This window comes from Lytechinus variegatus, chromosome 11 (genome assembly GCF_018143015.1).
Source record: "Lytechinus variegatus isolate NC3 chromosome 11, Lvar_3.0, whole genome shotgun sequence".
Taxonomy (NCBI): domain Eukaryota; kingdom Metazoa; phylum Echinodermata; class Echinoidea; order Temnopleuroida; family Toxopneustidae; genus Lytechinus; species Lytechinus variegatus.
The window spans coordinates 30,233,134-30,305,222 of record NC_054750.1 but is presented as its reverse complement, the minus strand read 5'-3'; the positions used below and the strand labels follow the sequence as shown (position 1 = coordinate 30,305,222).

At 37.9% G+C, this 72,089-nt stretch overlaps 1 protein-coding gene and 1 long non-coding RNA gene across 7 annotated transcripts; one reads left to right on the top strand and one right to left on the bottom strand.

Moving 5' to 3' along the window:
* Positions 1 to 42,477: 42,477 nt before the first annotated feature.
* On the top strand, positions 42,478 to 42,870 carry LOC121424056. Its single transcript, XR_005971332.1, has 2 exons — positions 42,478 to 42,564; positions 42,789 to 42,870. It is a non-coding gene; the product is annotated as an uncharacterized LOC121424056 (long non-coding RNA).
* A 956-nt stretch (positions 42,871 to 43,826) lies between these two features.
* On the bottom strand, positions 43,827 to 50,720 carry LOC121424444. 6 transcript variants are annotated; one of them, XR_005971380.1, is made up of 3 exons: positions 50,582 to 50,720; positions 47,717 to 47,862; positions 43,827 to 44,504 (listed from the first exon to the last, which is right to left on the bottom strand). XR_005971380.1 is itself a non-coding variant. In XM_041620132.1 (3 exons), the coding sequence occupies exons 1-3, from the start codon at positions 50,651 to 50,653 to the stop codon at positions 44,501 to 44,503; spliced, it is 228 nt and encodes a 75-aa protein (XP_041476066.1). In that variant the 5' UTR covers positions 50,654 to 50,720; the 3' UTR covers positions 43,827 to 44,500. The 6 variants fall into 6 exon arrangements, 5 of the variants coding, with proteins under 5 accessions (XP_041476066.1, XP_041476062.1, XP_041476063.1 ...); XM_041620132.1 differs by having other exon boundaries at positions 47,711 to 47,862; XM_041620129.1 differs by lacking the exon at positions 43,827 to 44,504 and adding an exon at positions 46,046 to 46,115 and having other exon boundaries at positions 47,711 to 47,862.
* Between the last annotated feature and the right edge of the window lie 21,369 nt (positions 50,721 to 72,089).

Here is a 72,089-nt window from a genome sequence, read left to right as displayed (position 1 = left end):
GATTTGTCTTGACCGGCGCCGATTTAAACAAGTAGTACTGATTATTTTTACCGACGTTACGTAAGATTCAGGCAGCGGCAATCCATAATCGACTGGCGCCGATCTAGAACCAGGAGGCGCCGATTATTTTTGACTGGCGCCGATTTTTTAACCAGGTGGTGCTGATTATTCTTGACCAGCCACGATTTAGATATAGGTGACGCTGATTATCCTTGATCGGCGCCGGTTAAACTCAGGCAGCGCCGATTTTTCTTTACCGGCGCCGATTTATAACCAGATGACGCCGATTGTTCTTGTCCAGCGTCGATTTAGATTTAGGTGGCGCTAATTATCCTTGATCGGCGCCGGTTAAGACTCTGGCAGTGCCGATTTTTCTTGACTGGCGCCGATTTATAACTAAATAGCGCTGATTATTCTTGTCCGGCGCCGATTTAGATTAAGGTGGCGCTGATTATTCTTAATTGGCGCCAGTTATATGCAGGCAGCGCACTGCTACCGGCGAAGTTGTTGGGAAAAGGGTAGTTAAAAGAAAAAATAAGGAAGATGATATGATTGCGCTTTGCTGGGGATAGTCTTTCCTTTACTGTTGCTAATGTTATATCAGTGTATATTTTTTTTAAGCAGCGCCTTTTCCCTTTCTTTCCTTTATTTTTAATTTTTCAAGCGGCGCCTTTTCTTTCTTTTACTTTTTTTTATTTTTTTATTTTGAGCGGCGCCGAAGGCGCCGCTCAAATATTAGGGGGGGGCGCACGCACCCTGCGCACCCCCCCTGGATCCGCCGATGGCACTATCCCAAGATCGTCGCGCAATTTGGCGTCCATTTCCTCTCATGAGCCTGCGGGCAAGACATGTTGTCACACAAGGCGAGGGGTAGGAGGGAGGGTTCAAATGGGTATATCCAGTTATCTCGTAAATAAGAAAATCATGGTAAGTATTTTCATAATTTACATCAATAACTGGGATATACCCATTTGATTTGCTAGACCAACACGGATTCAACGTGAAGGGAGGCATGTCTAGACTAAGAAGTGCGTATAAATAGGGAGATTAAGACACGAAGGCCGTTGCCCTAAGGACAGGGGAGGCGATAAAGCCTCATGTGAAGAAGTCCTTAAGAGCAAGGAGTGAAGGAAAGAGGAGCGTCAAAAGGCGGACCTCGAGAAGTCGTGAACGACGATTCCAAGAAAGAGCCCAAGAAGAAAGATACTAAGTATCATGGGCCCTCGGCCTAGTGTCAGGAGAACAACATCAACAGCTGACTAGAGCGTAAAATTCGGAATTTGTTGAAAATTTCAACAAGAATTGTGATCGGAAAACTGAAGCTTTTAAGGCTCAGTAAGTGATCAATCGAACAATCTGAGAAGGCGAGATATCTCAGAAGCCTCCGCGTGGGAGAAAGCGCCCAGAATTCGATATCTGTCTCAAATGCGTGAGGGCAGAACATCTGCAGAATTCTGATAGAGAGCTGTGGTAGAACGTTACTAGCGGTCCGAAGGGGACCAGGAATGACGGAGAGTAGGGATTTAAGAAGAAAACCACTCGTAAGGCAGTCAAGGGTCGAGAAAGCGACTGAGTGCCATCCTGTTAATAAGAAATGCCGCGGACCTGCTGCCTATGTAGAATAAAGCAGTCTGGTCAAAACAGCTCAACCGGGCGTGTCAGAGAAACAGCGCGGTACACATCACGACAAAAGTGTGATAGACCGAGTGATCGAGAGAGAACTCAGGATCCCCTTTCTCCCGTACTTGATCTTACGTGAAAGCGACAATCAAGAGATGTTCTAACGAACAGACATCGCCAGATATGATACCTCAACAGTTACGTTCCCAACGGAATCGAATGAGGTAGCAACGGCCCTGTCCTATCAAGTTAGGGACGGAAACTGGCTAAGAGTGTCGATGTCCTCGCTTGAAGAAACAAGCGAAGGAAGGAGACTTGAGGAAAGTAATCACAAAAATTTCATCAATCTGCGGTGAGAACCAGTTGTTTATGAAAACAGCCACAAGGCCTGGTCTCTCAGGTGATCGTAAGAGCAAGCACCGCCGGCGCCGGTTGCGGCAGCGTGGAACAGTCCGATATCGGAGAATAAGGAGTTCCAAAAAGCTGCGGGGGGCGGCAAAAATGACGCCCTAAGCAGCGGGGGATGAGCATCTAAGTTTCTAAAAGAAGAACTCCAGTGAAGTAAATCACTTACATGGAGAGACTCATCCACAGTCGGCCCGAGAAAAAGCGGGTCGTAGTGATCGTGGTTAGGTAGGCATAAGCATACATACATCCACGGTTACATCATCCTCGGTCGTGCGGTGACCATGGCCACATGCATTGCATGGAGGGAGGATGAAAGCAGCATGCGAGGCGACTCGAGTGTGCTGAGTGAAAAAGCTTCTAAATGAGAAGACGGTTCGACAAACGGGCACGGTAAGACATCCACCGTAGACCACTCCACACAAGGAGGAAACGGCGGAGACGCCCGCAAGCTTGACCCACATAGAGGGCAGTCTATAAGATAGACTGTTAGAGCTCGACCGATGGTCTGGCGGCGTACAGTTTGGTGTAAACTCGCCGACCCGGTACGGTGGGTGTGCCCAGAAGGTAGGCATGGAATGCCGACAGAGAAGTCTGGGGCTTTAAACAAGCTTGAACGCACGTACATAGCCAACAATCTCATGAGATGTACGGCGGTTTCTTTCCTCCGAGATGATGCTTACCCGACCGGGAAGGGCTCGGGGAACAGCTGTGAATGTCAACAGGAGGGATATCTAGCATATGAAAAGCTGATTCCCTCCAGGTATTCGGTGCGGGTGCTGCCGGCGGTGTCCGGGGGGACGACCGGTGATGGCAGCTCGGGCAGGGCTCGAACGAGCCGCCCGAATACGAGACAAATAGGTTAACATAACCATAATGCACCGGGTGGTGAAGGCGTAGCGATTACTAAGCACAGGAGAACTTTTAATCGCCGTGACATTCAGATCCGATATACATACTCATAAGTTCGGAGAGCTATGAGATAGTGAGACATACCGCTGAGCGGTGATGGTGCTCATATCGGAGTCGCCCTCTCTTCAGCGGCGATCGCTGGAGGACGGGTGTCTGTACTAGCCCTGACTCTGGCCTTGCAAGGGTAGGAGCTAAGTAAGACAGGGCACCCTTACTTTCGAATAGAAAGTGAGGTTCAGGCCAGAAACCGACGGTCCCGTCGCCTGGGCGGACGGTCCGCGGACGTGATAGGTTGCCCTCTCAAAGCAGCCAAACATTCTCACGAGAGAAGTGCGGCATGCGGTATGTAAGAGATTCTTACCTCCAATCTACGGGCCCGCTTAGGGGGTAGAATGGAGAGAGTTACCGCTGAAGGAGTCGTCGCCGTACGTGAGCTTGACGTAGAGGGCGAATTCGGGAGTACCTGCATAATAAGGGGGAATACCCATGCAGGTAACTCGCCGATGGCTCCCCGGAGTGCGGGTTGGCGAGAGAAGTCTCAATCCGCTCAATACCCGACACCGGCAATAAGACCGCGGCGGTCTTATAATGACGGAGAACACGAGGGTAAGAACCCGTAATGCTCGGGGACGCATAGATGCAGCCTGAACGGATGCAACGTCCAGCCGTCGGTCACCGAGAGCTTGCCGACATATTGATGCTTGAAAGGCCGTATGTCGGAAGCACCTGCATAGAAACGGGGGTCACCGTGTAGGTGAACAGCGTTTCAATAAATGCCCGGTGTGAGAGGACAGGTGATTGCTTGAGCCGCACAGTGCTTAGCAAGGCGGCTGAAGCTGATATGAAGCGTGGGTGAATTACCCGCACTGCTCATGGGGCCTGACCCACAATTATCGGGAGTCTGGTGACATAATGGAGGGCGATGCCCGTATGTCGATAACACCTGTGTATTAGCGGGGATTTCCCTTGCAGGTGCGTGAGCCGGCGAATCATGAAATCGCCGGTGACTCTCCGAGGTGCAAGATGGCGAATGTCTGCTTAACCTGCCCGGTGCTCGACACGGCGGTTTTAGCTGACAGGGAGCATGAGGATAAAGATCCGTGATGCTCGAGGGCGTTCTGTTGTAACATGAAGTTACGACGCCTGGCCATCGGCACAAGAATCAGAAAGAAAGGTCTGCCCGCAAAGCGGGATTAGCGACCTAGACTTTCTTCTTGTTCTTCCTCTTCTGTGCGGCCCCCGCCGGGGGGCAGAAGAGGGTACAATCATCGGGAGTCTGGCGACATAGTGGCGGGCGACGCCCGTATGTCGATAGCACCTGTGTATTAGCGGGAATTTCCCTTGCAGGCGCGTGGGCCGGCGAATCATATTGCCGGTGACTCTCCGAGGTACGAGACGGCGACTGTCTGCTTGACCTGCCTGGTGCTCTACACGGCGGTTTTAGCTGACAGAGAGCATTAGGATGAAGATCCGTGGTGCTCGAGGGCGTTCTGTTGTAACATGAAGTTACGACGCCTGGCCGTCGGCACAAGAATCAGAAGGGAAGGTCTGCCCGCACAGCGGGGTTAGCGACCTAGAATTTCTTCTTCTTCTTCCTCTTCTATGCGGCCCCCGCCGGGGGGCAGAAGAGGGTATAATGATCGGGAGTCTGGTGACATAATGGCGGGCGACGCCCGTATGTCGATAGCACCTGTGTATTAGCGGGAATTTCCCTTGCAGGTGCGTGAGCCGGCGAATCATGATATTGCCGGTGACTCTCCGAGGTGTGAGATGGCGACTGTCTGCTTGACCTGCCCGGTGCTGGACACGGCGGTTTTAGCTGACAGGGAGTATGAGGATAAGATCCGTGATACTCGAGGGCGTTTAATTGTAACAGGAGGTTACGACGCCTGGCCATTTATTTGAGGGCCGGCGGTTCGTGAGAATCGCTAGGGGCACCTCGGTGTGTTGGATGGCCGGTGTCTGCTTGATCCGCTCGGTTGGTAGTACCGTCGGCTGAAGCAGGCAAGCCTGGGGGTAAAAACCCGCAGTGCTGGAGGGCACTCTAGATTAGCTTGAGAAGCTGAGAGGCCTGGCCATCAAAAGAATCAGAGGACAGACCGCCCGACGGAGCGGGGCTTACGTCTGTGGTTCTCCTCTTCTTTTCTTCTTCTTCGGTTGCTCCGGCGCCGGAGCGGAAGAAGGGACAAGAGGCTGGGCTGCGCCTGTCTTCCTCTCCTTAGCTCTCCCACGGGGAGAGCTAGCCGAGCGAGAGGAGGCGTCGGCCGAATCTGACGGCGTCAGATTGAATTGAGAGTCCGACACGGTCGGACTCAGGTGCCTCTTCCGACTAGGGGCTGGTAGCCCTTTGCCGACGCTCCCTAGAGGGGTCTTACACGGCATCGAGCCTAGTCTTTGCCGGGTGGAGAGACCCGTGCTCTCCCCCCGGACTTTAGGTGACCCGATGGCCGGTGGGTCTGACAGCCCTAGAGGAGTCGCCGTTTTCTGTACTAGTGCGACGCTCCCCGATAAGGTTCAGGTTCCGGGACGGAAGCCTTGGCCATCACCGTGCGGGCACGTGGTCGCAAATCCACGGTTCCACCCTTATTAAGCGGGGCACGTGAACGCGCGTCCACGGTTCCACCCCTTTGAGAGCCCACGGGGCTCTGACTCTGTTCTCGCTATCTATACTACCTGTGGTGGGGGATAAGACCCCGGTGTCGGGCCCCGAAACAGCAGTCGCCTGAGGCTCTTCAGGAAGAGAGTCCGAAAGGCTCATTATTGCCGTAGGGTGATCTAGCAGTAAGATAAAAAAAACAGAGAAGCAAAGGGGGTAGGGGGGGGGAGTAACAAACCCCAACCCAGAAGACAAGGACCTCAAAAAGCGGACTTTTGAGAATCAAAAACGGATCTCACAAGGATGATACAAGGTAAAATCCCAGAACAAAGGAAACAGTAATAATTAAAGAATTATTATGAGACACTGTCCCTGAAGTCCGTTAGAAAAATTAATTAATTAATTATTTGATTATCACAACAAGAATCTGCTTCCGCCAATATTCTGAAAAGAAGGAAGGGGGGAAGCATCTAAAAAGAAGAAAACACTAAGTTTTTTTTTTTTGTCCACCTGTTCAAAAGAAAAAATAATTTTTCTTGAGGTGAGGATCAGCTAAGGAAAAAAAGGGGAACAAGATTCCCTTTCTTTTTTTTTATAAACAAGAAGTTTAAGAAAAAAAAGTTTATAAGTCCGGAGACCGGTAGCTGACCTGAAAGGGAAGGGGGGGGGAAACAAAGATAGCTTTCCCGAGAAGGAAGGCCGAGTCAAAGGCGACGAACGCTGACAGGAGACGGCTTCCTAAAAAAATTCTAAGTATTCTTGTGAAGGAAAGAAAAGAAAAAAAAATTAAGACAAGGTCAGAATTTTTTTTTTTTTAATTAATTGAATAATTAATCAATTAATAAACACAAGAACAAAGGATTGATTGAAACAAAAGAACAATCAACTAACTCGAAACAAGAGACAAAGAACTTGAATCGAGGCAAAGGAGCAAGTCAAGAATTAAAAGAATCAATCAATTAATTAATTAATCAACCAATTAATTCAATTAATAAATACAAGAACAAAGGATTGATTGAAACAAAAGAACAATCAACTAACTCGAAACAAGAGACAAAGAACTTGAAACGAGGCTGGAATACGACGCTCCTGACGTCCTACAGAACCTATCTGTGGAGAAATAAATCAATTAAATTCACGACGAGTCGTATAAACGAAGAAGTCAGTGAATAAAAAGAATTAAAAAGGAGCGAAGACAACGCCCGAGCAGGAAGGCGCGGAGCTATGGGGCGGAGAGGTGAAGACAACCCGCCTGTTGAGAAACGTATCTTAAAAAAACAAACTCACGAAGAGGGACAAGAAACGTTAAAAAAATATCACGGAAGCTCCGCGCGACGTGATAATCCTACAACAATCTTAGATGAGAGAAAATAAGATTGAAATAATGGAAGAATTGCACAATAAAGTATCCAAACGGAAAACAGAATTGCAATTTTGAGAGTGTACTTAGCTTGCGACTGCACTCGACCGCAGGCGAAAGTAAAAGAGGAAATGGACGCCAAATTGCGCGACGATCTTGGGATAGTGCGTTGGTAGGGAGATGCAGCGCGCGCGCAGGAAAAGTTGTGTACTCTATATTCGGCACGCAGGTTCATTGTAATGAACTAGCAAATCAAATGGGTATATCCCAGTTATTGATGTAAATTGTCTTATCTTGATACAGAGAAAATTATTTTAATGGAATGCTAGCATGAAAAAAAAGTAAAATAAGTATGTAAGACAAGTTAGTAATTTTGGATTTGTTCTTTGTTTAACAGCAGTACAAGTAATTTGAGGGGATTTGTATGTCATTTTTGATTGAGAGGATAATGACGATGGTCTCTTTGTCTGCCATTCTTCAGGTTTGGTTAGTGTTACAAACATTCGAGGATAAGGATGGTTAGGCAGGCTAACTGCAAGGAATTAAGCATTCATAACTTGAATTATAATTTGACGCATTTAATATAATTTTGAATTCAGAAATGCATTCCTATTTTTGTAATGCTGTTTTTATAGCATTATCTATAATATACACTTCAACAGTATGCTCATTTTGTAGGATATTTGCTAAAGGATAGACACTTAACTTTTATAGTGTAACTGGCATCATCTGGTGTCTTCGTCATATGCTTAGTAATTGAGAATAAGACGAATCATGTATTAATGCCATTATTTGATTGTATACTTACGATGGCCTTGCTTTATATCTTTCTGGATTTTTTTCTTTTATTTTTGTCTTGTGTTGGACGAATAAAAGACAAGTGAACATTAATCTGTTGTGTCCCTTGTACTCCTTGGAAGTGACCTATTCCGAACTACGACATTAACATAAGTAAGGCCAAAGAAAGACCTCAAGCCAAGAGGGATTAAGATATGAGGCAGGAAACATCAAACAGGATCTGGAACAAAACAGTGATAAAGGGTATGAAGAAGCGATGAATAACAAGAGAATTAGTGATAGGTGGGTTAAACAGGGTAAAAGCAAATAAAGAAGATGATGCTGTATGAGAGAGGGGGTGTATTAAGAAAAAAAAACATAGTAATCATGAAAATAAGCAAAATAATTAAGTGGTAAATCTAAAAGGTGAGTTGAGAGAAAAACTATAATGTTGAGAGAGAAACTATAATGTTAAGGTGGTGTCACACCTTGGGGTTTTAGACAGCGTATGCCCGACGTATCAAGATTTCTCTAAAACCTCGACATACGCTGAACTTTGATATTTTTTTCAACTCTGGGCGTATGTTTAGCGTATTCATAACGAGTTGGACGTATAAATAACGTATTAATAACTTATATCGAACGCTTCGTAAACTTATAAGTAACGTATTCCAACGAATGTCATAGCGCGCGGCAGCGTATCGCTGACGAACACGTGTTGTAGCCTATAAAAATGCTGCCGCTCGACTATTCAAATCATAACCGCACGATACATCACCGTATCAACACCACCGCCATGCCGAAGAAAACTCCTGTGAACCCCACCTTTATATACCAATTCCTATAAACGTTGTCAATACGCCATTATACGGTAGCTGTAAGTTATAAACACGTTCAGTAAGTTTTGTGGTCGTCCGGAGCACGTCTTCATACGTCAATAAATGTTGGAGTTTAATAAGTTACACATAATTACGTTCAAAGCACGTTACTCATAGGTTAGAAGTAAGTATTAGGGTACGCTGGACATTATCTCGACGTACATCGACTTATGAGTAACTTACGAGTAACGTGTGTCAACGTGTATCAACGATCGCGTAACTTGCCTCCAACTTATGGCCCGCGTATGCGGGACGTATGAGCCATACGCTGGCATACGTCGAAAAATTTTGTGCTTGCACAAAAATTTTCGACGACCTCGCCGTATGACGACGTATACCAGCGTGTTTTAGCGTACTCTTAACGTATGCAAAACTTACCCGTAACGTATTCGACGTACGCCAGCGTATTCGCCAAATTCCTCATACGTCGGGCATACGCTGTCTAAAACGTCAAGGTGTGACAGCGCCTTAACTAATCTAAAAAAGCTGGGAGGAAAATTATATGTGTACACAAATGGAAAGTGGATAAGAAGGATTAATCAGTCGTTCCCCTCTAAGATGTTCAGGCCATGAGGTTGGATGGTGCGAAGTCTTCTCATCCAGAACTTCTCTCTCCTAGTACGGACTGAGTCAGGACGGCCTAAAGATTCGATGCCCTGTAACCTGATGTCAGTGATGGAGTGGTTGGGAAGGTTAAAATGGCGGCCAACTGGAGTGTCCAGCTTTGCTGCGTTGACGGTGGATCTGTGCCCGTAGAATCATTTCTTGAGTGTGGTCTTGGTTTCCCCTGTACCCTACAAACTCTGCAAGTGATGAGATATACAACATTAGTGGTAGTGCATGTGATGTTGCCTTTGGTTTGGTGAGAAAGGCTGGTAGAGTTGCTGGTGAGAGTGTCTCCCTCGTGAATGTGTATTTCACATATGATACACCTGTTGCTGGTGCATTTGAAGGTGCCATGCTGTATGGGAAAAGAATGGTTAGTGAGGGAGGGCAATTCAGCACGAACAATGAGGTCCCTGTGATTCGGTGGCGTCGGTATGCTAGAAGGGGTATCGGGAACGGCCTGTTGGAGACGATCAGATGTGTGTACAATGTGGTGGTTATCACACAGGATTTTGCGGAGGAGTAGATTGGGATGGAAGGTGGTCACAAGCGGTATTCTTTCGGTAGTCTTCTTGTCACTTTTAGGTTTGAGAACTTCAGATCTGGGGAGGGAACAAACTTTGTTTATTGCCAGTTGGACTGCCCTGGTCCCGTGGCCCCTGGCACAGAGATGTTTCTGCAAACCCTGGTATGGAAGGAAAAATCAGGGTCCTCGGAGCAGATACGGCGAAGTCTGAGGGCTTGACTGTAAGCGATGTCGGTTTTGCAGTGACGGGGGTGGCAACTGGATGTATTTAGGTACTGGTGGGTATCTGTGGGTTTAGTGTACATGGTAGTGGTGATACCGGTAGGCTTTTTCTGGACTGTGACTTCAAGGAAGTGGGGTTCCTGTTGGGAGAAATCAGAAGTGAATTTGATGGTCCTGTGGAAGGAATTGATGTGGTCAATGAATGTATGGAGGCTATCTTCCTCCCTGGTCCAGATGAAGAAAAATGTCGTCTATGTAACGCCACCAAATCCATGGGCGGCAGGGGGCTGAATCTAACATCTGCTGTTCCAGCTTGGTCATGAACAGACAGGCGAAGGAAGGAGCAATCCGGGTGCCCATTGCTGTGCCGAATCTTTGTAGGTAGTGCTGGTCCATGAAAGTGAAGTTGTTTTTTTTAGTACATGAGACATCAGATATTTAATATCGGATATGGGGGACTGAAATGGCCACTGGCGGCCAAGGCTTCACATGATGCTTTGATACCTTCATCGTGGGGAATATTGGTGTACATTTGCTTTCCTTCCACAGTTAAACTTGTATAAATTTGTTGTTTCTGGTATCTTTGTCTGTTTTATTTTTACCTTCTCTCCCACTTTGCAATACTTCCTTTCTATCCCAGGGTCTTCTCTGATCTGTTCTGTGTCGATTTTACCTTTCAGCTTTATTTAATTACCTTTGTGTATTCTTGTTTTCATTCTATTTTAGGTCCAGTTCAAATACACTCGACTTTTCTCTTTCTTTATGTTTTGTATTTTAGTGTTTTATTATTTACTTTCCTTCCACAGTTATACTTGTATAACTTTGTTCTTTTTTTGGTATCTTTGTCTGTTCTAATTTTACCTTTTGTCCCATATTTTGTATTACTTCCTTTCTATCCCAGGGTCCTAATCTGTTCTGTGTCGATTTTACTTTTCAGCTTGATTTAATAAACCTATATTGTCCAGTTCTAATTTACTTTACTTTTCTTTTTCTCTACATTTTGATTTGTTATGAATTATCCATTTCCTTTGATTTAAACACTTTTTTTTATTCTAGGTCTCTTTTCTACCATGACTAACCATCTATCTTTATTTCACCAGCTGATCTCTAAATCTGATCTCTCTAAACACAGATCTCTCCTCACTGAACGCAGGAACAAGAAAATAGGTAACCTCACAAAGAAGCGACAAGGGTCAAACAGATTTAGACGACGTACCAACAACAATGATGCATCCCCCATTTGGTTGTTAATCTCTCATCCTCCCCTCTCTCCCAAGCAGAAACCTCTCTTCACTCTAAAGGGCTCACGTTTTGCCCAACGCCACCAGAAGTTGAACAGATAGCTCTCAGCCAAGACCTCTCTACATTCTATCGCAGGATACGTCTCAAAGAGTTCTTTTTAGATGAACCCCCTTCTGATCCCGAGCCCTTCTACCGGAAAAGCACATGGACTCCGCCCAAGAATAGAGTTCCTTCCCTTGAAACTTCCATTCAAGCTGTCTCATCCCAAGTTTGCTCCACAGATACCCTCGACACCAGAGCACATGACAACCTTCCTCGAGAAGAACGCCATGCTCTCTCATCACTCAACAAGTGGAATGCCTCTGGCTGTCTCACCTGCATCACGCGGCTCAATATAGCAGCAGTGCTGACTTTGAATACTACTCTAACTCGCACAAGATGTTCAGTGATACATGGTTACTCTTATGTCCACTTTTTATGAACTAGACCAATAAACTTAGAGATATGATGGTTATTCAACAAAAAACCCCAACATGGCCAAAGTTCACTGACCTTACATGACCTTTGACCTTAATCATGTGACCTGAAACTCGCACAGGATGTTCATTGATACTTGATTACTCTTATGTACAAGTTTCATGAATCAGATCCATAAACTTTCAAAGTTATGATGGTAATTCAACAGATACATCCAATTCGGAGAAAGTTCATTGACCTTTGACCTTGGTCATGTGACCTGAAACGCGCACAGGATGTTCAGTGATACTTGATTACTCTAATGTCCAAGTTTAATGAACTAGACCAATAAACTTTCAAAGTTATGATGGTAATTCAACAGACACCCCCGATTCGGCCAAAGTTCATTGACCATACATGACCTTTGACCTTGATCATGTGACCTGAAACTCGCACAGGATGTTCAGTGATACTTGATTACTCTTATGTACAAGTTTCATGAATCAGATCCATAAACTTTCAAAGTTATGATGGTAATTCAACAGATACATCCAATTCGGAGAAAGTTCATTGACCTTTGACCTTGGTCATGTGACCTGAAACGCGCACAGGATGTTCAGTGATACTTGATTACTCTAATGTCCAAGTTTCATGAATCAGATCCATAAACTTTCAAAGTTATGATGGGAATTCAACAGATATCCCCAATACGGCCAAAGTTCATTGACCCTAAATGACCTTTGACCTTGGTCATGTGACGTGAAACTCATGCAGGATGTTCAGTGATACTTGATTAACCTTATGTCCAAGTTTCATGAACTAGGTCCATATATTTTCTAAGTTATGATGACATTTCAAAAACTTAACCTCAGGTTAAGATTTCGATGTTGATTCCTCCAACATGGTCTAAGTTCATTGACCCTAAATGACCTTTGACCTTGGTCATGTGACATGAAACTCTAATAGGATGTTTAGTAATACTTGAATAACCTTATGGCCAAGTTTTATTAACTAGGTCCATATACTTTCTAAGTTATGACGTCATTTCAAAAACTTAACCTCAGGTTAAGATTTGATGTTGACGCCGCCTCCGCCGCCGTCGCCGTCGGAAAAGCCTATAGTCTCACTCTGCTTCGCAGGTGAGACAAAAACAGGTCCGACATCATCATCAAGCCTGCAGACAAAGGATCGGCCGTCGTCGTCATGGACCGCCAGCAGTACATCGATGAAGCCATAAAACATCTCAATAATCGATCTCACTAAGCACTTCTTGATTCTGACCCCACTTGTAATTTCTCCCTACAGATCCAATCGACACTGAATGACATGAAAGAACACAAGCATCTCTCCGAGAAGGCCCACAAATTTCTCTCCCCTACTAATGCTAAACCTGCCCGCTTCTATCTCCTCCCCAAGATCCACAAACCTGGCAACCCTGGTCGACCCATCCTCTCAGGAAATGGTTCCCCAACAGAGAACATCTCCCTTTTTGTTGATTACCATATTAAACCCCTTGTCTCACGTGCACCCTCTTACATCCACGACACTCCAGACTTTCTCAGGAAACTCAATGACATCAAGGACCAGATACCCGAGACTGCGATCATCGGCACTTTGGATGTTTCTTCACTGTACACCAATATTCATATACATAGACGACATTTTCTTCATCTGGACCAGGGAGGAAGATAGCCTCCACACATTCATTGACCACATCAATTCCTTCCACAGGACCATCAAATTCACTTCTGATTTCTCCCAACAGGAAACCCACTTCCTTGATGTCACATTCCAGAAAAAGCCTAACGGTATCACCACTACCCTGTACACTAAACCCACAGATACCCACCAGTACCTAAATTCATCCAGCTGCCACCCCCGTCACTGCAAAACCGACATCGCTTACAGTCAAGCCCTCAGACTTCGCCATATCTGCTCCGAGGACCCTGATTTTTCCTTCCATACCAGGGTTTGCAGAAACATCTCTGTGCCAGGGGCCACGGGACCAGGACAGTCCAACTGGCAATAAGCAAAGTTCGTTCCCTCCCCAGATCTGAAGTTCTCAAACCTAAAAGTGACAAGAAGACTACCGACAGAATACCCCTTGTGACCACCTTCCATCCCAATCTACCCCTTCTCCGCAAAATCCTGTGTGATAACCACCACATTTTACACACATCTGATCAATTCAATTCATTTCATTTATTTTCTCTTTCAATCTTTTTACATTTACAGTGAAAGTTCAATAAACATATTTACAAATCATAATATATAAATCATTTCTATAATACAATAATACTATGAAATCGAAAGAGAAGGAGAACCAACTAAAAAGCAGAGCTTGTAGGGTGAAGGCCCCCTTTCATAAGTACATTTTATGAATAAAAATAAAAATAAGACAAAATAAAGAAATAAGCAATACATATATACATGTACAATGAATGAAAAATAAACAAAAATAAAAATGAAATTTAATGAATCAGTATACACTGTATACAGAAATCATAAAACGATTAAACATAAATACAAAGAGAAATTAACAAACACATTTACATATTAAGTTCTGAATTACATAACTTTGTTAAAAAAAATCTAGTATGAATCCATAAGATATTTTTAAAGTTTTCCTTTAAAATTTTGTATTGAATTACATTGTATAATATCCTTTGAAAAAGAATTCCATAATTTTGGACCAGTAAAAACAAATGTCTTCTGTGCAAACGATGTTCTATTCAGAGGTAAATGAAAGGAACTCGCCTGGCGAGTGAAGTGCTTATGAATTGTGTCATTTTTTACAAACATATTATTGAAAGGTAACGGTAATTGTTTATTAATAAACTTGTACGTTAACTGTCCGAGATGAAAAGAATATAAATCTATAACCTTCAAGACTTTATTTTTCAAGAACAGAATATTTGTATGTGCCCTGAATTTTGCATGACTAATAATACGAATCACTATTTTTGGAATATAAAAAATCTATTAATTTGAGAATTCGCTGCGTTACCCCATGCAACAACTCCGTAATTCAGATAAGGTAAAATTAACGTTGAATATAATGATAACAAAAATAATGGGGTAAGAAGTGACTTAATTTTCTAATGACACCAATATTGCGAGCAATAATTTTACAAATATTATCAATATGTGTTTTCCAAGAAAGTTTATCGTCAATGACCAGTCCCAAAAATTTAGTAGATCGCACTCTTTGAATAACAGTATCATTTAAAATTACATCTTTTGGTACAGTCGTAATCTTGTTGCTAAATAGCATGTAGCTAGTTTTTGTTTGGTTTAAGAGAGTGTTTGTTAGCTGTTATCCAATTAGAAACATTTTTTGGTTCGTCATTGAATATTTGCGTCAATTGATCTGGGTCGGGTTGCGACAGACATATATTACAGTCATCAGCGAAAAGTATAAATTGAAGCAATCTTGATGACATATCAATATCATTTATATAAGTAATGAACAAAAGTGGGCCAAGAATGCTGCCATGTGGAACTCCAAAAAGAACCGGTTTACGTTCAGAAATATTACCATCAAGTGAAACGAACTGTGAACGCCCGGTTAGATAATTCTTGAACCACTTTAGTGGTTCCCCTCTAATTCCATAATGAGAAAGTTTATAAAGGAGAATATTATGATCAACTGTATCGAATGCTTTTGAAAAATCTAAGAACATACCAATCGTATTCGAAGACTTGTCATAAGCTTTTGCAACTGTTTGAACTAAAGAAAGTATTGCATGGGAAGTGCTACTCTTTTCTCGGAAACCAAATTGAGTATCGGATAGGATGTCGTGCTTTTTTAAAAAAACATATGGTTCGTATGTGAACCAATTTTTCAAGAGTTTTAGATAAGTTTGTGAGCAATGAAATAGGTCTGTAGTTACTTGCTAAAGAACTATCCCCCTTTTTGAAGAATGGTATTATCTTATAAATTTTCATTAATTTTGGAATATTTCCCGATGATAATGACAAATTGAATATATAAATAAGAGGGTCAATTATAAAATTCATAGTTTTCTGTAGAAGGATGTTATCAATGTTATCGAATCCTGCACTTTTATTTAATTTTAGGCTAGATATAATTTTGATTATCTCCTGTGCGTTCGTAGGAGAAAAAAAACATAGAACTGTGATATTTATCTCCCAAATATTGATGAAATGAATGGGAATTTGTTGGTATACTTCTAGAGAGCTCAAATCCAACTTGTGAAAAATAATTATTGAAAATATTTGCCATCTGAGCTTTATCTTCAATAATAGAATCATTATGCATAAGCTTAGTTATCTTTGAAAACTTGGTACCATTATTGATGATAGAATTGATCAATTTCCATGTTTTTTAAAGATAATTCTTGCATTGATTAAATTAATCATGGTAATATGCCTTTTTAGCAGTACGGATGACCCCTGTTAGTATATTCTTATAATTGGTATATTGGCTCCGAGTATTCCCAGTTAGTCTTGATATATATTTATATTTATAGCATAATCGATTTTTTTCATTTCATTCGTTTTCCAAGGTAATCTAGGTGATCTTTTATAATTTTTTTGGACTTGGGCTTTGCAAAAGGGATATTTTCATTAACATGACTCATGAAGATATCAATAAATGTTTCGTAGGACTCGTCAAGACATTCTGTACTAAATACATTATCCCAAGTTTCTTCTTCAAACGAGATATATTTAGATCACTATATACACGCCTCTTAGGTACATAATCGGGAAAGTTGTTTGGCTGATATTGATTAGAACAATACATGAAAATTGGGAAATGATCAGACATGTCTGAGATAATTATACCAGCTTTAAATTCTGAACGAATATTGGAGAAAAAATTGTCAATCAGAGTTGCGGAAGTATTAGTAATTCTAGTGGGTCTAGAAATAAGTGGCAAAAAGGAGGCAGAAAGGAATGTCTCTAAAAAATGAATAAAGTTTCTGCAGTTTCATTCATTAAATTCATGTCTTCAATAATAACATACTCAAATTGACTCGGCACAAAAATTGCAACACCACCACCAATTTTATCAACACGATTATTTGTAAGTATATCATAACCTGGGAGTGCATTCATATTAATACATTTATCTGACAGCCATGTCTCAGTTAAACCTATTACTGTATTTTGGGAAACACCTGAGTTATCTAAAAATAAACGAAATTGCTCAAAATTCTTGTTAAGGCTTCTGATATCAAGATGCAAAATAGACAAGCAGGAAGAAGGCAAACCTCTAAAAATGTTTTTGGCTGAAGCCTGAGTGTAGTAGTTTGAGGATATGACACTCGAAGCCTCATCATTAGGATCATAATCAATTTTAAGTTTATCATTATTAACACCAATATCATAAATAAAATCATTGGAATCATTTGAAATATTCGTAATCATATCAAAGTCAATCATTATTTACATAAAACATCAACAATATATACATATGCGTAAGAGAGTTTACTTAATTTTGTTCAGATCCTCTTCTCGATGAATAGCAACCGGTGGAACATTCGGGCTCTTCCTCACCAGAATGGTGCCATTCGTTGTCCATAAGAACTTGTATCCCGCCTTCTTCCTCTCGTGATTCGCTTTCTTTAGGAGAGACTTCTTAGCTGGGGCTACATATTCGTTGAGGAACACCTTTCCGTCATCTCTTGAGAATGCCAGTTGACGGGTTGATGTTTCCCTCAGTTTTTTTACGGCCTGAGTTTAGAGTATCCCTCATCCTCCTGGTTGTGAATCGAACGATGATTGGTCTGGCTGGACCATCTTCTCTCCTCTGACCAAGTCGATGTGTCACATCAATGTCGTCGTTGGATACCTCCGGTGAAATTTTCTTCATGACGTGAAGGACAGCCTCTCTCACATTCTCACATTCTCACATTCTCACCTTCCTTCTCAGGAACACCTGCCACTTCTAAGTTGATCCTTCTATGATATTGATCCAAGTCATTCATTTGGTCTTCAAGTGTCATCATCTTTGCTTTCAGATGCTCATTTTCTCTCTTCATGGAAGCATTCTAAATACTCAGTCTTTTCACCTCGCAGGTGAGCTCATCCACCTTATCGTCTCCAACAGGCCGTTCCCGATACCCCCCTTCTAGCATACCGACGCCACCGAATCACAGGGACCTCATTGTTCGTGCTGAATTGCCCTCCCTCACTATCCATTCTTCTCCCATACAGCATGGCACCTTCAAATGCACCAGCAACAGGTGTATCATATGTGAAATACACATTCACGATGGCGATCGCGACACTCTCACCAGCAACTCTACCAGCCTTTCTCACCAAACCAAGAGCAACATCACATGCACTACCACTAATGTTGTATATCTCATCACTTGCAGTTTGTAGGGTACAATACGTAGGGGAAACCAAGACCACACTCAAGAAACGATTCTACGGGCACAGATTCACCGTCAACACAGCAAAGTTGGACACTCCAGTTGGCCGCCATTTTAACCTTCCCAACCACTACATCACTGACATGATGCTACAGGGCATCGAATCTTTAGGTACCCGTCCTGACTCAGTCCGTACTAGTAGAGAGTAGTTCTGGATGAGACGACTTCGCACCATCCAACCTCATGGCCTGAACATCTTAGAGGGGAACGACTGATTAATCCTTCTTATCCACTTTCCATCTGTGTGCACATATAATTTTCCCCCAGCTTTTTTAGATTAGTTACATTATAGTTTCTCTCTCAACATTATAGTTTTTCTCTCAACTTACCTCTTAGATTTACCACTTAATTATTTTGCTTATTTTCATGTTTACTATGTTTTTTTTCTTAATACATCCCCTCTCTCATACAGCATCAGCTTCTTTATTTGCTTTTACCCTTTACTGAGGCTTTAGGCAATTTGCTTCCCTTCCATATATACAGTCTTTTTCTTTTTTTTCTTCTACTATATAGTCTTCTGTTTTCCCCCTCACACCCAGCGGATTACAATATCAGTTACTCCATATGTATATATATATATATTTGTATTCATATACATTCCTTTTGGATATATTTATATACTTTTATACTTACAGATTTATTTTTACACTTAGGTGGCTTGTCAAAGGTGTGCGTGCGTTTTTACCTTTATATTCTGCGGCGAACCCGCTCAGCGTGCCATTGTTCATTTTTCTTTCCTACGGGTCAGTGCTCTTGCCATTTAAGACGACAGCGTTCCCTTTTGCAGCGAAAACGGAAGCGTGCGCTTTTATCTTTTCTTTTGACACCCCCCGGTTGGCTCTCCGATAAGATGTTTCTGCATGAGCGCCCTCTATGTCCACGATATCGACGTCTTAGGCAAACTATCAAACGAGCGATCTCTAGTCACTGATCTGGATATCGTTGTGTCCTTGTATCGGTGTGCGTAGTTCAGTGGGGTATACATTTTCAAAAGTTACGCTTTCACATTTTTTTGATAATTTTTCGTTTCGGGTTTCAGTATATGACAAAATTCAATAAGATTTAGATTTCATTTCTTTAATAGAACAATTAAACTTTAGCCCTTTAGCACGAGCATGTTGTTTTATTTTGAAGAACATACCGTTAAGAAATTGAATTTCTGAAAGTAAGTGTTCAGGCGAGGGTAAGATTTTTTTCATCACACTGAGCCCGCACAGTCAGCATTGTCGGGTGAAAAGGAAAGATATGGAATTGACCTTAACATCTTTGTAAACGAAATGCAAAACCCCACGCAAAAGATGCAATATAAATCATACCTGGGTCCCAAAATGATGGCGTTTAAAGCAATACACTGAAACGCTACTGTGAAAAAAAACCACTAAAAACATAAAATGCAAACGTTTTTTGGTGGAAAAAAGGCTGAAAACTAAGGGCAGCGTTGAAATTCAAATTTGAGCTTAACATAGGCCTATGTTTAATTTAGCCCTCTTGTCAATTTGTTTTTGCTGTGAAATGTCCTTTTTTGAGGACTCTTTTTGGGCGATTTTGCCCCCCCCCCCCCCTTGTGGAAAATCCTAGGTACGCCACTGCATTTGTTTAAACATTTGAATTCTAGAAACTTATATATTCACACATAATACAGATGCCGTGCAAAACAAACGAATAAAACATAATTTATTTGAAATTTAAAAAATAAATTGAATGCTCAAGCTGTCATATCGGTCATTGTAGCTTTAAATGCACAATTCTTGAATTTCATTGCCCAAAATTCAGAACAAAAGGTACTTTCGTTACTTTTTAAAACAATTACAGAAATCTTTACCTTCGAACGAAATAAAAAGCACTTAAAAATGAATATTTGAAATTATCAAAGTTGAGGTAGTCTTGACCATGAATAGAGTTGAGTGTTTATAAAGGAATTATAGCGTCTTCTATTAATCACATTCTACACTTTAATGACCGATGAAAAATATCGCGTGAATGAAAATGCAAATTAACACATTTAAGTGACTCCGACATGATATTGGACAGGAAAATCTATAAAATCTTTTTACCTGGGATCCGTCTTTATTCTCTTATATAAATTTCCCCTGTGATGTAGAGTGCTCTGTGACCTAGTGTTCTTGATTACCATCCTGGAGCCACATAACCGAAGGGGGGTCTGGGGCTGAGGCCTCAACAAGTACCATGATTTTATGCATGGTGACCCCACCCCTTCAAACCAGTCCGCTGGGGGGAGGGGACTTAATTATTTCTTTCAATTTTCCTGTTCTACTTATAATATTCAATTTTGTCAACTTAATTCTGATGGTTCCTTTTTCATCCAACTTTATTTCTTCCTTTGAATTTTTCTAAAACTTTTCTATACCTATTCTTTTTTAACCTTCACGTTTGACTTGAACAATACGTGTATATTGCCGTTGGTTTCTTCTTCCTATCAAATATTTAAATTAATCTGCAATGTGTGTATGTCAAATTATTGCGAATTAGATTCCCAGTGTCTAAGGTAAACATAATTTACCGACGTAAAGTTAGTAATACGAAAGCCTCTTTGGCCTAGTTTCCCTTCCAACTTTGTACTTCACCTGTTCTGTATAGCTTGCATATTTAAATATGCACCAAAAAATAAATTAACGTACAGAAAATGGTAATACCTCGGTCACATTTGCTCTACGGCGGCCATACAGCGAGTCGAAAACAGCCGTTTTATTCATTTTATTAAAACCTATATTTAGCAGGTCCAAAAACTGTTAAAATGACTGTTTTCGACTCGCCTTAGAACAAATGTGACCGAGGTATTTAGCATACTAGATCAACAAGAATGGAGTGCATGCTGGTGCGGATCCTGCCGGAGTAACACAATACAATCAGCGCTGTATTTATTTTGAACAATAGTTGGGCTCTCCGATTGTGTTCTATTTTGTGACCTCTACTAAAAGAAGTCAGTGGGTCTATACGGGGGTCTATATTCTGCACATCAGAGGGTACAGTTATGTAGTGAATCCCGGGGGGATCATCCGGTCCGTGTGCCCCCCCCCCCACTTTGAGAGCCTTTATCAAATTTGTTAATGTAAATATGCCATTTTTACACAAGTGTGCCCCCTTTATTTGAAACTCACAACATGTATTTTAATGAGAACATGTCGTTTATACACAAATGAGGACCTTCACTTTAGCCTGGTAAACAGAGAGTTGGTAGGCAATAAATATAACTCAAATGTTCACATTAAGAGTAGACCTATAAAGAGGGAAGTTACATGGTTAATCAAAAATGTGTTGATAAAACATCAGTCGAACGTTATGTTATAATCTGCTTCGCCAAATAGGTTTTATGTAATATTGCTCTTTATAAAGGCAAGCATTAAACTACATTAAATGTCGAAATGTTAAGAAATATAATGGAAACCATATCAAAATGCACATTACGAAAAGAAACAAAATCAAGGTTCTAGTATGGGGACAAAACGAGAACAAGAAAACTACCCATTTGATGCTCATTTTAATTCCCCGAAAGCCGGACGTTGAAAATGACATGGGCCAGCGCATTGCAAGCTGTATTTAACGGCTTACCCCATTGACAAGGTAGATTTAAATTACCCCATTCTTGATTGGGGAGATTAACGTATATTCTTGAACATAGAGGTGGTCTGACGGGTTGCGGATTTCAATAGAAAGATGACCTCTTGATTGGTAGGGGTATGTCAAGGGGAGATTATCACTTTGTCAGCGCAGGTGACTGTCTTGATACTTTGATGTTCCCCGATGTGCCTTCTATTCGAAAACCGTGTTTGCAACTAATCCCAATTATGAGACTATTTGGAATCAAAATGAGAGCCTAACTGCACCCTTTTTATAGATTTCGTTTGAAAATAAAATTTGAATATGAGAAGGCGCTTCATAATCTGTAAACCAAATAGTGTCACTTTTAAGCTTTATTCTTTTAAATCAAATGTAAAAATATATGTAAAATAATCTCACAAGCCTAATCTAAATAGTGCGAGCACGAAGCGCGCGCTAATTTTTAATTTTTTATTTCATGTATTTTGTCCTAAAATAGCATTCTGGCAATGCTTGTGATCCTAAACGAGATGAATGAATTTAGTACGCATTGATCGTTCTGATAAAAAAGAATCTGTTAACGGCTACTTTTAATTATCTGTAAATGAAAACGTTACATATTTCAACAATCAAATAATGCGAGCGCGAAGCGTGAGCTGAAAATATTTACTTTCCTACCTGAAGAATAGAAGTTCTAAGCAATCTTTGTAATCATGAAAAAGGTAAATACATAACTAAGCAAGCGAAGCGAGCGCGAGGAAAATTTGAGATTTGTAGAATTGTGAGTGGATATGGATCACAGTTAAAAAGGAACATATATGATTCATTATTATTACTTTGAGTTTTGACATAGGGCCGGGATATTCGAAGAACAATATTCCATCATGTGAAAATTATGACTGTCTTCCTATTTCTCTTCTTATCAAATCGCGAGATGAAACTTTTTGATATTCCATTCTGAAAAAGGGACAATTTATCAATAAATTAATTCATTAATCTAATAAGCCTAATCAGAGCGCGAAATCTGTCAATATTATATATTTAAAGCACTTTTGTAATTATGAATAAGATGCCTGAGTTGATATATTTTTAACAATCAATGTGCGCGCAAATCGCCAGCCGAAAATTGTTGATAAACTGTCATAAAATGGAGATTTTAATTAGTTTGTAATATAATTAATATTGAAATTTTCATAACTCACCAATCAATATGCGAGCGTGCAGCGCCAGCTAATATGTTTTACAATCTGACATGAATAGGGATATTCTGATAACTAAAATGGAATACAGGAAAATAATAGGTACCTGACAAATCAAATTTTGTGAGCGTGCAGCGGGAGCAGAAAATGTTGATATTCAGACAATAAAAAATAATTTTTTACAGAACACTTTTTAAAAATGAAATTTCCGAGTTGAAATATGTTATGTATATTGACTTCAAAATTTGATATTTTGAGTTCCATATGTGTAATTCACCTAAAAGGCAATGCGAGCGTGAAGCAGTAGCGAAAATTTTATATAATGACATGACATAATTTTTAATAATTGTTTTCCCCTCATCTTATTTATTCAATCGTTTTCCTCCTATGTTTTTTTCTCCACTCTTTTCCTCTTTTTGTCTTTCTTTCCCCGTTTTGTTTTTGCTCCGCAAATAGAGGGAGGAGGGAGGGGCGGGCCCCATGCCCCCCCTAGATCCAACTCTGGAACAATCTAACAGAAAGTATTAAACAAGCAGATTCAAGAGAGAAATTCAAGTCAATGTTAAAACTTTTTTTTGGGGGGGGGGGTTAAATAGCCTTTCCCTCCGCATGTGAAGCCCCCTATCGTTTACAGCCTACTGTGAATTGTGCAAATACTTTAAATTTTGGTGAAATTCATTCTCTCTTTCTATTTGTTCCGTAGCGTTTAGATACATATTTTGTGCTTCACTTGTAAGTGGTATACAGATAATGTAAATGTAATACTATTAATGGCGTGCGTTTCCCGATCTCCTTATCGAAATCAATATTAATGAGAGAGCACAATATTGTTCTCGCTCTAATGGAGGGGGGGGGGGGGGTCAGTGTTCTATCAAGCAAAAGACGTAGGCCTATATGTGCATAAGTTCATATCATTGTTGTAATGATAAAGAACCTGATGAATTCTGTTTTGGTATATCGACGTTATTATAAAGTTAATGACAAATGACAATCAATATGATTCAGGCGTACACCGCTTTAACTGATATAACATGCGTCCAGAAATCGAAATATCTGATGAATTCCACACGTACGTAGCAGGAATGGCATGCAGTTCGGATGTTACAGCACTCTAAATTAGAATAATCTCGTATTACAAATGTCAATTTTGCTAAAATGCACACAAACTCATAACTTGATAGACTCTGGGGGATGATATCGTTGATATAAAAATCGCATCTACCTCGATATGCAATCATTTTTATATTGCATCGGACTTGACATCCCGAAAAATCCTGTATAATTAGATGACCATCCATTCTCTTTCTTTTTAATCTAAATATAATCTATGTCTTTCAGGATCATGATATGAAAACCCTTTTATAACAAACATGATAAATGAAAAACGCGTACTCAAGTTATACATGGTTCATTGCCGGAAATATACCAATCATCTTCGTTTGTTAATGTTTAATCATCAACATTATCACTGATATTATTATTCGTATTATCATGTCCATTAATATCACTTCAAAGTTCTAATTACCACCATCATCATCACTGTTATTATCATCATTCATTCATTATCTATTTCCAATCGTTCTCCAGTATCAATTTTATAGTTTATATAATCCCAGGTGAGGTGAATGGGTACCCGGTAGGAAGAAATTCCTCGAATGCTCGAGCGCCCGATCAAGGTAGCTGTGCTAAAGCTGGGGTAATAATAGCAGGGCCCTCTGGGAAAACAGTTTTCGGAACTGAAGTGGCTACCCTGGGTAAATATGCCGCTATTATTATTATTATTATTATTAAAAAAATGAAAGATAATGGTAATGATTATGGTGATGTTGGTAATCATGAACATTAGATCCGTTTTGTGAGAAAATTTATGCGATTTTACACGCTATAATCGCTACACGATGATGGTGAAAGAAATCTTTTAAATAGCACAACAGAAGTCGGGGCGGTAGTTACTGCATACACATACTTTAATACACTACATTATTACAAAAGATTCCCCATCGGGCGGGCCAACGCATCGGCGGATCCAGGGGGGGTGCGCAGGGTGCGCGCGCCCCCCCTAATATTTGAGCGGCGCCTTTGGCGCCGCTCAAAATAAAAAAATAAAAAAAAGTAAAAGAAAGAAAAGGCGCCGCTTGAAAAATTAAAAATAAAGGAAAGAAAGGGAAAAGGCGCTGCTTAAAAAAAATATACACTGATATAACATTAGCAACAGTAAAGGAAAGACTATCCCCAGCAAAGCGCAATCATATCATCTTCCTTATTTTTTCTTTTAACTACCCTTTTCCCAACAACTTCGCCGGTAGCAGTGCGCTGCCTGCATATAACTGGCGCCAATCAAGAATAATCAGCGCCACCTTAATCTAAATCGGCGCCGGACAAGAATATTCAGCGCTATTTAGTTATAAATCGGCGCCAGTCAAGAAAAATCGGCACTGCCAGAGTCTTAACCGGCGCCGATCAAGGATAATTAGCGCCACCTAAATCTAAATCGACGCTGGACAAGAACAATCGGCGTCATCTGGTTATAAATCGGCGCCGGTAAAGAAAAATCGGCGCTGCCTGAGTTTAACCGGCGCCGATCAAGGATAATCAGCGTCACCTATATCTAAATCGTGGCTGGTCAAGAATAATCAGCACCACCTGGTTAAAAAATCGGCGCCAGTCAAAAATAATCGGCGCCTCCTGGTTCTAGATCGGCGCCAGTCGATTATGGATTGCCGCTGCCTGAATCTTACGTAACGTCGGTAAAAATAATCAGTACTACTTGTTTAAATCGGCGCCGGTCAAGACAAATCGGCGCTGCCTTTGTCTTAACCGGCGCCACCTAAACTTAAATCGGCGTCGGTCAAGAATGATCAGCGTCCCCTGATTTCAATAAATAAGCGCCGGTAGAATAATGAAGAAGGGCCTATTGCTAACCAAATCTAGATCGGCGCCGCGGTCAAGAATGATCGTTTTGCCCTCCCCCAATAATTCCGCATGTGCAAAAACAATAAGATGGTAATGTTACACAGAAATCAGCAAACGAGATTGAGCTACACAACTCGTTCTTTATCAAAAATCGTGCTCAAATTATCCGCTTTTCAGATTGGAACATAAAAATTTTCAGCTCGCGCTTCGCGCTCGCATCATTTCTGTAGCAAAACCCCATACTTTTCATGATTAAATAGGTGAATAGAATGTCCCGTTTTTAGTTCTGAACCTCAAAAGAACTCCCGCTTCGATTTGCAATAATCTTTTGTTGGATATAATCTTGTTCTTTATTAAAACGTACATTAAACTGTAATGTTTTCAGATCGAAATATCAAAATTTTAAGCTCGCGCTTCGCGCTCGCATTTTTTTTTAGATACCCATCTTAATCATTGGTACCAAGAATGCTTAGAATATCAAGCTTTCTGGTCAGAATATAAGTAAATTTCAGCTCGCCCTCGGCACTCGCATTATCTGTGTAGTGAGATATGTATCCTCATGAGTTACTACAAACAGTCCTAAACAGGCACCTTTTTCCTGTTTTCAGGTCAGTATACTTTAAAAATTTCAGCTCGCGCTTCGCGCTCGCATTAATTTGTCGGTGAAATATGTGTCTCTATCTCATGAGTCATATATATATATATATATATATATATATATATATATGCATGTGTGTGTGTGTGCGTGTTTTGACAGGGTCAGGCATTACCCCTTTTTCTTTTTCAACATTTTCTTTTATGGCGCCGGTGAAGTGCAAAAATATGTGCGCCGCTCGGCAGTGCGCCCCCCCTTTCGCCAAAAGCTGGATCCGCCTATGCAACGGTCTTTTGAAGTAGGTTTATCTATTGAAATTACGACAATAATCACGGCAGCGGATATGGGGAATTCAAGACTGTGAGCTTCTAGCTCTCCCATTGTTTTCTGTGGCGAACCCGCTGAGCATGCTATTGTCAATGATTCTCTACTATACGGGTGACTGATCTTGCTTTTTCATGATCATAGGCCAGGGCAATGACTAAGAACAGTTCGATGAGTATCAATGCCAAGCAATCCTGAAAGGTCAATAATGTTCAATTCTCTATATGGAGAAGCTTATATCATGGCCCTATTTGCTTTTGCTTTTAGGCCAGTAAGTGTACTAACTAATATTAATAATAAATAATCACATTCCATCTATTTTAGAGCAATGACCTAATGCTAATATCACTCTACATATCTCCCTGCAGCTTACGGCCCCATAATTTATCTTCACCCGTGAATTACCGAATTTTGAAGCTTAAATTATTGAACATAATGGCATCCTAGTAATGTAATGATGTAATCACTGCAAGTGCAATATAAATAAAAAGATTAATTTAAGGCGAAAAGTTAATGGACAGACTTGCATTATCCTAAAAGTAGACCCTGTTGTGAGTGGACGAATTAGCAGCAGGCAAGTTGGTTTCAACCCGGCCGCATACCGCCCAGTCAAACAAAACAAATTCACGACGTCGTGAATTTGGTCGTGAATAATTCGCGACGAAATTGGCGACGAAATTCACGATTGCGTGAATTTCGTCGCCAATTTGGTCGTGAAAATTCAAATTGGCGACGAAATTGGCGACGTCGTGAATTTCAAATTCACGACGAAATTAGCGAAGTCGTGAATTTCGTCGCCAATTTCGTCGTGAATATTCGCGATTTGGTCTATATGCGATGTCCCTTCAGGGCCACCATAGAGCCTACCTAACACACACACAAAAACACTTTTCTGAAAGACATACCATATAGCGACTGTCTGTAGTAAATCATACCTCGTTTACGCTCACAAATATACGGACGACGATTGCGTTTAGATGAGGCGTACCATGCACCATGTGCCCAGAGTGACTGTGCACCAAGATAACAGGCCCAGTAATTAGCTCCTTTTGGTTCTTTTCTATTGTACCAATGTTTGTACCTACGAAGGAAACAGGAAAATCATTCAAAATACACTTAATTCAGACATCTTGCAAACAAGTTCGTCATTTTCATTGTGGTCAGGTTTTTGACAGTACCGAAAACCATTGCTTCCATTGTCGCGATGGTTTAGATCTTAATCGAAACCCTTTTTTATCGAAACAAGTTAAAAGCTTATAGGCATAAAAATCGGGTACAGTCCGTTTGAACGGAATAATTTTGAGATATGATATTTCGTAGGTGGTTTTCAACACTCATTGAGCAACTCCTGGAGAAAAATAAGATTGATCTGTTGAGTCATGCATGAGTAATTAAAGATTAAATTAAACATGACCATTTTTGAAAGTCACATGAGTCGTTTTTCAGATTGTGCAAATACAAAGTTGGGCAATAGCTTTTTTAGGTGTATTTTATGGTGTAATGCTGTTTTACTATCCATCATTTAGCATCCACACATAATTTTGATATCGTGTGTTCATGATTGAGGGAGCACAATGTAATGCAGGGTCCGCGAAAGCGGGGGGGGGAGGGCTTCAGTCCCCCCACCTTTTTCAAAAAGCATGTACATAAATGTAAAAAACGACCATACGATTGTGATTTTTTGCATGGTCAGCCCCGGCCCTTGTATTGTCACGTATCATCATAGGGGTTTATGGTAATATCCTCTGCATTGTTAGATCATGTTATAATTTGAAAATTTTGGTGGCTCCCCGATTATAGGCCACTCCTCCATTTTAAGATCCACCACTGCTCTGTCCATAAATTAAACTTAATTATGAGAAATTGTAAGGAAAAGGATGCATTTATGCAGTGTAACCGGGCATGGTGGCTCAGCGGTAGAGCGTCCGCCTCATGAACGGGAGGTCGTGGGTTCGATCCTCAGCCGAGTCATACCAAAGACTTATAAAAATAGGACTTTCTGCCTTCTTGTTAGGCGCTCAGCATTTAGATTGGAGAAGGGTAATTGTTACATCTAAGAAAAATTGTAAACGCAATTACATTCATTTATTCAGTAATTTCCCCCTTTAAGAATTATTGGAATGATCAAGAACATTCCACAACAAGTTTGTAAAAGCTTTTGTTAAGCAGGCCTCTGCCTATTTAAAGGCCAAGGATTATTGTTATTTGTGAATAGAGACTGCCAAACAATAGGATTAGCTATGTCGTTGATTTCACTGAGGTCATTCAATAGTCTTCTGGAATTTGACTGCTCCTGAAAGGAGAATGCTCTTTTAAAAGACAATACCAGAAGCTTCCATAGTAGTGAATACTAGAAGCCTCTAGAATAGTGAATACTAGAAGGATCTAGAATAGTTGTAATTAGTATATAAAGCTGGCAGATTCTTCAAGGACTTCATCACATCATATGAGATCACTTCACCAGATCAGATCAGAGCTAAGAGTTTCACTCCAGACTTTATTTCCACCTGAAATATTTATCTTCTGTGGAATTATTTGCCGCCATCAATGAACTGTTTGCAGTTATTTTGAGAGAGGAATTCTCAGTTCTCATCGAGATCATCAACCTCATCAACCTGTTTAATGAACACTCTTCAACCCATGGATTGCTGAAATTGACTGTTAATCATCATCAACATCGTCTTCACTGACATTTTAACTCGTTACAGTGACTCTTGTTATTCATCGTGCTTCAACATTAGTTTCATCGTCGCCATCATTGTGGACTTTTATTTTGATTTTATCATTTGGATTATTAATCGGATATATTGCACATCTGTCACCTCAAGAGGCGTAAGATATTTATTTATGTTTTCTTAGTTTTTGAGTGTTATATTTCCTGTAAGGCGGCTTGTCAAAGGTGTGCGTGCGTCTTTACCTTTATATTCCACGGCGAACCCGCTCAACGTTCCATTGTCCATTTTTCTTTCCTACGGGTCAGTGCTCTTGCCATTCAAGACGCCACCGTTCCCTTTTGCAGCGAAAACGGAAGCGTGCGCTTTGATCTTTTCCTTTGACACCACTCGGTTGGCTCTCCGATAAGATATTTCTGCATGAGCGCCCTCTATGTCCACGATATCGGCATTTTAGGCAAACTATTAAACGCCCGATCTCCAGTCACTGATCTGAATATTGTTGTGTCCTTGTATCGGTGTGCGTAGTCCAGTGGGGTATATATTTTCAAAAGTTACGCTTTCACATTTTTTGGGGAGAATTTTTCGTTTTGGGTTTCAGTATATGACAAATTTAAATTAGATTTAGATTTCATTTCTTTAATAGAACAATTAAGCTTTAGCCCTTTAGCACGAGCATGTTGTTTTATTTTGAAGAACATACCGTTAACATATTGAAATCTGAAAGTAAGTGTTCAGGCAAGGGTAAGATTTTTTTTCATCACACTGAGCCCACAGAGTCAGCATTGTCGGGTGAAGAGGAAAAATATGGAATTGTCGTTAACATCTTTGTAAACGAAATGCAAAAACCCACGCAAAAGATGCAATATAAATCATACCTTGGTCCAAAAATGATGGCATTTAAAGTAAAAATTGAAACGCTACCGTGACAAAAAAATAACAATAAATACATAAAATGCAACCGTTTTTTCTGGAAAAAAGGTTGAAAACTAAGGGCAGCGTTGAAATTCAAATTTGAGCTTAACATAGGCCTATGTTAGCCCTCTTACTATATGTATGTTAATTAGCGTACCTACGGGGGGCAGGATTCCCCCCCCCCTCCCCTGACGAGTCACAACCCATGCAACGGACCTATCCCTGCCCCCCCCCCCCTTGACGAGAAGTTGAAGACCTTTTTTGGGGGGCTTATCAATTTGTTTTACCTGTGAAATGTCCTTTATATCCTGTTGAGGACTCTTTTTAGGCGATTTTGCCCCCCACCCCCCACATTGTGGAAAATCCGAGGTACGCCACTGCATTTGTTTAAACATTGGAATTCCATAAACTTATATATTCGCACATAATACAGATGCCGTGCAAAACAAACGAATAAAATATCAGTAATTTGAACTTTAAAAAAAATGGATGCTCAAGCTGTCATATCGGTAATTGTAGCTTAAATGCACAATTCTTGAATTTCATTACCCGAAATTCAGAACAAAAAGTACTTTCGTTACTTTTTAAGACCATTACAAAATCTTTACCTTCGAACGAAATCAAAAGCACTTAAAATAAATATTGAAATTATCAAAGTTGAGGTAGTCTTGACCATGAATAGAGTTGAGTGTTTATAAAGGAATTATAGCGTCTTCTATTAATCCCATTCTAAACTTTGAATGACCGATGAAAAATATCGCGTGAATTAAAATGAAACTTAACACATTGAAGTGACTCCGACATGACACTGGACAGGAAAATCTATACTATATCTATACTATATCTTTTTACCTGGGATCCGTCTTTATTCTCTTATATAAATTTCCCCTGTGATCTAGAGTGCTCTGTGACCTAGTGTTCTTGATTACCATCCAGGAGCCACAGAACCGAAGGGGATCTGGGGCTGAGGCCTCCACAAGTACCATAATTTTATGCATGGTGACCCCACCCCTTCAAACCAGTCCGCTCGGGGGAGGGGACTTAATTATTTCTTTCAATTTTCCTGTTCTACATACAATATTCAATTTTGTCAACTTAATTCTGATGGTTCCTTTTTTTTATCCAACTTCATTTCTTCCTTTGAATTTTTCTAAAACTTTTCTATACCTATTTTTTTAACCTTCACGTTTGACTTGAACAATACGTGTATATTGCCGTTGATTTCTTCTTCCTATCAAATATCTGAATTAATCTGCAATGTGTGTCTGTCAAATTATTGCAAATTAGATTCCCAGTGTCTAAGGTAAACATAATTTACCGACGTGTGCCCCCTTTGAAACTCACAACATGTATTTTAATGAGAATATGTCGTTCATACCCAAATGAGGACCTTAACTTTAGCCTGGTAAACACCCCTTTTCAAAATATATTTGGTTATTAAAATGCACAGAGAGATGGTAGGCAATAAATATAACTCGAATGTTTACATTAAGAGTAGACCTATAAAGAGGGAAGTTACATGCTTAATTAAAAATGTGTTGATAAAATATCATTCGAACGTTATGTTATAATCTGCTTCGCCAAGCAGGTTTTATGTAATATTGCTCTTTATAAAGGCAAGCATTAAACTACATTAAATGTCGAAATGTTGAGAAATATAATGGAAACCATATCAAAATGCACATTACGAAAAGAAACAAAATCAAGGTTCTAGTATGGGGACAAAACGAGAACAAGAAAACTACCCATTTGATGCTCATTTTAATTCCCCGAAAGCCGGACTTTGAAAATGACATGGGCCAGTGCATTGCAAGCTGTATTTAACGGCTTACCCCATTGTCAAGGTAGATTTAAATTACCCCATTCTTGATTGCGGAGATTACCCTATATTCTTGAACATAGAGGTGGTCTGACTGGTGGCGGATTTCAATAGAAAGATGACCTCTTGATTGGTAGGGATATGTTAAGGGGAGATTATCACTTTGTCAGCGCTGGTGACTGTCTTGTTACTTTGATGTTCCCCGATGTGCCTTCTATTCGAAAACCGTGTTTGCAACTAATCCCAATTATGAGACTATTTGGCATCAAAATGAAAGCCTAACTGCACCTTTTTCATAGACTTCGTTTCAAAAAAATACTTACGTTTAAGGTAAAATTGGAATATAAGAAGGCGCTTTAAACCAAATATTATCACTTTTAAGCTTTAATCTTTTAAATCAAATGTAAAAATAAATGTAAAATAATCTCACAAGCCTAATCTAAATAGTGAGAGCGCGATTTTTTTTATTTTTATTTCATGTATTTTGTCCTAAAATAGCATTCTGGCAATGCTTCTGATCCTAAACGAGATGAATGAATTTAGTACGCATTGCGAAGCGTGAGCTGAAAATATTTACTTTTCTACCTGAAGAATGGAAGTTCTAAGCAATTTTTGTAATCATGAAAAAGTAACATAACTAAGTAATCGATGCGAGCGCGAAGCGCAAGCGGAAAATTTGAGATTTGTAGGAGAATTGTGAGTGGATATGGATCACATTTAAAAAGGAACATATATGATTCATTATTATTACTTTGAGTTTTGACATAGGGCCGGAAAATTCTAAGAACAATATTCCATCATATGAAAATTAAGACTGTCTTCCTATTTCTCTTCTTATCAAATCGCGAGATGAAACTTTTTGATATTCCATTCTGAAAAAGGGACAATTTATAATTAAATTAATTTATTAATCTAATAAGCCTAATCAGAGCGCGAAATCTGTCAATATTATATATTTAAAGCACTTCTATAATTATGAATAAGATGCATGAGTTGATATATTTTCAAAAATCAATGTGCGCGCAAATCGCCAGCCGAAAATTGTTGATAAACTGTCATAAAATGGAGATTTTAATTAGTTTGTAATATAATTAATATTGAAATTTTCATAACTCACCAATCAAAATGCGAGCGTGCAGCGCTAGCTAATATGTTTTCACAATCTGACATGAATAGGGATATTTTGATAACTAAAATGGAATACAGGAAAATAATAGGTACCTGACAAATCAAATTTTGTGAGCGCGCAGCGGGAGCAGAAAATGTTAATATTCAGACAATAATTTTTTATCAGAACACTTTTTAAAAAGAAAGTTCGGTTTCCGAGTTAAAATATGTTATGTATATTGACTTAAAAATTTGATATTTTAAGTTCCATATGTGTAAATCACCTAAAAGGCAATGCGAGCGCGAAGCATGAGCGAAAATTTTATATAATGACATGAAAGAATTTTTTTTAATTGTTTTTCCCTCATCTTATTTATTCAATCGTTTTCTTCCTATGTTTTTTCTCCTCTCTTTTCCTTTTTTTCTTTCTTTCCCAGTTTTTTTTTGCTAAGCCAATACATGGGAGGAGAGTGGGGCGGGCCCCTTGCCCCCCCCCCACTAGATCCAACTCAGGAACAATCTAACAGAAAGTACTAAATAAGCAGATTCAAGAGAGAAATTCAAATCCATGTTAAACCTTTTTTTTTGGGGGGGGGGGGGGTAAATAGCCTTTCCCGCCGCATGTGAAGCCCCCTATCGTTTACAGCCTACTGTGAACTGTGCAACTACTTTAATTTTTGGTGAAATTCATTCTCTCTTTCTATTTGTTCCGTAGCGTTTAGATACATGTTTTGTGCTTCACTTGTAAGTGGTATACAAATAATGTAAATTCCTATTAATGGCGTGCGCTTCCCGATCTCCTTATCGAAATCAATATTAATGAAAGAGCACAATATTGTTCTCGCTCTAATGGAGGGGGGGGGGGGGTGTCAGTGTTCTATCAAGCAAAAGACGTAGGCCTATATGTGCATAAGTTCATATCATTGGTGTAATGATAAAGAACCTGATGAATTCTGTTTTTGTATATCAACGTTATCATAAAGTTAATACAAATGACAATCAATATGATTCAGACGTACACCGTTTTAGCATCCAGAAATCGAAATGTCCGATGAATTTAAAACGTACGTAGCAGGAATGCCATGCAGTTCGGATGTTACAGCACTCTAAAATTAGAATAATCTCGTATTACAAATGTCAATTTTGCTAAAAATGCACATAAACTCATAACTTTATAGACTCTGGGGGATGATATCGTTGATATAAAAATCGCATCGACCTCGATATGCAATCAATTTTTATACTGCATCGGACTTGACATCCCGCAAAATCTTTTCCATAGTTAGATTGCTATCCATTCTCTTTCTTTTTAATCTAAATATAATCTATGTCTTTCAGGATCATGATGTAAAAAACCCTTTTATAACAAACATGATAAAGGAAAAACTCGTCTCAAGTTATACATGGTTCATTGCCGCAAATATACCAATCATCTTCGCTTGTTAATGCTTACATTATCACTGATATTATTATTCATGTTATTCGTATTATCATGTCCATTAATATCACTTAAACGTTCTAATTATCACCATCATCATCACTGTTATCATCATCATTCATTCATTATCTATTTCCAATCGTTCTCCAGTATCAATTTTATAGTTTATATCATTAGAAAATATGAAAGATAATGGTAATGATTATGGTGATGTTGGTAATCATGAACATTAGGTCCGTTATGTGAGATAATTTATGCGATTTTACACGCTAATCGCTCCTCGATGATGGTAAAAGAAATCTTTTAAATAGCACAACAGAAGTCGGATGGTAGTTACTGCATACACGTACTTTAATACACTACATTATTACAAAAGATTCCCCATCGACGGGCGGGCCAACGGTCTTTTGAAGTAGGTTTGTCTATTGAAATTACGACAATAATCACGACAGCGGATATGGGGAATTAAAGACTGTGAGCGTCTAGATCTTCCATTGTTTTCTGTGGCGAACCCGCTGAGCATGCTATTGTCAATGATTCTCTACTATACGGGTGAGTGATCTTGCTCTTTCATGATCATAGGCCTAGGCAATGACTAAGAACAGTTTGATGAGTATCAATGCCAAGCAATCCTGAAAGGTCAATAATGTTCAATTCTCCGGGTCAATTCTCTTGATGGAGAAGCTTATATCATGGCCCTATTTGCTTTGGCTTTTAGGCCAGTAAGTGTACTAACTAATATTAGTTATAAATGAATAATCATGTACCATTTATTTTAGAGTAATGATCTAATGCTAATATATCACTCTACATATCTCCCTGCAGCTTACGGCCCCATATCTTCCCTTATAAAAATCGCCAATGGTATTTGAATGGTGCCGAATGGTAGTTGAATGGTGATCTGAATGGTATTTTAAGTGGTGTTTCTTAATGGTAATTGGTAGTTTATTTAATGGTAAATGGTATACCATATACCCAATGGTGTCTCAGTGGTATGTGACTAATGATATGATTGGTATGATGAATGGTATACCATTTACCCAATGGTGTCTCAGTGGTATGTGCTTGTAATGGTATGATTGGTATGATGAATAGTATACCATACATCCAATGGTGTCTCAGTGGTATACAATGGTGTCTCAGTGGTATTCAATGGTGTCTCAGTAGTATGTGCCTGTAATGGTATGATTGGTATGATCAATGGTATACCATACACCAATGGTGTCTCAGTGGTATACAATGGTGTCTCAGTGGTATTCAATGGTGTCTCAGTAGTATGTGCCTCTATAACATGTATAATGGTATGATTAGTATGGTGAATGGTATACCATATACCCAAATGGTGTCTCAGTGGTGTCAAATGGTGTCTGAGTAGTATGTGCCTCTAATGGTATGACTGCATGGTATACCATATACCCAATGGTGTCTCAGTGGTATACAATGGTGTCTCAGTGGTATTCAATGGTGTCTCAGTAGTATGTGCCTCTATAATGGTATGATTGGTATCAATGGTATACCATATACCCAATATGGTGTCTTAGTAGTATGTGCCTAGTGGTATATATAATCATGTTGGATAATTGTAAAGCCATAGTGGCTTAGTGGTGTTTGCCTAATGAATGCCATTTGTGTTAATGGTGAATGGTATGCCCAATTGCATTACCCATTAACATAATTCCGAAGATTTAAAGAAAATATATCAAAGATTAAAAGGTATTTAGAGTTAATTAAATATTTGAGCTGTGACTTTTATGCGAGCAGCTTCCCCAAATCAAGTGTAATCGCTCATGATTGTAAACATGGTCTCTTGCATTCTTTTAAATTGTCTTTTTCCTTATTAAGTAAAAGGTCTATATGTGTTTAAATATTATTGATCCAGTGGTTATAATACAATATTATAAATTTGTTATATTTTACAATTGTACATATTACCTTCTAAATTTAAATCTGATGCAATGGGTGCAAAAATAAAATCAATCGGTCAATGAAATCTTTTTTGATAATAAGGGTTTTGATTTTTAATTAATAAGTTTTATTCTATTTTTATAATCATTTTGCTTGTTTATGGCCGCTTTTTATAAAAAGAACTATATATTGTTCCAAGAAGATATTTGCAATCAATCCCAAAATTCGATCAGATGCAAATTTACAGGTGATGATAAACATTAAGTTTATCTAGAACATAACAATTTGGAATTTTTATGGATCAGTTGCAAGTTTGCAATGAAAAGTATGACTCTCATGATTTTGGAGTCTGAAATTGATTTGCGTTCGATTGCTTCGATTGCAAGTTTCTTGCAATGCCCCATATTTTGCTCAAAATGAATTCACTGTTGGTTAATTCACCGTGAAGTACAGAATTTTGAAGCTTAAATTATTGAACATAATGGCATCCTAGTATTGTAATGATGTAATCACTGCAATATAGATAAAAACATTAATTCAATTCTACTCACATTAATTTTACTTTAGAACAAACTCACTCCCTTCTATTTCTTCTGTTTCTCCGTCGTTATTCTTCTTTTCCACCTTATTATTCTTGTTCTCATCCTTCGCCCCCTTCTTCATCTACTCTTCTTACTCCTTCTCCTTTTCTTTCTTTTTTTTCTTCTTCATATCCTTAGTCGTCTTTCATTATTCTTTTTTCTCCACCTCATTCTTTTCTGCTGCTTCTTTCTTTTCCCTCCTCCCCTTTTTCTACGTCTCCTCTCTTCTTGTTCTTCTGCCCACCTGCCCTTCTTATACGTCTCCTACTGCTTTTCCTTCGTTCTTCTTCTTTTTCTTCTTGCATCTCCTTTTTTCTCTATCTTTGTTTTTCCTCTCCGTATCCTTCCTCATCTCTCATTACTATTCTCATCCCTTTTTACTGCTCCCCCATTCTACATGTACGTCTGCTTCTCCTTGGTAATTCTCAGTCTTCTCCTCCTCCCACCCCATCGATTCATGAAGATAAAATTATAATGAAATAATAGAAATGTTAACGAAGATAATACTTATAATAGAGAAATGAAGATGATTGCGATAGTAACAGCGGTGATGACGATATCGATAACTATGGGAGGTTATAGACCATGTACAGCACAAGATATCAGGAGCAATTTTAAATATGATTACATGACGATTTCGATACGAAATATTTATCATAAATCTAGATCTAGTACATTAATGTACACTTCAGGGGCGGATCCAGCTTTCGCCAATAGGGGGGCCGAAAAATATTTTCAGCAACATTTTTCTCGATTGGCCGCCATAATTCTATTTTTTGTTGGTTTTTCAGGGGGTAGTCCTAACTGAAGACTGAAGTTTTAAGTAAATGTTAGTTTTTATTGTTATAAACAAGATAAGGTATCTCATGTGGTCATACTATATCATGCGAGCGCGTGCAAAAAATTCTTTGATATTTTATGTCCTTAGAACTGAAGATTCTGAGCAGTTTTTATAATCATGAACAAAGATAAGTATCCAACTAAACAATGCGAGCGCGAAGCGCGAGCCGAAACGTGAAAATTAAGGGACTCAATTAGGACTGTTTTTAGTGATTAGTGAAGAGGATACAAGTATCACCAATTAAATAATGAGAGTGATATTCCGACCTGAAAACTGGACGGTCTAAGCGCGTTTTTATTCAAAATTAAAGAACAAGCTTGTTTGCATGTCTCAAACAATTAAATGCAAGCGCGAAGCACGAGCTTAATTTTTTGATATACTGACATGATACAGGAGCATTTTGACAAATTTTGGAAAGAATTTCCAAAGAGGATAGGTATCTCACAAATAAAACAATGCGAGCGCGCAGCGTGAGCTGAAAATTTTGATATAACAATTTGTGTAAATAAAAAAAAAATGAAAGCTTGATGCGTGAGCTAAAATATTGTGTGCAAATTGATTTCAGAACTGGATATATAAAGTGCCATTTAATCCTCTTGAATGGGATTCATTACACAGGTAATGCGAGCGCGATGCGCGAGCGAAATTTTTTTATATAAAGTCTGTTTTCCAATTCTTCCCCTCATCTTTTTCTTGTTTCCTTTCGGGGTCGGGCCGGCCGTTACGAGGCTGTAAATTACACATCATGGGTATAAAAGCTCTTTCTTACTTTTCTTCCTGCTTTTCGTAGTTTCTATCAAGAAACACTTTTTTCTGCAGGTTGTCAAAAAATAGGGGGGCCGGGGCGCGAAATTATTTTTCCCACCATATTTCTTGACCAAAATACGAACTCATTTGCATACAGCCAATCAGAGACGATTGTTTTTTCCTCTCGATCTTTCGGTCGACATGATATGAATATTCATGCATGCGTCTTCGGAGTAAGAGTACGCATGCTCGTGGACTTGCTTTTCCTCAGTTCTCTTTTTTAGCTCTGGAATGAATAAGAGTGCGCATGAGTACAAGCAAAGATGCATTCAATATCAACCAGCACCAGAGCTCGTCTCTCGCGCTATCAAACTAAAAAGGAATCAAAATTGTATTGAGACAATACTGACACAGAAATTGTTATTTCTAATCTAGAGATTTGGGAGAGTGGGTAGATAAGGCCACATGTTAGTTTTTAGCTCAAATGGTTTTCTGATAGTAGTAGGTTTTTAGGCAGTTCCTTAGCACAGATTTTCAGCAGAGCCAAAGGTCCAGTGGAATGCACGTGTCAATCATAGTTAACTTGTATAAAGTATTATTGTCATGTGCATGCCATAACTGTAGTAAATTTCACCACTTTCCCTTTTTTCTGACTGGATGCCTGTGAACTCAACATGTCCAATGGGGTATATGAGGCTAATACATAATTAAAATTCTATGGTTACATCTGTTGAAACTTTAAAATGCATGTGGTGTAGACATCGCAACACTGTCTTGAATAGGATAAAGTATGTGTCCACTACCAATAAAAACACGTAGATACACAATAATATAACTGACAGTAGAAAATACAATCCAATATTTCCCCCCATAATATTGGATGGGATTAATTAATCTATAATAAAATGGGGGAGTTTTGGTAAATAACTAAATTGCAACAATATAATTGTTACTAAATGTTTAGTTATCGTTTCAAACCAATTGATTTAACACATCTAATGAATAATGTCGGTCTACTCTAGATCTAGTCATAGACATCTAACATATCTACTGCTTTACATTAAAAAGATATAATTGGAATTATACAAAAAGGTGGCCTTATTTATCCCACTCTTCCCTGTTTAATTTAGGAGTGATTTTTAGTTACGTTCTTTAAAGCTCCATAGGTTATTACAAAATTATCAGTATGCCATTGGTGTTTTTGGATTTGACAATTCATAAGACATTGACGTTTAAGTGATGGTAGTGGTAGTCATCGATTGTGATTACGAAGATGACTGATAATTCATCTGACAATGATATTCTAAAGATCATTAAAATCATCATATACATGTAGTCATCATTATAATCCACATCATTCATCAAAGTAATATAATGTAGAAGCACCAGCATCTTGAAGGTCAAGTCCACCCCAGAATATTGTTTATTGTAACTGATAGAGCAAAATCAAACAAGCAAAATGCTGAAAATTTCATCGCTGAAAATCGGATGTAAAATAAGAAAGTTATGACATTCCTAATTTCGCTTATTTTTTTTAACAGAACAGTTATATGCACAACTCATTATGCAAATAAGAGAGTTGATGATGTCCCTCACTCACTATTTTGGGGTGTTTTTTTTTATTTAAATTACATACAATATTTCAATTTTTACAGATTTGACAAGTATCAACTTAACTTAATCATGATGGTCATTCCACATGTTCAGGGAGAATTACAATTTGCTTCACATGACAATGACAAGAAAATTAGATTTTTTCATATAATAAAATACAAAACAAATAGTGAGTGATTGAAGTCATCAATCAGCTCATCGGCATACTGACCAGCATGCACATACAGTATAACTGTTATGCGAAAATAAGCGAAACTTTAAAATGTCATAACCTTTTTTTTATTTTACATCCGATTGTGATGATGAAATTTTCGTTGTTCTGCTTGTTGGATTTTTCTCCTTTTATTCAAATCAACTTTTTATTGGGGTGGTCTTTTCCTTTACCATCATAATTAGCACCATCATCACAATCATCAATACAGCTATCGACATAAAACCATCAAAATCAACATTAACAAAGAACATCAACTTTAACATATAGTACATCATCACGATTATCATAATAATAATTCCTCATCACTAGAAGAATCATCAGCATCAATTTCGTCAGCATTATCATCACCGCTATCATCATCATCATGAAAGAGAAAATGAGCATATAATTGCACAATTTATGCATTGAATCATTTGTAAGCCAGTCAGTAATCAGCTGACCAATAGTGTGCACTCTTGCATTTAATGATTTAATGTAAACTATATTTCGCACGTTTAAGAAACAAAAACTTTAATTGTATAAACTTATCCTCTCATGAAGACGATTAAACCAAAGTCCACTAGTGTTTCACTCTTAAACAAAATACTAAAGCAGTTTCCAGCTCAGTTACTTATCAAAACCTGCACATGAATATAAATACTTAACACAAGACCACATATAATATTTCCATCATATAGACTGGTAGATAGAAATATTAGGACACTATACCAATTTTTACTATCGCTAAAGCATTTCCCAACTGGGTTTCAACTAGGACCAACAAACCTCTTTTGTCCATGAATTTAGAATATATATATCTACATAAACAAAAATGTTACTTCCCATAGTTTAGTTGAATTCCTCAACTTGATAACATTACATGATATTTAGTCAGAATCCTTTTTAAAAAAATCAAACTCTGCAGGTCCAAAAATTCTCAACATAATAATTATTATTCGTTACAATTTTGTGGCATCCATGATCCACCCATAAATATTTGTGAACAAGTGTGACATGTGAAAATGCTAAGATAAAATAGTTCGAGAAAAAATCATAAGTATTCAAAGAGGATTTCAGTAGTGGGATAGAGGGTGCTTAAAATCTTAACTGCTGGTTTGAGAAATGTATGTTTATAATCAGCTAAACATCAAGACAAAATTTGGAGTGTCCTTGAATTTTAATCGAATTCAAAATTGACCATTATGTGCGATGCTGTTCACTGATTGGGCTATTCTTGGGTAATGATATATCTAGTCACTTATGTCACCATTCATTGCCTGCCATATACTAACATGTTTAAATGAACTTTTTTCCACATTTGGAGGATATAAAAGATGAATTAATCTATTTAAAAATTTCATTATTATTTCAACAAATTTTAATACTAATTTTTGTGGGCAAAAGCAGTCTATAGTTTTTTTTAATATTTTCCTAAACTGCTGATATAAGCTTGTAACATACATGCATATAGATTTTTGGCAAAAATATTTGAATATCATTTGAAAATCAAATACCACCACTGAACTATATATACATTAGATTTAAGCTCTAAATTACTTTGGTGTCTACTGTCACATGAAATAAAACAGACGTGTATGCCACTATGCCTTAACTTCAATGTAGCAAATGTTTCCTAAACTGTTGTAGCTAGTCCATAAAATACAAAAACTGTTCATAGATAATTTTGAATTTTATTGAAAGAATGACATTAAAGATAAGATTGAATTTTAAATTTTGAGTTTTAAAATTAAAGTATGTGCATTAGTAAATTTTACAAGTGTCCCTAAATCCGCTTACCATTTATTCAGGGATCATACTTTAGTAATAATGAGATTTATGTGAAGGGAGAATAAAAAGATAAAAATGAGCATGAAAGTTTGAAGGAAATTTCGACAAGGAATGAGAAGTACATGTATTAAAGGGCACTTTGAAAAATAAGAACACGACATGTATACAAATCTCAAATGGGCAACTTGGTTTCTCAATGTTAAAAATTTACCGCTACCTGGACAATACAACATGCATGCTGTGTTCCAAAATTACTTTAATTTCTCTGAATCACCTTACTGAAATAAACTTCTAAAAAAAGTTTTGAAATCTCATTTTGTTCAACTATATTGATCTGGCTCTAAAGGCCTGGTCACACCGCCCGAGCGTTGTTGGAGCGGTCGTGGAGCGGAGAGAAAAAAATCATCACTGCTCGCTACCGTTCACCATTTTCGATTTCGATTGTTTTCTTTTTTTGTTTTCAATTTTTTCCCCAATTTTGTGAGCGAAATTCGACCCTCTCCCCCTACCGCTCAACAACCGCTCCAACAACGCTCGGGCGGTGTGACCAGGCCTATACACGTATGTCGGGTAAGATCACAAGTCAAAAGCTGAAAAACCTGCAATATGTCTGAAGTTTCATAAATCATCTACGGTTTGGAAATCCGAGTTTGATTATTGCTCTCTTATCCAGCAATAATCCATGCATATTTGATTTCAATTAAGATTGTGAACATTTTTTATAACTTTTTTCTATGATTATATCTTATACAAGTGCAGTGCTTTGAAACATGGGAAATATTGAATAGATGCAAAATGGCTTTAATACATTTCAGCCATGCAGCTGAGAGACAAAATGACATTATGCCAAACAAAAGAACCTGTTCTTAATCTCTTCTCCATGACTACCAGATTTCATGCCACACTTTGAAATATTGTTCTTTGGCATTCTCATAAAAAAGTAGGTATGGGTAAAAAAAGTATTTCCGCTGTTACCAAGCATGTCAATTATTACCGTATACTAACACGCAAGAGTAAATATCAAACTCAAATAAAAAACAATATTTGTATCATAAATAGCATATAAAAGTGAAGTACATCTCGAGACTTGACACTTTAATAAGTATTTAATAAAACTGCATGTTAGATGAAAGGGGGGGGGGGGGTGTCCAAGACTTCATCATAATGACATGACAAACATGTACATGTACAGTATGTACTTGCCAATTCATTCTTAAACAATTCTCTAACAATTAAAAACAGAAACATTCTTAGAAGTCATGAAAGGAAAATATCACCAAGGGTAGTTATTTCAATAGAGCTCGGCCATTACTTTGTAGAATGTGCTTTACCAAGAGATTGATTATTTTTTAACACATTCACTAATGTTATGCTTTGCGTCTAGGAATACGCTGAGAACTGAACGGCAGTTTCTTTCCTGGTTTTCAAACAATCCTTTGACGGTCTGCCACCACCAACCATCTTTCTCCTAGATCATGCAGTTGGCTGAACACCAATCGTCTGCATACGGACTAGAGATTTTTTTTCTTGCCAAGAGCACCTGCCACCCGAGAGTAAGGCCCACATTCCACAGAATGGAGACCATTGAAAGACCACTGAAAGACATTAGATTGTTGAGGTCTTACAGCGGTCTTGTTCTCTGTGGAATGGGGGTTCAAGCATGGAAGCTAACCCAGTATTTGTTCCAGAATTTAGTTTCAGAAGTTTCTTGGTGAATTTATGTACTGGTCCTCCAAGGAATTCTTAGTCTCCTATGTAGCTTTGCTGTAAAGCAAGAAATCCCTTGTTTAGCTCATTGAGTATTGGGTCACTTCCGTTCTCAGCACTTCATTTTGATGTGCAACCGCGTGTATCAAATTGGTTTTGAAGAGAGCATTGCAAGTGTAAACTTGCTAGCCATGGATTCGTAACAGCATCGTGTCCATTGTCTGAAATCTCATCGTGTCCATTGTCTGAAATCTCAACATCTGTGCAGACAGCTCCTTCATTTCTGTTTTCCCCATCGTTCATCGAGTCCATGCTGTGTTCATCAATACCATCATTTTCATAAGTTGTATTGCTTATGGACTCCATTATCAAGTTGGTTTCTGCTTGTTTTGGTCCACTTTGATGGTTCAAAGAGATAAACCATTCTTCTGGGGCATTTGCACAGCCTGTGGCCACCTTGTATGTTAAGTACAACAGTTTCCTCACTGGTACATCATTGGCAGAAATGAAGTTCCAGCAGCAATGGATGTTGAACTTCTTGACAACTACATGTAGGTATTGATGTTTACATGTACATGGGCTACCTGTAGAGACAGAGAGAAAGAATGCCATGAAGTAGACATATATAATATCAGATGAGACTCATGCAGAGCTATGGAGACCCATCAGTTCATATTTATGTGATTGAGAGGATGACTCTAATTCATGTAAAGTTTCCACCAGGGCTTTGGTTCCTTGCTGCAAAATACTGCCCCAACCCATTCCTTAATTAAGCTCGCGCATGTTTTATTTACCAATTACAGTGTAGGCCTACTCTCATTACAAAGAACACTGATATAACTCCCACTATATAAACAAAGTAATTCTTCTGATCTTAAATTTCAAATTTTGTTTGCATAAGTTTTGCAACCCTGATTTATGTATAACAATATTTCGATATAAATAATTTATTTGGTCGCAAGGATTTTTTTCTTAGGAGAGTCAACTGCACTAACTAGCGACAACATGACAATACCGGGTATTCAAAGTTACAAATTCTACAATTTTAAGTATTAATGCCAACGCTTTGTTTTACTCATAATCAAGCAAAACCTAAACATTAAAAAGGCTAAAAAGTAACAGAATAGTGTATAAGAATAAACTGAAAAATAACAGCACAAAAGATCACAGATTCAATAGATTTTTCTTGTTGTATACCGGTTGTTGCGAATTGGTCTCAAATGATGTGTAAGCTTTCACAGATAATCTTATAGAGCAACGCACAAACATGCCTAGCAGTCCGAAGATAAATCATGCAAGTGTTGAGGAATTAAGGTCTTTGATGCATTAGATGCCCCAAGTCCAGATTGGGTTAGTTAAAGCTTAATTCATATAGTTTAAAGCTCTCATTAAAGTACTGTTAACTCAAATACATTTTTAATAAACCCTAACCCTATTGGACTGGAGTCCATTGAGGCTATTATGCCCCCCCCCCATCTGTATCTGATCAATCTGTAGATATATTGTAAAAAAATCAACAGGGGCGGCCATAATGCCCCCTTCCCAATCGGATTAAGGTAAAGACATTTACATTGTACTGTCAAATCTCGACACACAAACATTTTGGGGTTTACAGTGGTGTACCATATGCATAAAAAAACCTTATGTTAGATACTTAATTTTATCATTGATACATTATGTTTATGACCACATTTGTTACGTATATTATGATATTTGTTTTAAAAGTGGAATCAATAAATGAAATGAAATGAAATGAAAATGACAAAAATGAAATTCAGTCTTACCTGCCATTCCTTTCCTGCAATCCCAGACACCGAGAGCAGTATCTACCTTGTATTTTTGTGTATCAGCCGTCTCACTAAAAATACTTGGCAGAAATCGCGACTAGAGCACCCTGTCCAGTCTGTTATTGCAGACATCGATAAGACGTCTTTCATAATACATCTCCACCCTTGTGACAATGAAGACGACCAGCTGGTCCTCTCAAGGATCTGATCCTTCATTATGCGCATGGCACATTCTGCGAAGGTTTTTGTGTTGTTACGAATGTTCAGGTCAGCTCGGTAACACACAGCCCCAGTCATCTTTCTGGCATAGATGTCCTCCAAATGCTTATGTACATTTGCATTATGTCTCCAAGGTTTCATCATTTATGATTTCCTCATGCTTTGCCTCCAATGCTTCGACAATATAACCTGAAATGAAAAAAGACAATTTATATCAGTGCCACATGTTGAGAAAATAGAGAAAATGTAGAAACAAAATTCACAACAAGAATAAGTGTCACATCCCCTGGATACAATCAAACTGGGGCTGTATTTTGATGTCAGGTAGGGGAAGGAGAGAGTGAACAATTGTTTTGCCTTTTGCATGTTAGGTAACTTAGGACCAATATGACCAATAAGTAACTTGCCGTAAAATTCATTTATTTGGAAACATTATTTTTTCCAATATGTAACTTTTTCTACCCCTCACAATGAAGGCATCGTCATCTTTGAAAAAAAAAGAGTCAAATGTCTCAAATTGCCCAAACCTTGGGCTAAGTTGAGCCCTAAAAAATATGTGCAAAAGCTATGTGACAAGATTCGCAAGAACCAGCTTGACAATATTTTTTTTTATAAAAAAAGTCTTTTCATTTGCTAATTCTCTATAAATAAAATCATCTACTAAAACAACTGTCTTGTCCTCTCTGCCTGCATATCATTGGCTTTGTAAGAATTGTTTATACAGTATATACATGTACCATGCCTATTCTAATATTTGTTCAACTGTATTTATTCTTTGCCAAATTAATTTACTAGCTAGGATGGATGAACATGTGATAACATGATTGTGATGATGATGCAGTATAGTCTAGTCAGCGAATCTAGAAACAAGTGGAGTGCCTCTGGCAGTCTCACCTGCATCACGCCATTTTACATGTATATATAGTAGCAGTGATTATTTTGAAAACTACTATAAAATAATTATTCACAAAAAACACAATTACTATGTTCATTGACAATAGATGGCAATTGAACATGCGACCCAAGAATTGTCAGTGATACTTGATAACCCTATATCCACATTTTATAAACTATATAAACTTTGAAAGTTACGACAGCAATCTAATAGCTTCCAAACTGGCCACAGTTCAATTAAATGACCTTAAATTGATTAAATGACCTTAAAATGTGACCTAAAACTCACACCGGATCTTTAGTGATACCTGGGCTCCGTAACACAAAGGTTTGCAATCAATCCCTAAATACCAATGACCAATCAAGATCATCGTTGCATGCGCACTCTGTTTAAAATGACAGAGAGCCAATCAGAGTGGCTCTTTCATATTTGCAATTCATCGCAAACCTTTGTGTTACGGAGCCCTGATTGCTCTTATGTCCCAGTTTCATGAATCGGATCCATAAACTTTTAAAGATGGTAATTCAACAGATACCCCCAACTAAGCCAAAGTTTATTGACCCTAAATGACCTTTGATGTTGGTTATGTGACTTGAAACTCATGCAGTATGTACAATTAAACATGACCTCATATCTCCATGAATTCAAATCCAAATAACATATTAGCCTACGAGCAAAATTGCAATTTTTATCCATGCAAATTATTCTTATTTCCCTTTTTTTCCTTTGATCTTTTTTCGATACTTACTGTTGTTACAACAGAAATGAATTATGTTGAAATTTTATCCAGGTCAAACAATGGACTTACTTGACCAGCAGTAAAATAGAATATGGTGCAAAATTTTTCAAACAGTATACCCTGTACAAAATGGATGCAAAATTAAATTACCCGCACTTCCTTACTCTCCCGTCTGACCTTTCAAAGGTGCTGACTTTCACAACAATAATCAGGCCCGCTGGACAAGATGTGTTCTTTGACCCCCTGCGTTGATCAGCTGTTGCTGTTCTTGGTTTGGCTTTATGTTGGCAGCGAAATTCAGTCTGAAATGAGTGTAAAATATGCATGAACAAATTGTAATATCTTGACATTTGAAATTTGAAAAGGGCTAAAATAATTATACACCTGGAACATGTGCAAACTTGATTCTTGAAATTAACTAAGTATGACAGGTTGCCAGCATATATAAATTAGACTTTAGTCATTAAAATAATTTGGTCACACATTTTGTAACCTCTGGACAGCCTTCCAAAGACATCAAATATAATTCATAATTCTATGACCTACAAATGATCATAGGTACAAGGTTTGTTTCTATTGATTTGTGTTCTAAATGGTTATTAAAGACATTTTAGCTTGGTTACCACAGTGGTAACCTCAGGCCTTTTTTTATTAGCATGTTTCCATAATTAGGCCTATCTAAACTGCAATAAGCATGGCATGGGTAAACATTGACAATTTGATCCAAGAAAGTTGAAATTAATAAAGCTATTTTTACTGAAGTTATTCAAGTCGAGGAATAACATTCTGACAATAATTTCAAATTTTATCACCATGATAAACCTGTTTAATTCAATTTTGGTGCATTTCAGGCCAAAACGGAATAACTGGTATTCTTTTGTAAAGACTAAAATCGAGGAGCCCCATCTGGAAGCTTTTGCATTGTAACCTCGTAACAAGTTAATGGTGGCTGCACGATAGCGAGCCGTCTGTGTACGAGGCCGAGGAGAAATTAAAATTAACAAGTGGAATGCCGCTGGCCGTCTCACCTGCATCACGCGGTTCAATATAGCAGCAGTGCTGACTTTGAAAACTACTCTAACTCGCACAAGATGTTCAGTGATACATGGTTACTCTTATGTCCACTTTTTATGAACTAGACCAATAAACTTACAGAGATATGATGGTTATTCAACAAAAAAAACCCAACATGGCCAAAGTTCATTGGCCTTACATGACCTTTGACCTTGATCATGTGACTTGAAACTCGCACAGGATGTTCAGTGATACTTGATTACTCTTATGTCGAAGATTCATGAATCAGATCCATAAACTTTCAAAGTTATGATGGTAATCAACAGTTACACCCAATTCGGCCCAAAGTTAATTGACCTTTGACCTTGGTCACGTGACCTGAAATGCGCACAGGATGTTCAGTGATACTTAACTCTAATGTCCAAGTTTAACGAACTAGACCAATAAATTTTTAAAGTTATGATGGTAATTCAACAGATACCCCCAAATCGGCCAAAGTTCATTGACCCTAAATGACCTTTGACCTTAATCATGAGACCTGAAACTTGCACAAAATGTTCAATGATGCTTGATTACTATTATGTCCATGTTTCATGAATCAGATCCATAAACTTTCAAAGTTCTGACGGGAATTCAATAGATACCCCCAAATTCGGCAAAAGTTAATTGACCCTAAATGACCTTTGACCTGGGTCATGTGACATAAAACTCACGCAGGAAGTTTAGTGATACTTGATTAACCTTATGTCCAAGTTTCATGAACTAGGTCCATATGTTTTCTAAGTTAAGACATTTCAAAAACTTAACCTCAGGTTAAGATTTCGATGTTGATTCCTCCAACATGGTCTAAGTTCATTGACCCTAAATGACCTTTGACCTTGGTCATGTGACATGAAACTCTAATAGGATGTTCAGTAATACTTGATTAACCTTATGGCCACGTTTCATGAACTAGGTCCATATAATTTTTAAGTTATGATGTCATTTCAAAAACTTAACCTCAGGTTAAGATTTGATGTTGACGCCGCCGCCGTCGGAAAAGCGGCGCCTACAGTCTCACTCTGCTACGCAGGTGAGACAAAAACTCCTCGAAACAGAAACAGCTGTCAGCGTGTGTGCAAAAAGCAGCAGGAAAAAAGTTTCACACGCGATTCGCATTCATTGTCAAGAACAATTGCATACGTAAGACTAGTCTAGGACTAGGGACTCACTTGTTCACTGCAACCATCCTGCCTGTAGGGAATCTACAGGTAGGACTATGTCTATGGCATGCCAATGCTGTACATACCACACACTTAAAAAATCATTAAAATATCACTTTTGTGACCAAAATTACTAATTTCCTTACATAGTTGCAATTGATTTATCATTAGTAACTTGGGAATAATTTTTGTATTCACCAGAGCACTCAAAGACTTGAATTTTGGGCATATTTTTGTGTACGCCCTCTATTGGTGGAAAGTAATATGGCAAGAAAATTTCATTTTTCAATCTCTGTTTTTAAGAAAAAATATTTTAAAGAACTAAATTTACATAAGAGCCAAGGTACATGTATATGATAGCTGCAGTGTAGGGCCTAATGAAAACTGACAGTGTGAAATAATCAAGCATTTGTCTCATCATAGTCATAATCATAGATAGAAAAATAGAAAATAAGCCAAACATTGCCACCCTCATTTTGCCACACATGGAGATGTAAATGAGAACAAGGTTATATATAACCTTGTTCATTGAATGAGTGGGGTCTATATTCAATAAACTAGTAATAGTAGGCCTATAACTACCTCGAGCGAAGTTCGTGCAACATACAGGCTCCACGCCACGCTTCACTACCGCTGCACTTCGCTCCACCAGGGTTGTTCCATATCCCTGGCTCCACCTAGGCGTAGCCCTAGTGTAGTGGAGTGGAGCGAGCCTGCACGAACTTCGCTCGAGTCGAGGTAGGTTCTACGACTAAGTCCTTAACTTGTTTCTTTAGACGGTATCTTATCACAAATATGAACTTACCTCTAACCAGCGTACTTGTTCAGGATCTGGCTCTGCCTCTGTCGAATGCGAGCACAACACAATGTTGGACATTTTGTCCAGAAAGAAGATCTATTCAACTTCAAGTTGATTTCTGAAATAGCTCGTCGATGCCCAAAATAAAAAACTTAAGTCCATGCGCATGCGTACTCCGAAGACGAAAAATCGAGAGGAAAAAACAATCGTCTCTGATTGGCTGTATGCAAATGAGTTCGTATTTTGGTCCAGAAATATGGTAGTCTGGTCAGTTAGCGGAATTATGTGGACACGGTGGACAAAAGCGTGATTTTTTCTCCAGACCTTTGTTTATGTATAAGAATTAAGAATGGGGTATGCTCCAAAAAATCTGGCTGCAGGAACAGTGAAAAAATGGGTGAAAATGTCAGAATTTAGGAGTTCAGATTTGTCTGGTATATAGACTAGCGCTAGTGCAAAACTCAATAGCAGTGCATTATTTTGCATTGGATTAGTTCTTGAATTCAGACCCTTTTTGAACAGATCTTCTGTTTGTCCTCACATCTCAATCTGAATGAAGATGCTAACCAAGCCGAAGGGTGACGGTGGAGGGGGTTGAATGTTGGTGTGTGTGTACATATTTTGGTCTTGGGGTAAAGGTGTGCAAGACACATTTTTTGCATGTGTTGGAAATTGTGTTGCCATGGTAACAGTGTATTATTGCAAAAATAAGGTAAAAATCTTGCAGTTAGAACCACTTCCTCTGTTTTTAACCGATTCTCATGAAATTTGGCACACACATTGGTCTTGAGGTGAAGATGTCTAAGACACACTTTTTTGTGTCTTTCAGAAATCTTGTTGCCATGGTAACAACATATTATATGGTGAAAATTGGAAAAAAATCTTACAATTAAAACTGCTTCATCAGTTTTCAATCAATTCTAATGAAATTCGGCACACACATTGGTATTGAAGTAAAGATGTACAAAGCACTTTTTGTGTGTGTTTCAGAAACTGTGTTGTCATGGTAACAAATTATCATATGGCAAAATTTAGGTAAAAAACTTGCAATTTGAACTACTTCGTCAGTTTTGAACCAATTCTCGTGAAATTTGGCTCACACATTTGCCTTGGGGTAAAGATGTGCAAAACCTTTTTTTTTTGCATTTGTCAGAGAGTGCATTACCAGGGTAGCCACATAATTATGATAACCAGAAATGTAGGAAAACTTATTGTGGATCAAACTTCTTCCCATGTTTTTAGTCAGTGCTCATAAAAATTGGAAGAAATATTCATCTTAGGGTAAAGATTCATATTAAATTCTAAATGTCTTCTCTGCATTAAAATGTGGGGGTATTAATCACCTTCATTAATATTTCTGGGTTTGGGGGAAGGGGCAGGATTAGTCTTTTAAATCTGACATCAAAGAAGGTTAAAGGCAGTGGCCATTAGAAACATAAAAATGATAAACACTCTTTAAAAAACGCATCCCCTTAAGGGAATATAGGCTGGAGGTACACTGGGTGAATATGAAACCTTCCGCTGAAGCAGAGGAGTTCCAACACTGGCAAGCAAAACAAAATGTGTACCCCTTCTACTTTCAACAGCTGATTTTCCAAACCTTAGTTCCACCTCCCCAAGATGTGCACCCCTCCCCATACCACTTTTAGCTCTACTTCCCATGCTCAAACCAGTCTACACCTTTGTCCCTCAGGGGTCAATGCATTTTTAAAGCTAGACATTACTCTCTTTTTTTGAGGGGGTGGGGTCTTTAGAAAATGACCTCATTAAAATTACAGTTAAATGATTATGACTAGGAACTTAACACCCCCCCCCCGAAAAAATAGGGGGCTGATAATACTTTTTAGCAGAAAATCCCCCCCCCCCCCCTTCAAAGGTAAGAAGAGTCCTTTGCAGTTCAGACCATTCATTTGAAGCTTAATGCATTCTGATTTGATAAAAAAATTGTTTACAGTACCCAATTAACCATTGTTTATTTATATTCTCCTACTCAGTCTTTTATTCATATTCCGTTCCTACTCTTTCTTTTTAACTTTCACATCACTCTTGATTTTGAGCTTCACCATGCCATCTCCTTCTGTTTCCTGTCTCTAAGTATATTTTTCTGACATATTTTAAAGTGTACCTTTAATCATGCAACTAATTATTATAGAAATATAAATATATACAAAAATATCTGCTTTTGTTTTAGAAATTCACTTGCAAATCCATGACTCAGTAACATACCGATATCAAAAATATACCTATGTGCACAATAGATTTTAGCCTTATATTTTCTTTCATTTAATTTTTTTCAGTATATTTCTGTGACAGCCCCTGCTTCATTCTTCAAATAAAACATTGATTAATTGGACGCCGGAAACTTTTTTTTTTCAAAGCAGAATGTTTGAGGCTTTAAATTAATATGCTGAAGTGTAAAGGATTTCCCCCTTTTTTTTTTTGGGGGGGGGGGTTAAGTTCCTAGTCGTTATAATTTCATTTTAATCTTTATGTGGCAATTTTCTAAAGCCCCCCCCCCCCAAATAAACAATGTAAGGGGTATTTTTTTAAGAGTGTTTAAGTTCCTCATGGTCATGGCCTTTAACCTTCTATATTTTTATGTTGTCAGTTTTTAAGGACCTTCTCCGCCCCCCCCCAAAAAAAAAGCCTATAAATATTATTGAAGGTGATTAATACCCTGCGCTATTATATGAACGTTATAAAGGGGAATCAAACCCAAATAAACACATGTTTTTAGAGGAAAATGAAAAATCAGACAAGTTTATAGGTCAAAGTTTGAACAATATCGGACAAACCATAACAAAGTTGTGAACATATTAAAGTTATAAACATTGGTAATCACTATACCCATGAAGACTTCAAATTGACCGCAAATGTGATTTCACAGTAATTTAAAAAGGCAAGGACCACTCTTCCATGTACTGGAATAATAAATTAGCTAAAATTTCTTTTTTTAGAGTTTTACTTCAAATTATATCTTTCTTTCATGAGGACACAAAACATACTACCGGGTATATATTACGGCCCCAATGGAATAGGGATTTAGGAGAAAACCAAAAATCCTGATAACTACTAGTCTTATGGGAAAGTTGTCCTTGCAGCCCCATCCCTTGTCATAATTTACTTACCCAGTTGCCAATTTGAATTCTACATACTAGTAGCCTTAGGGATCTTAATTTTAAAGCAGCCATAACTTTATTTTGCTTGTCCGCTTTCTTTAAAACTTTCACCATTCTTATTTTTCTCCTTTTCCATGCACAAAACATTATGACAAAGGCTTGATTCCCTTTTAATACTGAATATGAATCTTTACTCAAAATAAATATTTGTGTCAACTTTTATGAGCACAGGCTGAAAACTGAGAATTAGACTGATCCACAATGATTTTTCCCCATATTTCTGGCTAAATGTGGTTACCAAGGCAATGCACTCTCTGACAAAAGGTTCTTGCACATCTTTACCTCAAGGCCAATGTGTGAGCCATAATTATTTCATGAGAATTGGTTCAAAACAACAACAACAAAAAACTGATGAAGTAGTTCAAATTGCAAGGTTTTTACCTAAATTTTGCCATATAATATGTTGTTCCCATGGCAACACAATTTTGGAAACACACACAAAAAGTGCTTTGTACATCTTTACTTCAATACCAATGTGTGTGCCAAATTTCATGAAAATTGATTGAAAACTGATGAAACAGTTTGAATTGTAAGGTTTTTTCCCCAATTTTCACCAGATAGTATGTTGTTACCATGGCAACAAGATTTCTGAAAGACACAAAAAAGTGTGTCTTAGACATCTTAACCTCAAGACCAATGTGTGTGCCAAATTTCATGAGAATCGGTTAAAAACAGAGGCAGTGGTTCTAACTGCAAGATTTTTACCTTATTTTTGTAATAATACACTGTTACCATGGCAACACAATTTCCAACACATGCAAAAAATGTGTCTTGCACACCTTTACCCCAAGACCAATATATGTACACACACACCAACATTCAACCCCCTCCACCGTCACCCTTCGGCTTGGTTAGCATCTTCATTCAGATTGAGATGCGAGGACAAACAGAAGATCTGTTCAAAAAGGGTCTGAATTCAAGAACTAATCCAATGCAAAATAATGCACTGCTATTGAGTTTTGCACTAGTGCTAGTCTATATATCAGACAAATCTGAACTCCTAAATTCTGACATTTTCACCCATTTTTTCACTGTTCCTGCAGCCAGATTTTTTGGAGCATACCCCATTCTTAATTCTTATACATAAACAAAGGTCTGGAGAAAAAATCATGCTTTTGTCCACCGTGTCCACAAGTAGGGCATTTTTGACGCTAACAGACCAGACTATGGTGGGAAAAATAATTTCGCGGCCGGGGCCGGCTCGGCCCCCTACTGGATCCGCGCTTGCACTTATCTTTGTAGAATAATGAAATCGGCGCTCAATATCGATAATTGTGATGATCGCTAAAACATAAAAGCATACGTGGTACAGTGTGTTTTAATATTGCCTAAAAAAATACCTGACATTTGATGGAATTCTGTGCTTATATCGCTCATTTCTCAGCACTTTTACGATTTTCTTTCACAGGGCTATTTGGCAAATATTTTTCATTTATACAAACAAACACTTCGTTGGTAAAATTCATTGGATTCTGATCGAACTAATTTTCTGATCGTTACCACAATTGGTATTTATCTTTAATTCCGAACATTACGTGTAATACGTTAAACCAATCAAATGAAGTTATACTTTAGTCTGTTATATGTTTTTATGTTGTACACTCATGCCCCGAGAGGGGATCGATAGTGTGAATAAAATGTAAATCTAAATCAGGGGTGGATCCAGCCTCCGCCAATAGGGGGAGGGTGATTTCTTTTTTCACCCATATTTTCCCCGATCGGCCGCCCAAGGTTGATATTTGTTTATTTCTTTGAATTGGTTGTCCCAGTAGCGTAATTATTTTTAAAGTTATTTTCTAAGTCTTCGCCTCATCTTATTCACTCGCCTTCCTCCTCTTATGTTTCCCCTTTCTTTTTCTCCTCTCTTTTTCTTTCTTCCCCTTTTTTTTGCTCCGCTAATAGGAGGGGCGGGCCCTATGTAAATGTAAATCCAACCAAGAATTTGGTCTATACAACATAATGTCTAAAGGTCGGGGGCGGATCCATGACAAGGGGAAAAAATCAGGTTCGATTTCAAGGGGGGGGGGCACTCTTCTGTTTTGGCTGCATTTTGCATTACAAATTTTAATTGTGCCTCTCATAATAGGGGGGGGGTAGAAAGGTACCGGAAATTTGAGGATGCTGATTCATTCATGGCATACAATATTCAAATAGACGACCACAATTTCGTAAATATCCAGTCCACGCGCATGCGTACTCTCATTCCGAAGACGCAAGTCATGAATTTTGGGGAAAATGTTTTTAACCCCCCCCCCCCCCACCTGATCACGAATTCTGCGATAACTCAACTCTGCTTTCTCATGAATATTGATTTCGATGCAGAGGCAGAAATCGGGATGCGCACGCATTTGGTCAAACAACAACAAAAAGATTAATATTAATCGATGACAGTCGTTTTTAACACAATCGGACATTGACGTCGAGGGACATGGAATCGCTTATCTGGAGAACCCCTCTCAAATTTCCGAGTTTTTTCCCACTCTTTCAACTGTATTTCCTCCATTTTTTCACCCTTCTTCTTTTTCCATCCCAATATTATTTTCTTATTTCTCTCTATTTCCCCTTCCTTTTCTCCCCTTTGACTTCTTAGTTTTCTTTTGACAAGCTTTTGACAAGCTCCCTAATAAAAGAAAAGGAAATTCAATTTCAAATTATTTCATTTTTATTTGTTGCAGTATCGTGACATGATGATAACATGTTATGTTGTGCAGGACCCGCTGGTAGAGCAGTTTCCTAACTGAAGTGGCTACCCTGGGTAAATAAAACGTTATTATCATTATTATTATTATAAAGAGTATTAATTCCTAAGTTTTTGAATGTGCTCGCTCAACCATGAAAATGTTTAAAGATCGGAAAGTGTTTGGTGATAGAAATGATAGATGATAAAAACAACAGCAATTAAAAATCACATTTGAAACCAAATGTGCCCCAATGTTCACTTCATTATCCCTTTCAAATGAGTGTGTGACATCGAAAATACCAATTTTCCCACTTTGATGCATGTTCACTCATCCATAAATATATACAAATCGATTTCATTTTTTTTCGCACGGAATTCTGCCCATAGGTTCATAAACATTAAAATAACATTGCTAAAGATAGCCTTGAGAAAAAGTTCCACCATTTTGAATAAGGCGTTACTCATTCTTAAACATATGCACCCATAATGCACACAAGTCTATGAAAAACGAAGTCAAAATGTTAACAAATATGAAATGAGGGTTTGTTTCATGGACGGTTTTTGTCGCTTCTGCCAACAGTTATTTCATGAAACTTCGCACATGGCTTCAGAGTAACATTATTCAAAAGGCACGCACACCAAAATAACTATTCGATACGACACAGAATGGGGCCAAGGCCTTGAACTTTCTTCTAATTTGCATAATTTACGAATATTGTGTGCTCACTGATGCATTAAACATCGGGATTCTCATAAAATTCAAATTAACTATGCACGGAGTTTTGTGACAGATATCCATAGTTACACATTGCATTTTTTTCCAATAACGTAAAAAAGAACTAATCACATTCCACATTTTCATTCAAGCGTGGATATTTAATTAAACGCCTCTGAATCATTGAAGCATGTTAATTGGTCATGAACATATCGAAAAAATGAGAAAAGATCATTTCCAGTTCCAAAATGAAACAATACTTGCCTATGATATTTGAAAATCGTATTTTTTTGTTTTCAATGAATGTTCATTGCACCGTGAAACGATGAATATTGTTGAAGAAACTCTTCCAAAAAAATAACTGTCATCATATTCTATAATCTTATTCATAGAAATGTGTAAAAAATCCAATTATAGCAAATTTGGACTTGTGTTTATTCAAGTGTGAAATTTAGCCAAACAAGTTGTATTGTCTTTCAGAAAGTACCTTTTAAAAGTCTTCTGAGTATTTTTCATGATGAGAATGTTGTTTTATTTCCAATAAAATGGAATCAAAGTCATGATATTTGGCTTGTGACTTTTGAAAAGTGACATATTTGCCTTCTGACGGTGCTCACTGAAGCATGACGTAAAATGTGTCCATAACATTTACTCAGAGGGTAGCTTATAAGATTACCTACAGGCTCACGTAAAAATATATTAAAAGCTCGCATTGGTTCGGAAATTATTGATGTTTTTTAAGGGGGACTTACTTGTTTGTTATGTATATATATATATATATATATATATATAGTTGAGACAAGTAGTTTACATGCACCCTGGAAAATTCAAAGAAAAGTTGACACTTGCCAAGCATCCTAAAATTCACTGTATCTTATAAAATATTTTATTATTATGAAATCGATACCAAACGCATGAGTATGTCATGCTTCTTCATCACATTGCTTTATCATCTGGACCTTAAAAAAATATTTAGGTGTCATTTTTTCCCCCAAATCTTCACATTTTAGACAAATCAAAAATAAAAACTTGACAAACACATTTCATATTTATCCTAGTTACTTCTCAACACAAACATTTCAGATTACACCTTTTGTTCAGTGGTGAAATATCATAATAAAAATGTAATATAAATCATAGATTTGACATTTGTATATGTCAATGAAAAAATATTTGAAAACATAATATTAAATAATAGAATACATTTAACACTGATATTACTTCTTTTTCTTCAAAGAAAATTTTACCTAAAATATACTTTAATCCTAAAGGCATCCCAATCATCAATCTATCAAAGGTTCGTTATTCCGAACAATGTAATTTGCCCATAAATCGACTTTCGTTACTCCGAAAACGAAAATTTTATTCAATTCCTTTTTTTTCTTGTGTCGTCTAAAAACACAACAACTTTCGTCAGACTCTAAATAACAGAAAGGTGCACAGGAAAAAGAATATATTACTTTTCATTCACAGTTGATAAATGCATCAAAATAATACATAAAAATATAAATATACAATAATTAATTATACCCTGTTTGCATGTAGGAGCACCCACAGCATGCCACTAAACACACAGATCACTGCATGAAACATAAATTTCCACATGCAGTGAAACCAATTTACGCAACCTTAAAATAGGTACCCAAACATGCAAACAGGCACTAAAAGCTATTTCACGAATACTCATCATGCTCATGTAAAGGACAATCTTATGTCAACTTGACTACAACCATACTTGCAATCAGTTGATTCTATTGTCCATTTTATTATAACTGCATGCCTTTGACTCAGTGTATTCTGTGCCTAACTGATGCATGTTGCACAATTTGATATAAACTCAAGATGATTTATGTCCATACGACTGCATGCCAAATTGAAGCACGTAGAGAGCCGAAGTGGTAACAAAAAAAATACCAAAAATAAATGAAAATCTTGTGATTGAATTACTTTATCAGTTTTCAACTGGTCTATTCTCCTAAATACTTGGCATACACATTAGTCTTGAGTTGAATATGTCTAAGACATATTTTTGCCTGTATCAAAAATCGTGTTGCCATGGTAACAACATATCATTTAACGAAAATCTTGTAGTTCGAACTCCTTCATCTTTTTCAAACAATGCTCATGAAATTTGGCACACACATCAGTCTTGAGTTGAAAATGTGCAAGAATATTTTTTGTCTGTATCAGAAATCGTGTTGCCAAGGTAACAACATATTATATAATGAAATTAGGTGAAAATCTTGTGGTTTGAAACCCTTTTTAGTTTTCAACCAATTCTTATTAAAGTTGGTTCACACATTGATTTTGAGGTATAGATCTGCAAGACATATAAAGTCTATGTTGGAAAATTTGTTGCGTGAACCAATTTTTCTGTGGCGGTCGAGACAAGTATTTTCTAATAAAACCAATATTTCGCAATTGGTAGCGAACTGATCTACAAATAAAATAAATGTGATTAGACATGTGAGAATAAAAAACTATACCGAGATTGCGACAAGAACTTGACATATTTACAGTGAGGCCAGAAAATGAGACTGAGTCGATGTGGATTTTACTAAGATGTACCGGTACTTTGGAGCAAAAAAAGAAGAAATTCACATTTGGCTGGATTCAACTTTAATGCTAGATCCCTAGCCTACTTCCTTTTTCAGGCCTAATGTTAAATGAATAGATCTAGACTAGCCTGCATTTACTATTTTTAGAACTAGAATCTATATTTTGATAGTCTACAAGTCTCTACTCTAGATCTCGACCTATAACTATGAACACCTAGATTGATTAGTTCTACTTCTACTAGGGTCTAGCTTTTAGTCTTATTTTTCTTCTAGATCTAGGCCTACGTTAGAGATTCTAGATCAAACAGTAGACTAGTCTGAGATCAGCCAGTTCTAACGTTAGAGCTACCGGCTAGGCTAGAAATAGAATCTAAAATGAATAGAAAAATGTATAGCCATAATAGGCTAGGCCGCCTAGACCTTCGGTAGGCCCTAAATTTTTATATAATTCTAGGCCCCAGTCAAGACTGAGCTGTTGGTCTATGCTTTACTTTAGGCCTGTTTTCTGGAAACCTAGATCTAAACAAACTCCCCAAAATGTATAAAATAAGAACTCCTCCAAAGTAAACAAACATATGGACCTAAAACAGAAGTAGGCCTAAATCTACTTAGAATCTACATGGATGTCTAGGTCAGGACTAGGCCTACAAGTTTAGGCGTAGATGGCAAGCAATGCATAGCGATAGGCCTAGTAGTAGTAGCACTGTAGACAGGAATACCGTCGTTTCTGGGAATTTATTTAAAAGTTTCTGACATTTACTGTCATATCACATTGGTGAGATTAAGGTCTAGGCCAACTTAATGTTGTTAGACTGTTTAGTGTCGTACTCGTATTTTAATTAGCAGAAAAACCAAAATACAGTCGGAGACTGAATTAACATTTGGTCTGGGGCTAGGCCTAACTCTAAGTTCTAACTCTAACTAAGTCAGATGTATTCTAGATCTCTAGACTATGCCTGTTCTAAGTAAGGCTAAGCCAGGCTAAGTCATGAATGTTGTTCTAGGCCTAGACCAATACTAATATAGGTCTATATCTATGTATTATATGTAGCTTCAGTCTCGGTTGCTCCACTAGGTATGGCATGCCAGTAGTAGACTAACAAAGTTACCGGTACGTTTTGCAGCCTTCATCATGAAACTAGTAAAGAAAAGTCGAAACAATGTTCAATTCTCCTCCAAACAGACGGATATTATAGATCTAACTGGGCCTAGGCTAGATCTAGGCCTAATGTTAGACCCAAGACTAGTCTCAAAAGTTTTCCCTTAGGGGGCCTAGGTCTACTTAAACTGAAGTTAGAGTAAAGATGTCGAGAGGAATATATTCAATTTATATTTTGACAAACAATACATGAAAAGTAATATATGGGACTGATACAAAAAAAACTGCAAGTCACTCGGTGTGGGATTGAAATGTTTTGGTAATTAAAAAAAATATAGATAAGTTGAATTAAAAATTCCTACCATATATGTGTGATGAATGCTCTTCTCTTACTACAGTAGTTGTAATTAGTTTCAATAAAATCCAAATTTTTAAGAAAAAACAACTTTAGTCACATTTTTGCAAGTTTGTTGCAGTGACCTCTGCAGCAATTTATTTATTAAGAAGGTCACTGAAGGTCATAGAATTTGAGACTTTTTCTTAGCCATATCGCCTGACTTGAGACAAATGTCTTAAAGTTTATAGAATATCGTTAGGGAAGATTTCTTAGACAAGCAAAATGCTAAGACAAATTGCTAAGACTTAAGCAAAAAGCTTATCTTGTTTATAGAATACGGGCCCAGGCTCGCAGAGCAGAATGCCTCTCAACAGCCCTTTCCCCCAAAGCAGGGTGCATCTTGGAAGAAAACAAAGTAACTACTTCTGCTGAAGAGGTAAGTTTACTTAATGATTATTCAAAGTTTCCTATTGGTGGCCGACTGAGGCATTTTTTAAACAATTGGAGAAAGATTACTTCTGATCACGTTATCTTATCAGCTCTTAAAGGGTATAAATTAGAATTTGAAAATGTATCTATTAAACCATACCGTTCACTACCCCCAAGCTGTTTTCACATCAGAACAGCTGAAGTAATTAAAATCAATCAAGAAATTGTACACTTACCTGAGGAAAGGGTGATTGGACAATGCTCCAATGAGAAGGGAGAGTTTGTGTCCAACATTTTTACTCGGCCCAAGAAAAATGGTGGGCTAAGAGTTATTCTGGATCTTTCTGACCTGAACAAGTATATGAGCTATCAGCATTTTAAGATGGAAAGCATACATACAGCAACACAACTTAATGTCAGAAAATTGTTCTTTTGCCTCAGTGGACCTCCGGGATGCTTATTTTTCGATCCCAGTTCACCCTTCAGATAGAAAGTACTTAAGATTTATTTGACAAGGCACTCTTTTTCAATTTACCTATCTCCAGCATATGGGGGGGGGGTACTAGATCATGTAGTTGCAATGAAATTGCAAATACAATCTGGAAATGGTGTTTAGAGAGAAATATTTGGCTGTCTATTTCCTATATTCCAGGCAAGCTAAACGTAGAAGCTGACAGGCTGTCTCGGAAATTCAATTATAGGACAGAGTGGACACTGGATAAGCAAGCTTTTAACCAAATTAGTCATTACTTTGGCTCACGACATATTGACTTATTTGCATCTCGACTAAATAATCAATATGTCTCTTGGCTACCCGATCCTAGTGCATTCTCGGTTGATGCATTCTTTCTAAACTGGGCCAAGTTGAATTTTTATGCCTTCCAACCATTCTGTCTCGTACCAAGTTGCTTGCAGAAAATTCTGAATGACAAGGCTACGGGGTTACTAGTAGTCCCAATTTGGCCCTCACAGTCTTGGTTTCCCTTGCTCCACATTATGACAGTAGGGAAACCTGTACAATTCAAGAGGAGGAAAGGGTTACTAACTACAGTGCCGGCCGCGGGAAACGTCACGCCCGAGCACGCAAACAGCCTAGGGGGCTTTCGCGTCTAACCGAGGGTATTCAAGGGGAGCAGTCTAGGGCGTTTAGACGGGCCCGCGGTTTCCCGCGTGCTATATAATATTGGCCGTGCCCGCACTTACCCTCGGAAATCCGAGGGTACGTACATTGCACTATGTTTACATGTACATGTACTTCGATTATCTTGTGATAGACCATTATGTTTTTAAACTAGCGTGATCGGGATCTATTGTAGGTTGAATTTTTGATTTAAGATGTTATTTGTTTTCTTTTCTTTTATTCTTTAATTTCTGTTTCCCTTTTAATTATTTTCCCTTATTATTTCTTTCCCTTCTTTCCTTCCCTGTTTCCTTTCCGTTTTTCTTCTGTCTTTGTTTCTTTCAAATAATGAAGGAATTATTTTTCTTTCGTTCTTCCCTTCTTTCTTTCTCTTTTTTCTTACTTTTCTCTTTTCTCTCAATATATTTTTTCTTTCACACATTCATTCATCTTCCCTTCCTTTATTTTAATTATTTCTTTCTTTATTCATTTCAAGTAATGACAGAAACCGTTATCTGTCCTTTATTCTTTCAACGTTTTAATCATACTTTTTCCTTTGAATTTTCCTTATTTTTTTCTTTCTTTCCTCTCAATTCATTTCTTGCTTCCTTCTTTCTTCCACTAGCCCTCCCTTCCCTTTCTTGATATATTTTGTTAACAAGTCTAACATTGTGTGGCCTTTTTTTGTTGGTTTTTGGGGCCTGGCTCGGTCGATCCTATGTAGTGCTTTGCCGATTGTCCCGTATTTAATTTTGTGAAATCTGGTCACCCCGGCTGGAACGTCGAAGCTATTATCGCAATGAATCTAAACTTATCGACATATAGATACATGCATATACTCTCGGACGAAGGCCTTCCCCGAGTGTTGACATTTTTTCAGTGCTCATTTATCATTTCCTTTCGCTGGAATAGATACAATGATCGTTGATTACGATACAACGTTATGACGTGTTTATGACATCGGTCATGCGCGAGGTCGACTCATGATATTTCACCGCCTCCTTTTTGTGCCACGATCTTTCTTTGATTTCTTTAAAGGGGGTTGTCGATTACGATCCGACGTTGGTGTGTTCTTTCGACATCACATCAAGAGCCGCACTTATTGTCATTTTATCTCATTTCGGTATTGATATTTTATAAACCTTTATCATAATAAGCGGGGTATATAGGGGGCCGGGGGGGGGGAGCAAAAAAACCCCTCTCATATCGGGGAAAATTGTTCTTTCTCACATCATAAAAAGTAGACGCGCAAAAAGCGAACCCCAGCAAAACTGGTTGTGCTCATCGATTTTTTTTTATTTGGTTCTTTTGTTATTGTGCAGTCTGGGAGAGTCTTGCTCCCCGTCCACGCCGACCCCTCTCCTTTGATCACATCCGCTTCCCAATTTATGACAGGATGTTCTTAGAAATGGGGGGGGGGGGTATTAATTATCTGATGCGTCAACAAAAATGAATAAGGATATTCTTTTCAATTCGGTTCAAATCGGGTCTTTAAAACCCCCACCCTGTAAAAAATATAAATTTACCCCAATGTTGCAGATTTAACAAGTTTGTCTTTTTGCTAAAACATCTGATTACATTATCTGCTCTCGATTGCGGTGTTAGTTACATCGGTAGATATTCGGATTGGGAACATAATAATAATTAACATAATCAAAGTAAAGATTACTTGTCCAACGCATTTATTACGCGCAATTTTATAAAAAGTTATAGATGGGTTTAAAACGAATATTAATATCCTTGATACACTTATATGATGATCGTCGAAGTAAAGATTAACCTATTATTTTTACGAACTGCAGTTTTATATTGATAGATTAGTTGGATATCATTTAGGGTCTAGACATTGTTTCAATTATTTCATTTCAGTAAAACAATATTTTCCTTCGAATATATTTTGTTATATGAATTGGAAATGATAAAACGAAATCACAAAACCAAACCACAGCTTGATACAATACATAATTCAGTGTTATATGGAAGATAAAATAATACATGAGATTTGTAAATCGCACTTTCCATCTTGATTAGATGCTCAATGTGCTCCAGAGCAGAACAACAAAACTATTTGCATATATGTAACTATGAAAAACTTTCCTAACGCATTTAGCTTAAATGCTTAAACCCAAGCAAAAGTATGTTTTTGAAAGCTACTATGACGTGTTGTATGGAATGGGTACTTAGCGAGTTAATTATCACTTGCCGACAAAGCAAGAATGGAGCTATACAAACCCTTCTTTTCTTTTATTAAGAATTTTAGCGGGTGCTCACGCAAACGCTAGCTATCAAACCTAACTTCTTTTCGGGGAACAAAGGAGTTAGTCGAGCCAAGTTGAAGAATAAAAGCCCGTCCGGGTTCACCTCGATACAATATAGTCGAAAATCCCTTTAATCATCACGCTCGATATCCCCCGCTATATTTTCTCTTTCTCTCCCTTTCCCACCCCCCCCCCCATTTATTCACTCTTTTCCTTCTTGCTCCCCTTTATATTTTTCTCTTTTTCCCTCCTTCTGCTGTCCCTCTATATATTTTTTTTCCCTTTCCTTCCTTTTCCCTTTCCTTCTTTTTCCCTTTCCTTTATTTCCTTCTCTTCCCTTTTCCCCCCCTTCGTTTTCTGTGCACCCTTTCACTCCTTGATTTGTTTCTCCCCTTTATTTTCTATTGCTTTCCCTTCCCCTTCTTTTGTAATACCCCCTCCGTTATATTGCGAAACAACAGTTTCTTGTATTCTGTAGAAATGTATAAGTAGCTTAATTTAACATAGCATTATATGTTGGGAAGAGAGAGAGAGTAGATTTAGAGAGGGATTGAGAAAGAACTAAACGATAAATGAAAATAAATTTGATGATGAGAGGTGCATATGAAAATGATGTCCACAGATAAACATCGGGAAGAGATGAGAGCTAGTGGTTGAGATAGATAAAGGTAAATCAGGAAGGGGATAAAAAATGATGAAAATTAGAGAGAGGTTCCAGTATTTTGATAAGAATAGTCGTATCCTTTTCTTTCCCTTTCCTTTTTTCTTTTCTTAGTCCCTTTCCCTCTATCTTTCTCGCCTTCAGTAACTTTTATCCCCGCTATTTCATCTTTCTCAATTCCCTTCCTTTTTAATTTCTCACCCCTTATTCCTTCTCTTTATCCTTCTTTCTTTTATTTGCCTTCCACCTTCCCTCTTTTCTTTCTATCTCACCTTCGCTTTTTTCATCACCTCTTTTTTCTTTCTCTCTAGGTTCTTCTTGTTTTAATTTTACCCCTTCCATATTCCTTCTCCATTTTACCTTTTCCCTCCTCTTCTTCACCCCCCCCCCCCCCTCTATTCTCTTTCTCCCCTTTCCCCTTCTCTCAGTCCGGGCTCCCAGTTTTCTATTTCTTTTATCAGCCTCTTATTACCTTTTGCTTCCGATTTGAAAGATAGTTTTCGAAAAGTTTTAGTGTACAGTGCCGGCCGCGGGAAGCTTCACAGTGCCCCGGGGATAGACGCGGGCGGTTCCCTAGGGCAATAATTTTCTAGGGGAGTGGACGCGGGCGTCTTCCCGCGTCCGCTCCCCTCAAATGCCCGCTACGGGCTACCGCGTCCGCCCTAGGGGGCACTGTGACGTTTCCCGCGGCCGGCACTGTATACCTTTCTCAAATGTCACTCACCCCTTTTGGGATCGCATTGATCTATTATGTTGCAGGATCTCCGGAAACCTTTCAAGAGACTGAATAAAAAGTCTACGGAGATCATAATGTCTTCATGGAGACTGAATAAAAAGTCTATACTGTATCTACATAAGAAAATGGATTTTTTTTGTTTGGACAAAGGTTGGAATTAAGTTCAATCATCAGTAGAAAATCTGTTGGAGTTCTTTACAAGTTTGTTTGAACTCGGAGCTGGTTACAGTAACTTGAACACTACAAGAAGTGCCTTGTCTACATTTTTAGTTTTAGATGGTCCTTTTACGGCGGGAACTCATCCCTTAGTGCACCGCTTTAAGAAAGGAACCTTTCAACTTCGACCACCCAAACCCAGGTACACTCATATCTGGGACGTTAAATTGGTGTTGAACCATTTAAGGAAGCAAGCACCTGCGAAAACCCTTAGCCTCAAGCTATTGAGCCTGAAACTTGCACCCTCTTGACAAAACCTCAGCGCAGCGGGTGCAGTCGCTTCATCAGTTAAACATTGAGCAAATGACTCTTAAAGATAGTGGAGCTCCGTTTTGGTTTGGACAACTACTAAAACAAGACAGACCAGGGCATATCACTGGAGATATGACATTGGAAGCTTACCCTCTAGATAAACGACTATGTGTACTTCATTATCTAAAACATTATATTCGAATAACAGAACATCCTTTTTATCAGCTATCAGAGCCTCATGGGAGGATAAGTAAACAAACCATCTCCCGATGGATACGAGTAACTGCAGCTGGGATAGACACTGATATCTACAAGGCGCACTCCACGAGGGCTTCGTCGGTGTCAGCAGCTGAGAGATCAGAAGTTCCCATTGCTGCTATTATCAGACAGGCTGGATGGTCTAGTGAGAAAACTTTTCGACAGTTTTTGCTTGCATGTTTTCCCCCACTAGGTTTATTGTGGGATTCAAATGACCCTTCACCTTTCTTTTTCCAATAATTCTTGAAATGAGGCCTATCTCCACTACCCTTATGTGTGACCTCGAATTCATCAGCTACTATGACTGCTTTACTGACTTCAGTAACTCTATGGTCATCTAAGTGAGATATAATGCCAAAAGGAAGACTGTTTTTAAATTCTTCTAGGAGGACAACTTCCCTAAGGTGAACAAACTCTTTGTTAACTTTCAGTGATCTATACCACTTATCGAACATCATTTCCCTAGCAAATTCAACATACGTCTGGCCTGATTGTCTTTGCATGTTCCTAAATTTATGTCTGTATGCTTCTGGTACCAACTCATATGCATTGAGAATTGTTTCTTTCACTGAAGCATAGTCACATGATTGCATTTCAGAGAGTGAAGAATAGACTTTTGCAGCCTTTCCAACAAAAACACTTTGGAGGAGAAGAGTCCAGTATTCCTCGGGAAAATTCAGTCTCTTGGCCACTTTTTCAAATGACACAAAATATGTATCAACTCCCTCTTCATCAAATTTTGGCACAAGGCGAATGTTCTTCGCCACATCAAAGCCTTGGGGAGATTTATCTTTAACAGAGTTAGCATTAGTATTTGCATGAGCTAACTCCATTTCTTTCAACTTTAACTGGTACTCCAATCTCATTTTCTCCATTTCAATGTTTTCTCTGATTCTTTCCTTTTCAAGGTTTTCTATGATTCTTTCCTTTTCCAATTCAATGTTTGCCAGTTGGATCTGAGCATCCTCTGACATATTGATAGAAGTTTCAGACTCCTCTGTAAGCTTCATGTGACTAGCTAACAAGTCAATTATCTCTGCCTTCTTTAAATCTCGGGCTAGAGATACACCCAAATGATCACAAACTGTTATCAAATCATCTTTCTTCAGTGACTTCAAATGATCATATGACAATTCTGTCATTGCAAGAAATTCTTCAACATCAAATGTAGCCATAGTGAATATACACAAATACAAGCAAGTAATAACACAGTACAGTATATTCTAGAACTTTCCAAAAATTTCCAAAATGTTTCCAATTCAAATTGGCTTTAATTTCAAATTGACTTTCGTTTCCTGAAAAACTGTTTTAGTTTCAAATTGGCTTATACAAATTTGGTTTTCGTTTCCCGTTACGATACTGCAACAAATAACAAGTATATTTTAAATTTAATCTCCTCTTTATTATTACAGGAAATAATAAAGTTTACACAAACAAATCATAAATAATAATAGTCTTACGTCTCTTGAAATCAGTTCTGGTGTTATTCCAAATTTATGGTCCAAATGATAAAATCCCAGTTGGCTGGCGAAAATTCACAATGATGGCGATGATGAAACTGATGTTGAAGCACGATGAATAACAAGAGTCACTGTAACGAGTTGAAATGTCCGTGAAGACAATGTTGACGATGATTAACAGTCAATTTCAGCAATCCATGGGTTGAAGAGTGTTCATTAAAACAGGTTGATGATCTCGATGAGAACTGAGAATTCCTCTCTCAAAATAACTGCAAACAGTTCATTGATGGCGGGCAAATAATTCCACAGAAGATATATACACAACAAAAAAAGTAAGTCCCCCCTAAATCAAATTGCTGTAACTTTTGAACCGAATCAGTTTGAGATATGATATTTCATGGGTGGTTTTCTACACTCATTAAGCAACTCCGGGGGAAAAATGAGATTGATCGGCTGAGTCATGCATGAGTAATTAAAGATTGAATTAAAAATGACCATTTTTGAAAGTCACAAGAGTCGTTTTTAAGATTGTGCAAATACAAAGTTGGGCAAAAATTGTTTTTAGGTGAATTTTATGGTGTTATGCTGTTTTACTATCCATCATTTAACCACTTCAGACCAAATTTTTGATATCGTATGTTCATGGTTGAGTGAGCACGATGTATTGCAGGGGCCGCGGAAGCGGGGGGGGGGGGGGGATCCCCCAGTTTTTTCCATAAGCAAGTACAAAAATGTAATACGATTGTGATTTTTGGCATGGCCAGCCCCCCCCCCCCCCCCCCCTCCCACTTTGAAAACTGCTCTGCGGCCCCTGTATTGTGACATATCATCATAGGGGTTTTTGGTAGTATCTTCTACAACTTGTTAGATCATGTTAAAATTTGAAAAAAGTTGATGGCTCCCCCGATTATAGGCCCCTCCCCCATTTAAAATTTTGGATCCACCACTGATCTGTCCATACATTCAACTGATCCTGAGAAATTGTTAGGAATAGAATACATTTATCCAGTATAAAGAGTATTCATTTCTAAGTTTTCGAATGCGCTCGCTCAACCATGAAAATGGCCAAAGTTCGGAAAGTGTTTGGTGATAGAAATGATGTATGATAAAACAACAGCAATTAAAGACACATTTGAAACCAAATTTGCCCCCAATATTCACTTTATTACCCTTTAAAATGAGTCTGTGACATTGAAAATACCAATTTTCCCACTTTGATGCGTGCTCACTCATCCATAAATTAACAAATCGATTTCATTTTTGCACAGAATTATGCCCATAGGTTGATAAACATTACTGCCAAACGACATTGCTAAAGACAGGCTTGAAAAAAGTTCCACCACATTGAATAAGGGATTACGTATGCTTAAACATATGCACACATAATGTACACACGTCTATGAGAGAGGAAGTCAAAATTTTAACAAATATGAAATGAGGGTTTGTTTCATGGACGGTTTTTGTTACTTCTGCCAACAGTTATTTCATGAAACTTCGCATATGGCTTCAGAGTCACACTATCAAAAGGTGCGCACACCAAAATAACCATTCGATACGGTACAGAGTGGGGCCAAGGCCTTGAAATTTCTTCTCATTTGCATAATTTTCGAATATTGTATGCTCACTGATGCATTAAACATCGGGATTTTCATGGAAATCAAATCAAATGAACTGTGCAAGGAGTTTTGTGGCAGATATCCATAGTTACAAATTGCATTTTTTCCAATAACGTAAAAAATAGCTAATCACATTCCACATGTTCATTCAAGCGTAAATGTTTAATTTGACACCTTTGAATCATTGAAGCATGTTAATTAGTCATGAACATAACGAAAAAGTTGAGAAAAGATCACTTTCAGTAACCAAATGAAGCAATACTTGCCTACGACATTTGAAAATCGCATTTTTTGTTTCCAATAGATGTTCATTGAACCGTGAAACGATGAATATTGTTGAATATAGTCTTCCCAAAAATAACTGTCATCATATTCTGGCATTTTTATTGATAGAAATGTGTAAAAATCCATTTATAGAAAATTTGGACTTGAGTTTATTCAACCGTGAAATTTAGCTTAAAAAGTTGTATCGTCTTTTAGAAAGTACCTTTTACAAGCCTTCTGACTATTTTTCATGATGAGAATGTGGAATTAGTTCCAATAAAATGGAATCAAAGTCATGATATTTTGCTTGTGACTTTTGAAAAGTGACATTTTTGCCTTCTGATGATGCTCACTGAAGCATGACGTAAGATACATCCACAAAATTTACTCAGAGGGTAGCTTATAAAATTACCTACACGCTCATGTAAAAATATATCAAAAACTCGCATTGGTTCGGAAATTATTGATGTTTGTTTAGGGGGGGACTTACTTTTTTTGTTGTGTATATATTCCAGGTAGAAATAAACTCTGACATAAAGTCTGGCATGAAACTCTTAGCTCTGATCTGATCTGGTGAAGTGATCTGGTATGATGTGATGTGATGATCTCCTTGGAGAAACTGCAGTTTATATATACACATTTCAACTATTTTAGAGTATTCTAGTATCCACTATTCTAGAGGCTTCTAGCATTCACTATTATGGAAGCCTCTGGTATTGTCTTTTAAAAGAACATTCTCCTTCTTTCAGGAGCATTCTTCATTTCTAAAACATTCTTGAATGACCTCATTGAAATCAACAGTGTCAATAAAATAGCTAAGCCTATTGTTCATAATCTCTATTCAGAAATAACAATAATCCTTGGCCTTTAAATAGGCAGAGGCCTGCTTAACAAATGTTTTTACAAATATGTGTAATGTTCTTGATCATTCTAAGCTATCCTTAAAGGGGAAATTACTAAATAAGTAATTGCTTTTACAATTCTTATATGTAACACACTTTCCAAGTGAGGAGAAGAATTTCAAATTCTATACGCTTCCGAATTGGCAATCAATGTAATATTTTGAGAATTGGTGAGATGCGTTGCTATTTTGACGTACCAGTTAAGACCCTGACAGCTGTATTCTGAGCATACTGAAGTTTATTAACATCGCGTGAGGTTATATTAAAAAGAAGAGCATTTCTAACATCTAATCTAGATAGTACAAATGAGTGTATAAGCAAAGAAGCAGACTTATGGTCAAGGACTTTCCTCATGCTGTTAACATTATGAATATTATTGTATACTGATTGACATATTTTCTTTACCTGTGCATCCATAGACATATGTTTCTTTATTAAAACAAAATCACAGTTTTTGACCACCCCATTATTCAGGCAAATTGACTCTCTGTTACATGGTTAAGTCAATTTTATTATTGATTTGATTTATTTATTTCCGTTTCACAACATAATTATGATAAATATAACATAAAAAGGCCGAAAATACTGCACGACATAATAAAATATATAATAACATAAACTAAGATTTAAGGAACACAATTCAATAAACAAAATTACCTAATATGACACTTGTATTTAAATATTTGAAACCACTTACAGTGCATTTTAATCCACTTAAAGACGACTACGTTTTGTCTATCACCGCATCGACCCTTCCCCTCTTCAGGGGCTCTA